We start from the raw sequence: 72,089 nt of genomic DNA on the forward strand, positions 1-72,089 counted from the left end.
TACATCTACATTATAATCACATGTCACCTGTATACAGAGCTAGGCGTTTCCAGAATATTCTGTTTACAGTTATGAGACTTAGCATGGGGGGAACTTAACTGATAAATAATGTGCTTTCTAGTGAGTGGGTGTTGTGCGTGTACGAATGTGATTTCATTATTTTAAGATGTTTGTATGGGGTAAAATCTTTAGTACACTGTTATTATATGGACACAGGTCTCAGATTTATGGGAGATTATAATTTGTTGGTGGGGCCTTGTTGTCTGTGTGAGAAAGCAGTTTTATTAGTACATTAGTACATTGGCGATTTGATACATGTGCACGGGCTAAGAAATGTAACATTGTTAGTGGTTGGTTTACATACGCACGTTTGACACAGGAATATTTTTATCCAAGGGGGGATGAGTAGTTGATTGATTAAAAATAGTACAGCTAAATACATACAAAAGTAAGATACAGTAGAGGAACATTCCTAAACCTGTTTACAACAATTGAGGTTTGGTGCACATTTAGGATTAACCACTATAATGTTATGTTGAGGTTTGGTGCACATTTAGGATTAACCACTATAATGTTATGTTGAAATGAAACATACTTACATGTATAATAATTAGAGTTGATGGAGATTTCCAGTTTTTAAAATTTGTGTAACATGTACAATTGTAAGCTTGAAATAATGATGTTGTGTTTTATTGTATAGAATGCATTGATGTTAAAATGTCAGATATTGATACTTGTTATAGCTTTGAGGCCATTGATTTAAATAGGCTGATGTTTATATTAAGATCTATTGCGAGTCCGGGGGTCACAATAGGATAACTTAGTGGCGGGGGACTAGTAACTTTAATGATATGATTGTGTTTACAGTAGTTGAGATAATACTAGGTGAAATTGCAAATATTTGAAATTATTATTAGATGATTTGTGTGGAATGATTAACCCTTTGTTGATTGCAGGAAAGAATGGGGCTTTGTAGGCCCGGGGGCCAACAAGGCCGCAGGGGGCCTGCATATAGACAAGGGGCGTGTGAGGAGATTGTACCAGGTGCCAGTAGCAAAAGGGACAGAAGTGGAGAAGGGTAATATTGCCCAGGGGGGTAGGAATCCTTTTGTAACAGGTCTCAAGGCCCGAGGGGGGTCAAGATGTACAGCTGTTACAATGGCTGTTGGTTTTTATGACAGGATGACGAAGCAGGCCTGGTAAGGTTAGACGCAAGAGGTCAGAGGTGAAGATTGCAGAAGACAGTTGTAAGTGAGATAACAGTTGACAGTTGTTTTTTACAACAAGGGACATGGAAGGTGTGACAGGAAGCGTGCTAATACAGAACACAGCTGGGTGAGTGAGTGAGACAATCAGGGAGGTAGTCGTTCAATGGGGTTATGACTTTTGGAGGGCTAGCTTTTTGGTTAGGGGGAATAGCGGTAGACTCTCAAGGTACTAGGAATGCTTTGAGGTTCTGTCGTTGAGGGAGAGTTCCTAGACTCTTTCTGGCAGTAGGTAGGAGTGTAGAAATTAAGTGTGGATTGTATTAGCCGGAGATGAGTGTAGCCTGAGGTTGAGAGCAGAAGAATTGAGGGCAGAAAAGTTGAGAGCAGAAGAACTAACATTGTTTGTCTGTCTGTTGGTTGATTAACGAGTGTATGAGAGAGAGTTTGAAAGTATTTGTTTATGATATGTGTAATATATGTTGAAAGCGATGGTGTTTGCAGAAGAAAAGGTTAAATGATCAGTGACTGTGGAAGATTGAGATGTTGTCTGTTTTTGTCTATGTCCTTTTGATTTCAGTGAATGATTGAGGCTGTTGATGACGTCGTAAACCGATTCTGTTATCTAGTTAAGGCCTAACAATAGACAGGATGTTAGATCTTGTGTCGGGATCAGATGTCAGCTGGGTGAGCCAGCAGACCACTTTTAGTATAAGTCATATCTAGGTAAAATAAAACAATAATGACGTTAATGAGTAGTAAGGCTGTTATCTTGTCTATCAGAATAAGAAGGATATCAAACCACTTGGGTTATACCACAAATAGACCTGGGAATTATTGTCGCTTATCATTTGTTTCATATCATTTGTTTTACTGAAGGAGTTTATTTTATTACTTTCATTTGATTTGATTTCTTTTGAATGTTTTGTATGGATGAGGTATTGAATTTAAATTTTTAGATTTCTTTTCTATTTTAATCTTTGATTGAGTGGACTGAAATGCGTTTGAATGGAGCCTGTAGACTGCAGTAGAATAGAGACTACTGGAATCAGAGGTGTCAGATTAGGGCATGACTGATTGTTCCATTTGAGTGAGGTGTGGAGTGTGTGTGTGTGTGAGAATTGCAGCAGGAGGGATAAGGATGAGTGCATGTGACGTTTGGAGCGTGTTGAGTTCATTGATTTGCTATTTTTGGGTATGAATGGTAATTTGCTTTCACATGTGAGGTCTGTTGGAATGTTTTTTTTTTGATTATTTGCCTTTTGTTTCTTATTTCTCATCTGTTATGGTCGGGGTGAGTGGAGAAAGCTGGAGGCTGAAGGAAGTGGCTTCAGGGCGGAATGTCAACGAAAGCTAAGTGGCCTGTCGCGTTTGCATATGAATAACATTTGGCTTCTCTTGAGAATATTTGACATGTTATGTAAAGAAAATTTGTTTTGTGTTTTGTTCCCTCGCAGATTTCAGTCGAGGGGGGAAGACGGACCATCACAGGTAGAGGAATCATGGAAGATGTGTAGGAATACATTTCATTAGATTACGACACAATGGTGTGAACCCGTTCAGTCATTTCCTGTGGGAGATTGTTGGATTGTGGAAAGAGGTCGCTTGTGGACGCTGGCCCCTCCTTCATCAAAGCCCCGAGAGCAGCGGCCAGAGGTTTGGGAAAAACCGCCAGGCTGACAGAGTCGTCTGTAGATCCAAGGAAATACAGTCATGGGTCAGAATGTGACGAGGTCACAGGCCTACAAACAGTGGCTACAGCTGAGGCTGGCCAGCATGGGGTGAAGGGGGGGCGAAAACGGTCAGAGACTGTGCAAGAAGTTGAGCAAGGGCCTCTGTGGAATGTGGTGTTTGATTAGTATGTTGAACGGGAGGTAACTGAACGGTAGCAACTGATATAGGTTATGACACAACGCAGGGGTACTAAACGCATTCACATAGGTAGAATATTAGGCGTGGATTATGGCCAAAGTGAGGTGGTGAAAAAAAAATGTCCTTGAGTGATGCTCCGCCTTCCCTGCCCGACTGACGAGGTGGTAGGTATTATGTCCATGATATGTTCATAAAGGGGGGAGGGTAGGTGAGAAGACCAACTGATTTGATTATGCAGATGTGATTGTGCTGTCTTGGAAAAGGAATTAACAAGAGAAAAAAGCAAATAAATGTAAAAATTAAAATATTATGATACTAATGACGTTGTCTCCCCCAGATCATGCCAAAACGTTCTGTAACTTAAGAAAAAATGGGTTTTTAAAAAATTGTGATTGATTAAGAAATGAATTTTAATTTTGGAAAAAATGAATTTTATTATTTAAATGTAGGGTTAGTATGTATAGAAAATCAAGTCAATATATCATATGTGACGATAAGAATCGTCAAAGTGGGGAAATGTGGTAGTATTGACGTTGAATTTTATAATTAATAGGTGTGAATAATTAGGAAACCATAACATTATGCCTTGTATACTGTTTAGCAGAATGGGCTGCAGGGCTAAATGAGGAACGAGACTAGAGACAGTTGAACAGACAAAGGTCACACCTACTGTGACCAGATTACCACCACACCTACGGGGGCCACTAGCAAAACCCTGCTGTACTCAACCCCCCACTCAAACTGACTGTATGTAAATGCTGATTACATGCTGAAGAGTCATGGACACTAAAACACAAACAAAGTTATCTATTAATCAACTGTTTAGTATCAAAAGAGTAAACCATAATATTAGAAATAAGGTTTGAAGGGTGATTACACTCTTGATATAGAATTCTGGTTAATACTGTATGGTAATAGGTAGGCCCTTCTGTTCCCAAGCTATGGCCCAAAGGAGGGGGCTATTCACACCACCCCACCAGATGACATCACACCAGCCCCCACCCGTGGGACAAGACCCACACAGAAGATCAAGGAGGTGGGGGCAGCCGCCCCCCCCCCCAGAGAAACCCAGAGGTGGGGGCTGCCAGCCCCCACAGGAGACCGCCCACAGAAGACGCCTGATTGGACCAACTGTATTAGTAAAATGTGCTATTATTGGCTAGAAATTATAGGATATAAGGGGACACAAAATGGTAGTTCTGGAGCCCCAGATCACCCAACCCCGATCTGCGGCTCCACCCCTCCCCACCATCGAGAGACTGCTGCTGTGCTGTTTGCATTTTATGTGAGTAAATACATGGGAAACACCATTTGTTGTTTAAGTTTAGTGTAATCCTTAATATCTGAAACCAGATTTACTCATGTATAATGTGTGCAGTATGGTCAATGTATGTTCAAATTATGTTACCAAGTGACTGTTTCTGTACATATTGGGGTTCGAGAATGCAAACCTGATTGTTATTTCTGTACACAGACAGCCCTGTTAATGTTTTCTGATAATCTTTTGTCTTATTCACCTTGGCCTCTGGCTTAAATAAATGTTGAATTGGACTACAGTTCATGGTTTGTCTGGCTACACGTTTAATTCTTCATCTGCTTTAAGTCAGATGAAGAGACCAAAACAATTCTATCAATATGAACCCTTTCTCCTCCTTCCAGATAAGCAATCTCATTGTACTGTACTACAATAACCTTAGATTATTGTAGGGTTCTGTAGGAATTTACTACATGAGTTGTTCCTTACCTTCGCGTGGGGTATGTCTGGGAGTGCTTGCATTCTTTCATTTATTTGCATTTATTTTAAATTTGTTGGACCTTATGGTGTTCTTGTTCTGTTCTTGATTTATTGTTATGTTTTCTTCTTGACTTGTTTAAAGAAGACATGTACGGCCCATGGGGACATTAACGTGTGTTGTCGGGCCTTATAAATAAATTTGATTTGATTTGATTTGATTTGTTTTGATCATCTTTCATTGGTTTTAGAATGGATAATCAATTAGGCTACTTTTGGCTATGCTAAGCTAAATTAGGCTATAGTGCATAGCACATGGAAACATTCCACACATTCCATATTAAACTCTTAAAAGCAACCAAAATGTATATAGACCATGTTCTTATCATACAGCATATCAATACAATTATAAGTACTTCTGAAATGGTTTCTTTCAAGTTTTCATTTAACCAAATTGAGCTTGGAGCTTCGCTAGCATGACTCAGGGTGAAGCTACTGTAGTATTTTCCCAAGCTAAATGGTTCTGATATGTATCAGAACCTAATCTAATCTGCTCTGCGTTGTGATTCAAAACCTTTACAGCCCTGGAAAATACTTTAAACAAAGACTTGAGGGTCTTTGTTATTACGATCAGCGGTGCAGCAGGAGGAATGGAAAGGAGAAGAGGGTATATAACAACAGCTGTTTAATCAAAGTTAAGAGTGTATACAAATTACAATAAAGAATGCTATAAAAGATTCAAGGTACCGGAGCACTATGCCGCTCGCCCTACTAAGAAATCAGATTAAAGAATGATAGTTGATAAGTTGTGATGAGCTCTGTTCCCTTGCTAGTGAACAAAGGCAAAGTTCTATTTCTCCCTCCAAAATGTGATGTCCTTTGTTCGTTGATCCTCCTCTGCTTCCGCCGCCGTTTGCTCCTGTGTGTAGAGATGGGTGTGGTCTCCTCGTCGGTGAGTTGGGTTCTCAGAGTCCCTCCCCACCGTCACATCACCCTCCTTATATCAAAAGCCGGGAGTCTCTCTGTGTGATGTCACCAGAGTGACGTCACCAGCTGTGCTCCTCCAATCACGGCCTCTCTACGTTTGAATTTGAAATAGGGGGTTGTCCTTAATAGGCCAACCCCCCCTACTTTGTTTAAGCCCAGAGAATAGTTTCACTGTATATTTAATACTTTGGTTGGTGAACCCCAAGATATATTGATTACATAAACACAGAGAACAGTTTATCTTGATGCTAAATGAGACTCATAAACATTGTATATTTCATATCAGTTTCACTCAGGATTGTTACCACAATATAACAGGCATTTGCAGTTATTTCACATTGTTTTGAGTGATTGTCTCTGAGCTAGTATAATCACATCATATTATCACACCACTCTATTCAGCCTCATCAATCCAGCCTAACAGTCATATATGCAGGTATGTCATATTGATGGTAAACCTCCTATCTCTTTAAACACACATTTAAGTTATTTAACTATAATTCCTATTTGAGACTTTTCATACTAATCAGACCAGTTGGCTACACCTGTGTTGTCCCTAGGCCGCGGGGTAGCCGATACCAACTGCATGTGATCTGATCATCTCATTGTGTTAGCTGTTTACCCACCCCCCTTGTAAACAGTTGCTCTATTGTCTTGAAGGAAACCGGTTCTGTCGCACCTTCCAAGCTGTTGATTACTTCCTCCTGCGCTAACTTGGCCCGTGGACTGACTGAATAAGACAGCTGTTTTGACTAAATCTTATGTTTGCTTAGAACCTTTTTGATTGGCATGTTTCTACAAGACTATTACACATTAGTTTGATTTTAACACCCGTTATGATCTATGTTCATTAAAAACTACCACACTACATTGTTAGCTAGCAATACAGTTTGCCGACGCAGCTCGTGTCGTGGGGGTAACGTTGTTAGCTGATTAGCATTGAGCTAGCGATATTACACATTCGACAATGAAACAGCACAATATTGATGAAACTCACCAAAACCGTCTTTGGAAGTGGTATGTTCTTTAACAGCAACAACCTCTTCGGTTTTGTAACTTGGGGAATCTTTTATTGTCGATAACTATTCGTGATGCTACTTCATTCCGGTTCTATCAGAATTCAGTATCTACGTCAATCTCCATCAATCTCTGATCTCCATCTGCGTAAGGCGAGGCGTGAACTGCTCACCTAACTAGCGTTCTGAGGTAACTTAAAGGGGCAGTGAGGCAATTCAAAGGATTTGGTCAAAACGTTGTTAACCTCACATGAATATACATATGTAACGGATGGTATCGTGAAGTGCAGTCAAGAAGGGCTGGGGTGAGTAGCGGTGCTATGGGTTAAACTCACTCTCACATCCTCAAAGACAGATAGACACGTTGCGAACCAGTGAATTCACCTCTTGGCGCTTCTAGGGCCATTTCATGTATGCATGAGGAGATATAATAATGATAATCTAGCGTTGATTTCAGGAAAATTCGATAATCAGGTGAAAAATGACAACGTGATAAGTGTATTCCACTAAAACGCTATTATCGCGTCTTTTCCTGGGATTACTAAGAATCACCAAAACTATACTCATATTCAAAACGGTATAAAACGGAAATGTACGGATGAAAGAACTATCTTTTTTGTGCATGTTGACTGGAAGCAACTCACTGTCAATCGATGGGTGTATTAGACCCATAGCTATAATATAAGATATATTTTAAGCACTCGCAAATTTGGCATTCTAAAACTATATCCATTGAATAAAGACCTGGCGCTGAAGGGGGATCAGCACCCCCTGCTGCTGGCGGTCAATATGTTAACCATCCAGGTGCCTTTAATTTAGTCAAAAGGGACCCATGCCTAGAACTGCACCCTGACAGGGAGCCTCACCCAAGAGAGGGAGTGAGGTAATCTCGCCCCCTGAGGGAGGGAGGCTGGCCCTGAGAGAGAGGTTAGAAGGGTCAAAGTATGGGAGACAGCAACAATATGTATTGGTGTGGTGCTAGTGTAACAAGTGTTAAATGAACATTGTTTATTATTTTATGGGATTGAAATGTCACCAAATCCTATGTTACCAATTGTTATGAATACAGTTTGCACTTGTGTTATGATTTATTTATACTAAAAGACTCATTATATGAACCGTCACTTTATTAAGAGAGTTCATTGTCGAGCTTTGCCTTCCGGTTCATTCAGACGTTTCATCTGGGGGTTGTCTCTTCTATGTTCAGTTTGCGCAAGGCGCCAATCTGTGAGGTACGTGTCTGTATATAGTGCAGCACTTTGTGTATTGTAGGAGTATTATTATGTTGTATGTATTTCTAATGGGTAATGAATGTTGACAAATGATGAATGTTAATTCGATATTGTTGTTATAAATGGTGTGATTAGTTTGGATGCACAATTGGATATTTTGTTTGGTCACAGATAGTCAATTCAGTGTTTCTTGTCGACAGAAAGAGAATTGTACAGTGACGATGTTTCTTCTTGTGGTATTCCTACCAACCATTTTGATACCCAGAGGTATGTGTTTCTAAGATGTAAATGTATTGTTTTATATTGGTTGTAATTTGTCATTCATGTTTATGTATTGCTAATACGGTTAGCATGTTAATTTGCTATTATGTGAAGATGTAGCTAACCATGCGGTCGACGTACAGATGCAGCACTGAAAAATCGAACCTCTACTGCTCCTCTGCTGCTGCTCCACCACTCCACGGGCCAAACTGATTTTGTGACTCCTATTGTTCTGGACCGGCCCAGATTTCACACCTCCACTGCCTCCCACTGGGGAGACCTTTTCATCTTACATTTGTATTCGTCCCAAACGCCCCAGCTCCATCCGATTCCTTAGCTTTTTTCACTGTTTACTTATCATGCATGCATAACACTAATATATGGGCAGTATCCCAAGTCAGACTGCCCATATAAAAATTATCTTGGGGGTCTGAGGGCAGTAGCCCCTGACCCCCTCCCTGGGGGAGCACTTAAGTTAAGTACCCTCCATTTGTTCACTTTGGGAGCCAGCCACCAGCCCCCGAAATATAATGTAGTATATTTTTGATGGTTATGAGACATTAACAGCAAATTATTATAGCATGATCTAGTTACTAATGTGTAAGGCCAAACAGACCCAGACCAATTTGTTTATTGAGACCACACGGCCCCCAGCTGTCTCACCCAGAACATCCACTCAACAGGTTAAACTGGTCATCCCCGCACCTCGAAGGAGACACACACACACACGCACGCACGCACGCACGCACGCACGCACGCACGCACGCACGCACGCACGCACACACACACACACACACACACACACACACACACACACACACACACACACACACACACACACACACACACACACACACACACACACCACACACACACACACACACACACACACACACACTCTCACACACACACACACACACACACACACACCACACACACGTACCGAAGAGACTAAAACCACACACACATACACTCTGAATGAATGAATGACTTTTATTTATATAGCACCCTTCACAGCACGAATGCACAGGGTGCTTTACACTACAGCTTAATATAAAAAACACAATAAAACAAAATCAGAAATAAATGACAACAACAACAGGCAGTAGTTAAAAAACAGTGAAACCAGATAGAAAAAGTAGAATAAAAGAATTTGGATAAAATCATGAGTCACTAATTAAAACAAAACTATAGGAACAGTGAGGACAAGAAAAAGAAAAAGTGCCTATGTATGACCAAAGGCCTGTCTGAACAAATGTGTTCGCAGGTCCAGGGGGAGAGCGTTCCAGAGCCTTGGTGCTGTCACCTCGAATGCTCGATCACCCCTTGTTTTCAGCCTGGACCTGGGGACCACCAGGAGGTGCTGATCGGCAGATCTGAGTGAGCGGTGTTGGTGTAGGGATGGATGAGTTCAGTGATGTAGATAGGGGCCTGACCGTGGAGTGCTCTGAAAGTGAACTCTGTCTCTCATAGACACACCACACTCCCACACATACATACACTACACACTAGACTACACTACACACACACAGAGACACACACAGAAACTCTGTAAGTGGGGCCCTGACACACCCCTGATCACAAGACCATTGTTGATTAAAACCTGTTGATCAAAGGCTGTGTGACTCAGACCAGCTCATCTTGAAAATAGGGGCCAACAGTTTAGATATAAGAACGATGTCTGGGGGTGCTCCAGTAGCACACCATGTACCGCGCTGCGTCGCGGAATACCGTGCTGCGTCACGGACCTGGTTGACTCCGAGTTCGATTCCCGGACTCGCCGTCATTTGCAGAATGTCTTCCCCTGCTCTCTCTCCCGTTTCACCCTACATCTGTCGGTCATGCTTGACCAGAAAAGCGATAAACGCTAAAAAATGAAGTTAAAAAAAAAAAGTATAAAACTATAAAAAGTTTTAAAAAACTATACCGACCTCTACAAAGCACAGCAATTGGAAAACAAGAAAGAAAAAATCAACAACTTCTTAGATAACCTTAAACTTTCTAAACTATCCCCAGATGAGGCGGATGAGCTAACCTCCCCTATTACGGAGAAGGAGATAGGGGAAACTATTCAGATGCTTAAGAACAATAAATCACCAGGTACAGATGGGTTTTCAAATGAATTTTATAAACATTTCACTGAACAATTAACACCAGTATTAAGTGTAGTTTATAACTATGCCCTATCTGAGAGAGATCCACCAGGAAGCTGGTCAGAAGCTATTGTCTCGGTAATACATAAAGAAGGTAAAGACCCCACAAGATGTAGTTCCTATAGGCCCATAAGTCTCCTTTGCAACGATTTCAAGATATTGACATCTATACTTAAAAAAAGAATACAGAAACATATAATAAAACTGATACACCCAGACCAGACTGGCTTTATCACTGGTCGACAGGGTGCTAACAACATCAGAAGAACTTTAAATCTGCAAACAGTGGCTGGATCTCGAAAAGAACCATCAATGCTTCTCGGCTTAGATGCCGAGAAGGCATTTGATAGAGTTGATTGGCTGTACCTTGAACTAACATTGAAAGGTATGGGATTCAATAACACATTTATAGATTGGATAAAATGTTTATATAAAAACCCTAAGTCTAGAGTAAGGGTGAATGGTCACTGCTCTCACTTCTTTGAGATACAGAGAGGGACACGCCAAGGAGACGTTTTGTCTCCGTTACTATTCGCGATTGGCATAGAGCCACTAGCGGAGATGATTAGATCAAACCCTCAGATACAGGGAATAGATGACCAAAAAGGCATTACACACAAGATCTCGCTATTTGCTGATGACATTTTACTTTATATCAAAAACCCGTTAGAATCAATTCCAAACATAATGATGGATTTAAGAAATTACGGCGAACTGTCGGGTTATAAGATAAATGAGACCAAATCAGAAGCCATGATGATAGTGGGAACATGGCCAACACATCTGAATAGTATAGCACCCTTCCATTGGGCTAGAGACGGATTCAGGTATTTAGGAATCATTTTGACTCCCAGCAGCAATCAGTTATATCAAGCAAACTACGAAAAGTTGATTGTACAAATCAAATCAGACATGGCCAGATGGGACATTTTACCTCTCTCCCTAGTGGGAAGAATAGAATCAATTCGAATGAATGTGCTACCTAGACTTATTTTTCTCTTCCAGTCTCTACCTATACCAATACCTGCCACTACCTTTAAAATGTTAGATAAACTCCTATCCAAATTTATCTGGCAGAGGAAAAAACCTAGAGTAAGGCTTAAAACACTATGTTTGCCAAAGAACAAGGGTGGTCTTGGTCTACCAAACCTAAGAAACTACTACTGGGCAGCTCAATTACGCATACTTGTGCATTGGATACAAAAGGACCTAGATTCAGGATGGGTACAGATTGAGCAAAACTCAATTCCAAAGACCCCTCTCAGATCCATAATATTCCTGGGGAAAGCATACTGGAAAAAAATTAAGATTGGTAACAAATGGATTACAAATACATTAAAGGTATGGGAAAGTGTAAGGAAAAAGGGGGGAGGTCCACGATCAATATCTAGGGCCATGCCAATAGCAGACAATACAGAATTCCGACCAGCTATGGAGGATGGGGGTTTTAAAAAATGGGCGGATTTGGGCCTGGTTACTATCAATCAATTAATGGAAGGAGACTGTTTTAAATCGTTTGCACAGCTACAGCAATGTTTTGATCTACCTTCGAAAGACATGTTTAGATACTTTCAAATAAGACACTATGTAATGACTCACAGTGAGTGGGAAGCAATTAAGAGACCACCAACAAATGTGGAGCGGTACTTTATTAACACAATAGAAAAAAACTTGATGGAAAGAAAGCAGATATCCAATATTTACAACATGTTACAACTAGACGATCCAGGAGACACCACCTATATTAAAGAAAAATGGGAGTTGGAAGCTAATGTGATCATAGAAAATGAAGAATGGGAGGACAGCCATTCAAGCAATCATAAAATCACAAATAGTCCAATGTGGAAGGAGTTTGACTGGAAGGTCAAGGTCAGGTACTTTAGGACTCCTCAAGTTCTCTCCGGATTTGCTGGTGGGTCCTCACCACTATGTTGGAGAGGATGTGGATTGATCGGAGATCATACACATATTTTCTGGGACTGTCCAAGGGTGCAGACATTTTGGGTGAATATCAAAAATGAGATTAAAACCATTCTAGATCTTGACTTACCTCTGAATCCATCGTACTATATCTTGGGATGTATACCGAAAGGCACATACTATGGAGATACGTTATACATCTTGAGAGTGATACTGTTAATAGCAAGGAAAATGATAACTATGGCATGGCTACAAAATCAACCACCGTCAATCAAACAATGGACCAAGAGACTGAGACAGATGTATACAATGGAAGAAATGACTGCACAATTGCAACTGAAAAAAGATATGTTTATGCAGAGATGGTCACATGTAACCTTGTACCTGGAGATACACTAGCATGAGTCTGACGCCCTCTCTCTCTTTTTTTTTTCTTTTTTTGTTGTTCTTTTTTCTTTTCTTTTTTTCTTTTGCTACATTTATTTTTCTATTTATTTTTTCGTTTCTTATCCTACAAAAAATCAAAAAAAAATTGTAAAAATCCCTCCCCACTGGGTTGTTTAAGAGGCGTACTTGGATTATACAGCTTATTTTGATTATGCTGAATACTTTGAAAACAAATTGAATAAGAGGGAAGAGCCTGAGTAACAAATGTCATTGAATATGTGAATCAAGTATATTATACTGTATGATTATTGCAATGTGATGTTCATTATGACACAAAATAAAAGAAAGTTCAAAAAAAAAAAAGAAAAAAAAAAAAACGATGTCTGACCATTTCTAGGGACGCAGTCTAGCCGAGACTGTTGTCATGGAGGGACCTATCGTTTGCTGTGCTGTGAAACCTGTGCGTTGTCTGCTGAATAAATCACCTTGTTTTGACTCGAGAGGCGAAATTAATGGCAGTGGACGGCCATTTTGGATAATCACGCAAAATTTTTACCAGTACACACATTACAGACACCTTTGTGAAACACTCATTTTCCATGGGATTTTTATAAACTTTGGACCTGTACTACATAAGACTTCAGGCTATGGAACCATTATGTTTTCTTATATTGTTATTATATTACTGTTGGTTTGGTGCACTGACCTATACAATGATCAAAATACAGTGAAATTAGTTTTATTTTGGATATTAGTAGGATATACATTTTTAAACAAAGCATTTCAGATCACATTAAATAATAATATATACATATATTTATCATTTACAGATGATACAAACATTTACAACATTATATGTCTATTTATATATATATATATATATATATATATATATATATATATATATATATATATATATATATCTTTCTAGCCTAGGAAAAAAGAAAGCTGTTGTTTATATAGTTTGTTCAATAAAGTATGTGTCATACATCCAGTATTCATTATTATTTGAACTAATGCCATAGGCTTGGTGCACCATTGCACCCCTAGTGCACAGGCCTGCTTTGGGTTGTCACTGGATGATATTCGTAGAACAAAGGGCAAGGGACACAGATCTCACCGATATAGATGGATGTTTATGAAGACAAGCAAACATAGCCTGACAATATCTTGTGGTGATTTCAGGGGTGTAAAAAGTACACAGAATTTATACTTAAGTGAAAGTATGGGTACTGTCTCAAAATCGTACTGAAGTAAAAGTCAGAGTATCTGGCTAAAAACACACTTGAGTAAAAGTCAAAAAGTTTCTACTTTTAAATGTACTTAAGTACTTAAAAGTTAAAACTTTTTTTCTGACTGTCTATTCTTCTGATAGCAGGTGTTTAATCAAAGAACCCCGCTTTCTAGTCTTGCACAAGGACCAATCAGCATGGGTATGGGCGGGTTCATTTTCCATTGTTGGGGATTTGATTGGCTGTTTTTAAATAAAGTGCAGCCGCAGGATTAATAACGTTAACGTCAGTTCGGCCAGAGAAACAAATATACTAATTAAAATGGTTGGACCTGCAAGATTTGTACTTTGTACTTTGTAGGTCTGCATTTTAAATGTAAGGAGTAAAAAGTATGTTTTTTTCCCTCTGAAATTGTATTGAGTAAGTACAAGTATACAAACCTAATAATACTTGAGTAAATATACAAATCCCCAAAAACAGTATTTAAGTATTGTAACGAAGTACAAGTACTTTACACCCCTGAACTTACTAGATACAACTGGAGCCCCTGGCGGAGTCGCAGAGTGTGATTTGGTGTTAAAGGTCAAATGAATCATGTGTCAACTAACCAAAAGAAACATTACACAATATATACAATTATGACAGACCTTTTCGAGGGCCAACTGAAATGTACAAAATGTGAAGATGTTCTCAATATAAACGACATGTGTGTACTTATATATGTACATAATATGTATATCTGCCTGGTTGTCATGTCCTGCACATTGAAGTGTAATCAGATTAGTCAGGTGGGCCTCCCTTGATCTGCTGCCGGCAAGCCTCTTAGCGGCACGGAGGGCTGATCACCTCAGAGCAAGGTCACCGTCACGCCCAGGAGCACAGCAACCCAGGAACCCAGCGAAGAACCCACTGAACACAGACGGTGAAACCACGTGGCACTGTCACAGTCATGTCAACCAAAGAAAGATGTGCCTTAACCCTTTCACTACCACACCACAGAAGGTTAACCCTTTCACTACCACACTACAGTAGGTTAACCTTTCACTACCACACTACAGAAGGTTAACATTTCACTACCACACTACAGAAGGTGACCCCTTTCACTACCACACTACAGAAGGTGAACCTTTCACTACCACACTACAGCCGTCTTTGGACAACCAAAATATACAATACCATATTATGTTCTTTTTAATCCACTGTGATAATAAACAATGTGATTATTTTTTCTTTTTCTATATATAATTTATCCTGACGCATCCAAATGTTTTCACTAGAAGTGAGTAATTACACCAGGCTCAGTGTGCAAGGGGGGGTATTGTAATCAGTCCTGTCTCCCTGTGTCCGTCTGTAAGTGCAATAACTTGCTCATTTCTTATAACCAGCCAGTCAAATATTCACACCTGTTCACACTTGCCTTTACGCAACCCTGCTCCCAAGTAGCCCACCCCTGACTATTTTCTTTTAAGCCACAGATCCTGTTGTTTTTGTTTTTGTTAATTTTCTTGTTACCGTTTCGTCCAATTGGACAGCACCTTGCTTCCTTTTTTATCTTATTTATTTTATTTATTCCTGTTGTTACTATACATACATTTTACCTTTTCTTTTATATAGCTTCTCTCTCTTTGTACAGTGTCCTTGAGTCTGAGAAAGGCGCTTCTCTCTTTAAATCCAATTTATTATTATCATTATTATTATTATTATTATTATTATTATTATTATTATTATTATTATTATTATTATTATTATTATTATTATTATTATTATTATTATTATTATTATTATTATTATTATTATTATTATTATTATTATTATTATTATTATTATTATTATTATTATTATTATTATTATATCAACATTATACGCTTTAGCCTCCTTAATAAATACAGACCAGGAAGAGACATCAAGGTCAAAGGTCATGGACAATGTAGTCTTTTTCATCCCCAATGGGCCATTTATGGTACAGCCAGTGTAGTGGACATGAAAATGATTAAATAGGAACATGTCCTCATTCAACTTCCCAGTTAAAGGGTTATCATGGTACCGCAGGCCCAGACAGCTCCTCTCACTGATAGCTGTTAAATACCTCTGAACAAGGTGTTGGTGCTGCTTCAGGCAGATCAGTTCCTCTCCAGATTGACTGACTTGACACATTTTCATTTTCAGCAATTGCCTCAACATGAAACAAGTTGTGTGTTGTGTAAACGTTCCTCAGGGTTTTCCCGCTCCGACTCCGGTGTTGAAGAGATGATTGCTGCATCTAATCCCTCAGCTCTCTGTGAGCGTTTAGCTGCATGGTGATTATTTTTCTCTTTATTTGGGATGCTCACTGTATTTGTTTAACCCTTTCACTACCACACTACAGAAGGGTTAACCCTTTCACTGCGACAATACAGACGTTTAACCCTTTCACTACCTTCTGTAGTGTGGTAGTGAAAGGGTTAACCTTCTGTAGTGTGGTAGTGAAAGGGTTCATGGGTATAAGTGCATGTATAGGCACTGTTTAAGATAAGATAAGGTAAGATAATCCTTTATTAATAGGCAGCGTAATAGAAATTACAATAAAATATAGGTCATAAAAGATGTCAGAGTAGAGGTACAGATAAAGATAAGAATAGAATAGAATAGAATATAAATACTTTATTCATCCAGAGGGAAATTTGGCACTACAAATCGCTCACAGTAAACAGTAAACATTTAGGGAGACAAAACAAGTCACGAATGAAGAATAAAATAAGCCTAAGAATAAAAATACCCAGCTCCAGGATATACATTTCCTATAAGATAAGATAAGAACAAAATAAAATATGAATACAAAAAAATAAGCAATAAAATAAGATACAAGAGAGGGTCTGGTCAGTCGAACAGGTGACCAGATAAGGGTAAAGGTCATCTGATTATGAGAGAACTAGTAGGGAAGTGTGAATAGTAATGTAACGTTTTGAAGTTGTAAACGTTATTCACGACTCTCGAGGCAGATGTATTTCTCAGTCTTTGGTTTATTCAACACAGGTGGTACAGGCTGCAGTACACGAGCGACTCATCTCTATACATTCCCATGCCTCAAGAGAGCGCATGCTGGGTGCCACACCCTCTTATACCTTCCCCAGGTCAGCCCCTGTCCCCTCGACTCTGTAAACCCGCGGCTCGCGTGACCAATAGCGTCGCTGCCAGCCCCGCGATGGCGGAGTACAGAGTGACAGCTCGGCTGACCAATCGACCCAAATCCCAGAGTCGCTACATTACCCCCCTACAACAAAGTCCCTCGCTCCAAAGTCCCTCGTCTTGCTACGGGACGCTGCCGGTGGCTACACCTAACCACCAGGGGTGACGCTACGCTAACTGCTAGCCCCACGGCAATACCTGCTAAACACAGTACTTGACCAACCCACACAGTACCCAGACCCACACGGTTCCCAGTACCCCGTACACAGTTCACAGTACCCACAGTACCCTCAGTTCACAGTACCCCGTACACAGTTCACAGTGCCCAGTACCCAGTACCCAGTACCCAGTACCCAGTACCCTGTACACTGTACACAGTTCACAGTACCCAGTACCCCGTCAGAGAGTTCCATTTCCATCATGGCTCTACCAATGCAGAGAGTTCCATTCGACCACAGCTCTGTACACGACATGTGCCATGGGTGCCGCCATCTCTGCTCACCTCCCGGGTCAACTCTGACCCCCGTCCAGCAGGAAATGGCACCCTGCGAAGCCTCCGTGGAACCCTCTCGCCTACTCATGGCTCTCAACGTCCTCGTCCATGTCTCCTGACCACCCGCACGTTCCTTCTTCCTCTCCATCCTCTTTCGACCCACCACCAGCGATGTACCTGAACGCGTTCAATGAACGATCGTTCGTGAACGATCGTTCGTGAACGCGTTCGTATTTTGGGCGAACGTGAACTGAACGGATGTTTTCCCCCCTAAATGAATGTAATTGAGAACGCGTTCATTCTCAGCGCTGTATAACGGCGTTCAAAAGTGCGTTCATTCTCAGTACTATATTATAACGGCGTTCAAAAGTGTGCCAGATTTCATATGCCTTTCAGCCAAAAACCCAGTTAAAACACACCGTAAAGAGGCTTTAAAATAATGCTGAAAACCACACAATCTGGCAACCGCTCTGGGCGGAGCTTCGGGGAGTGGTAGTAGAGCAGCAGCACTTGCACTTTTAGAAGGCGCTGCACTCGCTCAGAGTCAGACTCTACGACGTCGGTGTACGAGCATTTAAAAGAGTTTTAGTTAAAGTCAGTAAATGTTTTGCACTTTGAATATTGAACTTTGAGGTACAACCTTAGTTTCATACCTCAGCCTGGTTCCTACCTCGTGTTGTGTTAGTACAGAGTTATGTCGGCACATATATGTTATATGTTTGCACAATGACTACTTTCACTTTTGGTACTTTAAGTATATTTAGATTATTATACTTACTTACTATTATACTTACTTACTTACGACAAACGTCTTTTTCTGGTCTGCATCCCCTTAACAATTGTGTGTATTGAGCCGTACTGTATTGTACCCATTCTGCAATCTGTTAAATAAAGTTTTCATTCATTCATTCATTCATTCTCTCAAGAAGGTTAGTTCGGTATCAGGTTCTAGGTTAGAGAGAGTATTAAGAGGCAGCTTCTGTCACATTATGCAAAACATTTGATTTATTGTAGCCACGCCCCCTGTGTAGCCCCCTGATTGGTCGAGATGTTTAAGGGGGCGGGACGTATGGGGTATGTCATACCTTATAAGGGCATATAGCCAAGTTTGATGGGTTGTAACCACGCCCCCTTTTTGAGATGATTTATGACCCCTTAGGGCTTCTCTGATTGATCGAGAGGTTCAAGGAGGCGGGACATCCGATTTAGGAGGCGGGACATCCGGTTTCGGAAGGGGAGGGGTTGTAAGGGCGGGGACTTCCGTTTTTAGAATTGTTTTCAAAATAAAAGTTTTTTTTAATTTAAAGTTTTTTTCAAAATAAAAGTTTTTCAAAATAAAAGATTCAAAAATACGTTTTTTTTTAGTGTCAGAAATTTTTTCAGATTGTATTTGTGTATTCCAAGGTTTTCAAGTTAAACAGTTCACAATATGTATTTTTGTATCTTAAGAATATAGTTTCACAATAAGTATTCCAAAAGTCTTAAGAAAAATACAATATCTTCACAATATGTATATGTGTATTCCAAGTTTTTCAGAATAAACATTTCAAATGTGTGTGGTTTAAGTTACAGAATTAAGAATACATGTGTGTGGGTGTGTGTGTGTGTGTGGTTTAAGTTACAGAATTAAGAATAAAATACATTTTCTTAATGCCAAATGTAAAATACAATGTATTATCTTCAGAAATGTTCAATAGCCGTTCTCTCAGTATGCTGTTTGTGAGTGTGTGTAGATTTGTTTGAGTAGAAAGAAAATGTGTGTGTGTGTAGAAAGAATTCTCCCTCTCAGTAGACTGTCTCCACTCCGTAGTCTGAAATTACGCTCTGGAGGTTCACTGCAGTTCTGAAACTGTCACGATTCTGAAAGTGACACCCCCTTAGCTGTCATAGAGGAGGGGTGTATGGATAGCAAATAGGGAAGCCTAAAACTAGTGTATGCAGCTTCTGTCAAGTCTAATAGATTTACGACGTGTCTTACTTCCCCCTTTCTGCAGAGGCGTGTGTGTCTGGGTGTGTGTCTGTGTGTATGTTTGTGTGATTTTTTTTTTTTAAAGAAAATTACAAATGTAATGTGCCTATATTTTTATAGTTTCATATGGTTATGGTGTGTTTAAGCAAAAGTCTAAATAAAAAGAAAATACAAATGTAAATGAATAATAGGCTGATTTGTTTGAAAAAGAGTGATAACATGTAAATAGGGGTTCTAACTAACCACAATAAGTATGTATGTGTGTATGTATGTATGTATGTATGTATGTATGTATGTATGTATGTATGTATGTATGTATGTATGTATGTATGTATGTATGTATGTATGTATGTATGTATGTATGTATGTATGTATGTATGTATGTATGTATGTATGTATGTATGTATGTATGTATGTATGTATGTATGCATGTAGGTATGTATGTATGTATGTATGTATGTATGTATGTATGTATGTATGTATGTATGTATGTAATATGTAGTGTTTGTGTGTGTGTGTGTGTGTGTGTGTGGAGGATTTTTTTTAAAGAAAAATACAATATGTCTATGAAGTGTAGAATATCACAATCTTTAGACAAATGTGTTCGGAAAATATAAGTGTAGATAAAATATATAGGTGTTACAGCATGCTGTTTTTCCAACGGGGGACAGGACTGTGTTTAAGTTATATGCAAGGGGGCTAAGTTCTCCTAGATGGCTGCCTCTCAAGGGTGGGGGGCTGATTACAACCACCGTTGTAAAACCGGTGAAGCGTTTTATTTTTAAAATAGATTCTTTAAAAAGGTTGCATTACAGTGTTTTTGTATTATTATTCACATTAATTATAAAAGTTATATTGCACTAGTGATAGCTTAAAGAGAGTTGTGCTGAAAAGATCCGTCTATGTGGGTCTGTGTGTCTTTGAGGATCTGTGTGTGTGAGGGGTGTGAACAGGGGCCCTGTTATAGGTGTTAAAACACTGCATGGGGCGTGAAGTTTATCAGTTTAGAGGACATGCAAACTTAGATGTTACAGGCAACATTCAAATGGTTTATATCTTTGTAACATGAAAGTTAGTGTACAACATTATACTCATAGCATATTTTTAGTTCACACAATGGATGGGTTCACATAAATTTATTGTGAAGACAATGTATTTAAAAAAATATTTCCTATAAACATACATTTGTCCTAATAAACTAACCTACACTATAACATGCAGCACTTTGATGAATATTGTTACACAGCTGACAGAGATGTATTATAATTATAATTTGGATAAAAGCGTCAGCTAAATGACTAAATGTAAATGGTGTAATACCAACTATTTGACAGTTTGGGACAGAGAAGTTGTAGTTATTATTTCTTATTTCGTAAAACTAAGACTAAAACTAAAATTAAGAGGTAACAGATCAGAGAAAGACTTTTGTCTTGTTTACATCGGACTCCCCCATTTTCAATACATCAGGGCTTATATGACTGGTTGTTTTAACTGTTTCATCTGTCTTTAATTAAGACTTATTTCATGGATATAGATCACTTCAAAGCCTGAATGTCCATATACTGTTTAGGCCTAGATTTTTTGTTCAACTTCCCCTTTTTAGCACGGTTCAAACCGTACCAACACATCTAACCCCCATTTATGTCACAGCACCACTGAAAATTAGAACAGAGTTTGGGTAAAAAGGCCTTTATGTGATAGCTAGACCTTCTATGCTAGCTATGTCTGTAAAGGACTTTCAAAAAACCCATTCAATATAGTTTGTTCCACCTCAAATGTAATGTTCAAAAAAATATGTCTCAGTAAGCGTTCTGTGTATTTTAAGGTGATTGTTGTTGCTGTCAATTGGAACCAGCTCTAGCTAAGAAAGGGGATCTATGATCTTAAATGTATACCTGGTAAACAACTTTCATGCATGAATTGGAACTATATTGTGGTACACATGAGTAAATCAGACTATTTGCAAATAGTATTGTTCTAAACTGTTTATTACAAAATCTTTGTATCTAATGTAGACAATATACAATTATATAATTGTCACCTGAAAAACATATTGCAGGATATTTAGCAGAAACTATGGTAAATGTACTTTGGTGCATGTAAAAACGTCATACAACTTCATACAGAAGTACAGAATACTTTTATACAAAATGTTTCTTTCTGCTACGCTTTCTGTTATTTTATGAAATAAAATAGTTTAGCATGTAAAACACTAAGTAAAACTAGAAGTCACGTAGACACAATGTTCAGTATATACATATGTACAATGATCGGTGCAGAATAGAAGTAACTGAGTTACCATACAATATACTATGCAATACTAATATACAATAATATATAGTACAAAGCAGAAATGGGGGTGAGGTACAATTTAGGCATAATTTACAGTAAGGTGTACACAGGTATGGGTTGTAATGCAAATCCATTACCAATAAATATAAAGTGTGTTTAGGTGTTCTAAAATGTGGAGAATGGGTGCTGCAATGTGTTGTTTATTTAAAGTGAGTGTGTGCGTTTGGATGTGTGTGTTGTGAGTGCATTTGATGTTTGTTGTTTGATTGATTGATTGAAAACTTTATTAACAGATTGCAGAATACATACAATTGTTAAGGGAATGCAGACCAGAGAAAGACTTTCGTCTTGTTTACATCAGGGTCCCCCATTTTCAATTCATCGTAACATATATGACATACATGACATACAGATAGACAGTACTGCTACATCTATACATTTATGACATACCAATTTAGCAATTACAGTACTGTTTGTGATACAAAAAGAGTCCAGAAAAAAAGAGTATATACATTTGACCTAGAAACTGTACATTGGATTGGGTAGGTGGGGGTGGGGGGGACTGTACATTGGAGGTGGTTGGGTGGGTGGGGGGGGGGGGGGGTGGGTAGGAGTGGGGGGGGGGGGGGGGGTTGGGTAGGAGGGGTGGGTGAGGGACACTGTACAACTGTACAAACAAAACTGTACATTGGATTATTGACAAGACCATACTTGGTAATTTACTGTACATTGGAGGGGGTTGTGTTCGGACATTTACAGGGGCCAGTTTCGAGTTGCAGTCTCCCTTAGGTGTTTTTATAGAGTGTTTTTGAAAGTGGGTAGTGATTCACATTCCTTTACAGCTTTGGGTAGGGCGTTCCACATTGATGTTGTATAGTGTTATTGCTCGTTACGTGATAACACATAATCCTATTGAATTCTGAATTCTTTGTTTATAGGCTGAGTATCAATGATACACTTGAAATAGACATCTAAAATCATGAAATAGGTCGATTTTTACTGTGTTTAACCCGAGGGGTCATTAATGTATGTATTGTAGGACCTTACAAATAAATCTGATTTGATCATGATCCCAACAAATGGTAAAATGTTTTCAAGCATTACATTTAACAGACAGTGGTGACATTTTGAAGTTTTAAAGGGTTCCAATTCACAGAGCTGAACTTAAAATCATTCAAAACAATTATTACATCTTGAGGTAGAATGAAACGCAGTTGGGTATATTATAAAACATTTATTAAAGAATATTGCAGCAGTAAGGTGTACACAGGTATGGGTTGTAGTGCAAATCCATTACCAATAAATATAAAGTGTGTTTAGGTGTTCTAAAATGTGGAGAATGGGTGCTGCAATGTGTTGTTTGTTTAAAGTGAGTGTGTGCGTTTGGATGTGTGTGTTGTGAGTGCATTTGATGTTTGTTGTATAGTGTTATTGCTCGTTACGTGATAACACATAATCCTATTGATTTCTGAATTCTTTGTTTATAGGCTGAGTATCAATGATACACTTGAAATAGACATCTAAAATCATGAAACAGGTCGATTTTTACTAGATTGAATCAATAGTCAGAAGGATAATGCTATTTTAGTCAAGGGTTGAGATATATCACCCCCATGACACATCCCTACTTTGTAAGACAACCAGTTTGATGTTGTAATTACAGTGATTAGGCTCGTTTGCCTGTCTTTCATTTTTTATCAATCTGCTTTTTGTGTATTTTTAGGTGTTTGGTTATGTTTTATCTGTCATTTTGACCAGGTCTAGCTAGGGGGAAAAAAGGGGATCTATGATCTCAAATGACTACCTGGTAAAAAGGTTTACCAATTGTCATGCATGAATTTCAACTCTAACGTGTTACATAAGTAAAACAGACTATTTGCAAACAGCATTGTTCTAAACAGTGTATTACAAAATACAGTGTATTTGTATTTATATCTTTGTTATATGAAAAACATGTACTTTGGTAAAAAACATGATAACATAATCCTAGTGAATTCTGAATTTGTTGTTTATTGGTTGAGTGTCAATGATACACTTAAAATAAACATCTAAAACCATGAAACTGACCGATACACTTAAAATAGACGTTTACACATAGTTTTTTTTACCTGTTTGCATAATGATAAGGTAAAAACAATACAAATGTATTTTTAGTACGCTCAAGCCCCAAATGTATTTTCTTTAACCTGTTCTAAGGTAAACAAATAGCACATTTCTGAATTACTTTGCAGAACAGTGTCTAGTTTTTTAGCCCCCCTGAGTTTTATGCTCTCAATATTTCGATATACATTAAATCCTACACACGATAGGAAATATTCAAACAGCTGAAAGATGATAATTCTAAGGCAAATACATTTTAACTCACTCACCATAGTTAGTGTATAGTATGGCTAACATGTATGAAAGTAACATAAAGCCATTATTAGAGTTGTTGATACAATATTATAATTCATAATAATTTTGCAGAAAAAAAGCTAAATACAGAGTATTACCGGCGAGGTTGTTTGATCTTTGTCCCGATGATATGAATATGTGTTTAACCCGAGGGGTCATTAATGTATGTATTGTAGGACCTTACAAATAAATCTGATTTGATCATGATCCCAACAAATGGTAAAATGTTTTCAAGCATTACATTTAGCAGACAGTGGTGACATTTTGAAGTTTTAAAGGGTTCCAATTCACAGAGCTGAACTTAAAATCATTCAAAACAATTATTACATCTTGAGGTAGAATGAAACGCAGTTGGGTATATTATAAAACATTTATTAAAGAATATTGCAGATCATGCTGTAACCTTTTTTATCAATAATATAAGCGTGGATAACATCGATTATGTGATTAATATCTAAAGTTTCTAAACACTTATGATTTTTCAGCTTAAAAGCACACCATTTTATTGATTGTACAGAACCATAAAAACATTTCATTACAGAAAACAATCATCTCTCAGGGATACATTTTTAGTAGTATGGTATATTCGACATGAATCCCCCTACATCCAGGTAGAGGTTCTCGATATTATTCTTGGAGGATTCCGTAATACGATTTTGGGAGTTGTGGAATTGCCTCCATGAACTCGCCTACAGCGATGTAGATATCATCCTTGTCGATCTCAGGGTACTCTTCTAGATTATCCTTAATCATTTCTTTCAGACATTCACTATTCTTAACTGTTTGGAACTCGTAAAGCAACCCTTCACAGATTCCTTGCAGCCGCGTTGATGTTGGGATGGGTAAACCCACACGGCCAAGTAGGGTGGTTATTACCGGTATCAGCTGGGGGCTCCACAGCATTGTCAACAATGCCGCTTCGTTGACCCTGTAATATAGTGGTGCTTCGAACAGACATTCATGATGCCTCTGACTAGGGTGTCTAATACTACAGCCGTAGCAGTTCACGGTGAGATGTTGATCACTACAACACCTCAGTATTCCAGCCATAACTAATTTAATATTAGCTATCATTAGATAGTCCAGAAAGCCGGTTCTCTCGTCCACCATTACAGGGAGTAATGCAAGTCTTCTCGCTGGCGAGGGTGATTTCTGGGCTCCATCACCGACTATCGGTACCCCGATTCAGGTGTGTGTGATCGCCAGGGGCTAAGTAGGGGTGTGTAGACGGCCTCTGCATCGAGGGGATCGACGATGGTCTCCTGTGATGACAGGTCTGGTGCTTCGGGGGTGGGGGTATTGTATAGACAGGCAGGTATCGGTACCCCCTGCGATGTAGTACAGGTTAGAGCAGGGGTAGGCAACCCTAGGCACGCGTGCCTGCATAGGCACGCGGGGGCATTTGCATAGGCACAGGGGGCAGCAGTATTAAAAAAAAAAAAATTATAAAAAAAATTATAGTGAAATATTTTGCACTGTTGTCGCATTTATCTTGTTGAAATCCTCCCACATGTTCTTTTTACTACCACATATTTAATTGAGACCCTTTATTTGTTTATTATTTCAATTTAGCTGGAAATACATTGCTACATCATTCAGTAACATTTGCAGAGCCTTATAACAAAAACATTATTACGGTCACCATTGTGACCAGTGGGATTAATCAACAATTTTGATTATTTATTTTTCTATTTCATTGAACATTGCACATGTTAAAAGCCATTTTTTTTTACTCAAAATGTGAGTATTACCAAGTCAACTTGTGTTCTTAAAACAATGACAATAAACATAGTTTATTAGGTTGAAATAATGTGGTTGTGTACTTATTTTTCTGTTAACTTATTATGGATTGAAAACTGAAAACCTTAATGCACAGTAACTGAACTCAATATTTTAAAGTTCTGGTAACTTCAAGTTCAAGTTCTTTAATAGTTGTCATACAGAAGTACAGAATACTTTCATACAAAATGCTTCTTACTGTTACGCTCCAGAGACTGTGCTAGACAAGATAGTATCAAATAACATAATAACATAATATAGCATGAATTTAGAAGAAGAAAATGAGGTCACAGTGTTCGGTATAGACATATGTACAATGTTCTGAGTTACCATATAATATACAATACACAATACTATGCAGTGTACTAATGTACAGTACTATCTAGTGCAAAGCAGAAATGGGATGAGGTACAATTTTAGGTACAATTTACAGTAAGGTGTACGAGTTGTAGTGCAATCCTTCATCCATAAATATAAAGTGTGGGGAGTGGGTGCTACAGTGTGTTTGTTTAAAGTGGGTGTGTGCTATAAAGTGTGTGGAGTGGGTGCTACAGTGTGTTTGTTTAAAGTGAGTGTGTGCGTGTGGATGTGTGTGCTATGTGCGTTTGGTGGTTGTTGTTGTGTAGTGTTCATTCATTGTTCGTTTAGCAGCCTGATGGCCTGGGGATAGAAGCTACTTCTGAGTCTTTCTGTGCTCGCCTTGAGACTCCGGTATCGCTTGCCTGACCGCAGCAGTTCAAAGAGGCAGTTGTTCGGGTGACTGGAGTCTTTAATGATTCTCTTAGCCTTGCCCTTGCAACGCTTGTAGTAAATGTTCTGGAGGGTGGGGAGCCCCCCTCCAATTGTGCGTTCGGCTGAACGTGTCACTCTTTGTAGTCTGCTTCGGTCTTTTGCAGTGCTATTCCCAAACCAGGAGGTGATGTTGCCGGTCAAGATGCTCTCTATTGTACATGAGTAGAAGTTCTTAAGGATCTTCTGGCTGACTTGGAACTTCCTTAGGTGCCTGAGGAAGTAGAGGCGTTGTCGTGCCTTCTTCACCACACTGTTAATGTGTGTGGTCCATGTCAAGTCCTCGGATATGTAGGCTCCGAGGTACTTGAAGCTGTTGACTCTCTCAACCGGTGCCCCGTCGATGCTGAGGGGGCTGTAGTCCTTGACCCCCGACCTCCTGAAGTCCACAATCATCTCCTTTGTTTTGCTGACGTTCAGGGAGAGGCTGTTTTCCTGGCACCATCCCAACTTATTATTATTATTATTATTTTTACAGTGTAGTCTTGCGATCAATCAAAACTTATTTACACGATATACCTCACATTCACCCTCCATTCATATCCTGGTGTTCTCCTGGTGTTCTCCATTAGGCCTGTAGGTGGAGCTATGACAGCACACGTACAGTACACACACCGATGGTGTGTGATGTGTCCAAAAATGAATGGGCAAATGTGAGTGAAATTGTCGCACTGTATGCAGCTGTTTGTCTGCATTGCATTCCCCCCCCCCCCCCCTCCCCAACTCAGATTTAGGGTTGATACAACCATCATAATAATATTGTTAATAATAACAATAACAATAATGATGTAATAATGTAAAAATTATCATTAAAAATACCTGATTATCAGAAAAAAAATTACGATGCATGGAATATTGTTGAGGCACACTAGTTACAACTATATTTCAAACAGGCACTCCATGTCAAAAAGGTTGCTGACCCCTGGGTTAGAGGAATGTACAGTAGCGGAGAGCTGGGTTCTTCCGACTCCAACCCATATGTGGAGTCAGTGTAGAGATCTTGTGGGGAGAAAGTCATGATTGCTATCTAACAGCACGGTGGTGTAGTGGTTAACACTGTCGCCTCACAGCAAGAAGGTCCAGGGTTCGAATCCCGCTTGGGGACCAGGTTTCCATGATGCCAGTTACCCAGGTGGGGTATCTCCCAGGCCTTTCTGTGTGGAGTTTGCATGTTCTCCCCGTGCTCGCAAGGGTTTCCCCCCCCGATAAGATAAACCCAATGGAAAAACATGCACAACAACAAGATCGCTAACGCTGTGGCGTCCTTGACGAAGACGGACAGGAGCACTTGGATTGGTCCCCTGGCGCGGCTCACGTGGCGCCTGTCTGCTCCCGGCTGCCCTTGGGGGGGAAGGACGACGGGATGGGTTAATCGCAGATACGCATTGTATGCATGGTTCGCATGTGTGCCAAATGATGACCTCGGAGCAGGTCCTAAATTATTATTATTATTATTATTATTATATATGCACTGTAAGTCTTTTAAAAAGGATGATTTAGGGGTGACACGCCCCCTCCGGCGCCTCCTTGGTGAGAGAGTAACGCTCCAGGTCCCCTGATTTGCAGGCTGGAAGGAGCCTTCTTCTAAGACGATCCAGGTCTGTCCTCACCTTGACTCCTTCGTTAGTAGCCAATCCGCATGACCGTAGACATTCTAGCCAGGCTGTTACCGGAACTGAGAAGAGGAAATACTTGCGAGCTGAATCAATGTAACTTGTGAAGATGGTTAGATCAGTCTCTACACCAAGTGCCGGAGTACTTTTTATAGATATCCTACCCTCGTAATGCACATCCCCCTGATCTGTTGAGCCTATTATCAGGGTGAATATCAGCCCATCCTTAAGCGTTCTAGCTGCATCTCCATCCATAGCTTCATACAATGCTTTTATTAATTGCCAAAACTCACTCTCCGTTAGGTCTATCACATATCTTCTTACATCACCCTGGAAATCCTCCAAGAGGGTCTTGTAGAACATAACTCTCTCCCATTTAACATCATATGCGAATCCTAGCACGCCATCATTGAGGGACCATATCTCCTTATAAAACAAGCCCTCAAATCTGGATGGTGCAAGTAACTCGGCCTTAAAATGCGCTACTCGGGCAGACGTTCGTATAGTAGGTGTAGATAGATTAATTGCCATTTTTATTTTTATTTTCTAGGGTCTCTCTAAGAGGGAACTCTCTAAATATATAGGTTTCTATCCTACACATACCCCCCTCTATAGCGTCATACAGACCCGTCCGCAGCTTCGCCCCCACCCCCATACAGAAATACATCCATCTAGACATACACACCCATACAATCTTTTTGACAGTCACAGTCTTTGACAGAAACTATGAAGTATCAGCTATTGTTTAAAGTATCAGCATCGTAGCATAGGAAATGGGGGAATCTGTGAAGGGCTGCTTTACGAGTTCCAAACAGTTAAGAATAGTGAATGTCTGAAAGAAATGATTAAGGATAATCTAGAAGAGTACCCTGAGATCGACAAGGATGATATCTACATCGCTGTAGGCGAGTTCATGGAGGCAATGCCACAACTCCCAAAATCGTATTACGGAATCCTCCGAGAATAATATCGAGAACCTCTACCTGGATGTAGGGGGATTCAGGTCGAATATACCATACTACTAAAAATGTATCCCTGAGAGATGATTGTTTTCTGTAATGAAATGTTTTTATGGTTCTGTACAATCAATAAAATGGTGTGCTTTTAAGCTGAAAAATCATAAGTGTTTAGAAACTTTAGATATTAATCACATTATCGATGTTATCCACGCTTATATTATTGATACAAAAGGTTACAGCATGATCTGCAATATTCTTTAATAAATGTTTTATAATATACCCAACTGCGTTTCATTCTACCTCAAGATGTAATAATTGTTTTGAATGATTTTAAGTTCAGCTCTGTGAATTGGAACCCTTTAAAACTTCAAAATGTCACCACTGTCTGTTAAATGTAATGCTTGAAAACATTTTACCATTTGTTGGGATCATGATCAAATCAGATTTATTTGTAAGGTCCTACAATACATACATTAATGACCCCTCGGGTTAAACACAGTAAAAATCGACCTATTTCATGATTTTAGATGTCTATTTCAAGTGTATCATTGATACTCAGCCTATAAACAAAGAATTCAGAATTCAATAGGATTATGTGTTATCACGTAACGAGCAATAACACTATACAACATCAATGTGGAACGCCCTACCCAAAGCTGTAAAGGAATGTGAATCACTACCCACTTTCAAAAACACTCTATAAAAACACCTAAGGGAGACTGCAACTCGAAACTGGCCCCTGTAAATGTCCGAACACAACCCCCTCCAATGTACAGTAAATTACCAAGTATGGTCTTGTCAATAATCCAATGTACAGTTTTGTTTGTACAGTTGTACAGTGTCCCTCACCCACCCCTCCTACCCAACCCCCCCCCCCCCCCCCACTCCTACCCACCCCCCCCCCCCCCACCCACCCAACCACCTCCAATGTACAGTCCCCCCCACCCCCACCTACCCAATCCAATGTACAGTTTCTAGGTCAAATGTATATACTCTTTTTTTCTGGACTCTTTTTGTATCACAAACAGTACTGTAATTGCTAAATTGGTATGTCATAAATGTATAGATGTAGCAGTACTGTCTATCTGTATGTCATGTATGTCATATATGTTACGATGAATTGAAAATGGGGGACCCTGATGTAAACAAGACGAAAGTCTTTCTCTGGTCTGCATTCCCTTAACAATTGTATGTATTCTGCAATCTGTTAATAAAGTTTTCAATCAATCAATCAAACAACAAACATCAAATGCACTCACAACACACACATCCAAACGCACACACTCACTTTAAATAAACAACACATTGCAGCACCCATTCTCCACATTTTAGAACACCTAAACACACTTTATATTTATTGGTAATGGATTTGCATTACAACCCATACCTGTGTACACCTTACTGTAAATTATGCCTAAATTGTACCTCACCCCCATTTCTGCTTTGTACTATATATTATTGTATATTAGTATTGCATAGTATATTGTATGGTAACTCAGTTACTTCTATTCTGCACCGATCATTGTACATATGTATATACTGAACATTGTGTCTACGTGACTTCTAGTTTTACTTCTAGTTTTACATGCTAAACTATTTTATTTCATAAAATAACAGAAAGCGTAGCAGAAAGAAACATTTTGTATAAAAGTATTCTGTACTTCTGTATGAAGTTGTATGAAGTTTTTACATGCACCAAAGTACATTTACCATAGTTTCTGCTAAATATCCTGCAATATGTTTTTCAGGTGACAAAAGAATTGTCTGATTTACTCATGTGTACCACAATATAGTTCCAATTCATGCATGAAAGTTGTTTACCAGGTATTCATTTAAGATCATAGATCCCCTTTCTTGGCTAGACCTGGTTCCAATTGACAGCAACAACAATCACCTTAAAATACACAGAACGCTTACTGAGACATATTTTTTTGAACATTACATTTGAGGTGGAACAAACTATATTGAATGGGTTTTTTGAAAGTCCTTTACAGACATAGCTAGCATAGAAGGTCTAGCTATCACATAAAGGCCTTTTTACCCAAACTCTGTTCTAATTTTCAGTGGTGCTGTGACATAAATGGGGGTTAGATGTGTTGGTACGGTTTGAACCGTGCTAAAAAGGGGAAGTTGAACAAAAAATCTAGGCCTAAACAGTATATGGACATTCAGGCTTTGAAGTGATCTATATCCATGAAATAAGTCTTAATTAAAGACAGATGAAACAGTTAAAACAGCTTGGACAGACACATCCTTACAAGTTATCACAAACATTGATGTATTTGTAATCTACTATGTCCTAAATGTATCGATGTAGCATTACAGTCTATCTGTATGTCATATAGGCCCTGATGTATTGAAAATGGGGGAGTCCGATGTAAACAAGACAAAAGTCTTTCTCTGATCTGTTACCTCTTAATTTTAGTTTTAGTCTTAGTTTTACGAAATAAGAAATAATAACTACAACTTCTCTGTAAGCACTGTGTCCCAAACTGTCAAATAGTTGGTATTACACCATTTAGCTGACGCTTTTATCCAAATTATAATTATAATACATCTCTGTTAGCTGTGTAACAATATTCATCAAAGTGCTGCATGTTATAGTGTAGGTTAGTTTATTAGGACAAATGTATGTTTATAGGGAATATTTTTTTAAATACATTGTCTTCACAATAAATGTATGTGAACCCATCCATTGTGTGAACAAAAAATATGCTATGAGTATAATGTTGTACACTAACTTTCATGTTACAAAGATATAAACCATTTGAATGTTGCCTGTAACATCTGAGTTTGCATGTCCTCTAAACTGATAAACTTCACGCCCCATGCGGTGTTTTAACACCTATAACAGGGCCCCTGTTCACACCCCTCACACACACAGATCCTCAAAGACACACAGACCCACATAGACGGATCTTTTCAGCACAACTCTCTTTAAGCTATCACTAGTGTAATATAACTTTTATAATTAATGTGAATAATAATACAAAAAACACTGTAATGCAACCTTTTTAAAGAATCTATTTAAAAAATAAAACGCTTCACCGGTTTTACAACGGTGGTTGTAATCAGCCCCCCACCCTTGAGAGGCAGCCATCTAGGAGAACTTAGCCCCCTTGCATATAACTTAAACACAGTCCTGTCCCCTGTTGGCAAAACAGCATGCTGTAACACCCATATATTTTATCTACACTTATATTTTCCGAACACATTTGTCTAAAAATTGTGATATTCTACACTTTATAGACATATTGTATTTTTCTTTAAAAAAAATCCTCCACATTTTAATACTTTATTTGGTTCCACAAATTATATTACATAAACAGGGAATCAAATGTATCGGGGCCAAGCAGCACTGAACACTTAAGGGTACACATAGCACCTCCTTCTCCACGTGGCTAAGCTGCCAATAATAGCTGAGACAGAGCAATATTTGGCAATTTGTTTGGCTTTTCTTTTAGACATTGCAGCAATTCTCAGACCGGTCATGGTGGATTTGTGTACATGGCCAAGACTTCCGAACAAGTACACACACACAGACACACACACACAAACACTACATTACTACATACATACATACATACATACATACATACATACATACATACATACATACATACATACATACATACATACACATACATACATACATACATACATACATACATACATACATACATACACATACATAATACTACATACATACATACATACATACATACATACAACATACATACATACATACATACATACATACATACAACCACATACATACATACATACATACATACATACATACATACATACATACATACATACATACATACATACTACATACATACATACATACATACATACATACATACATACATACATACATACATACTTATTGTGGTTAGTTAGAACCCTATTTACAAGTTATCACTCTTTTTCAAACAAATCAGCCTATTATTCATTTACATTTGTATTTTCTTTTTATTTAGACTTTTGCTTAAACACACTCTTCCATATGAAACTATAAAAATATAGGCACATTACATTTGTAATTTTCTTTAAAAAAAAAAATCACACAAACATACACACAGACACACACCCAGACACACACGCCTCTGCAGAAAGGGGGAAGTAAGACATGTCGTGAATCTATTAGACTTGACAGAAGCTGCATACACTAGTTTTAGGCTTCCCTATTCGCTATCCATACACCCTCCTCTATGACAGCTAAGGGGGTGTCACTTTCAGAATCGTGACAGTTTCAGAACTGCAGTGAACCTCCAGAGCGTCATTTCAGCCTACGGAGTGGAGACAGTCTACTGAGAGGGAGAATTCTTTCTACACACACACACATTTTCTTTCTACTCAAACAAATCTACACACACTCACAAACAGCATACTGACAGAACGGCTATTGAACATTTCTGAAGAATAATACATTGTATTTTACATTTGGCATTTGGCATTAAGAAAATGTATTTTATTCTTAATTCTGTAACTTAAACCACACACACACAAACACACACACCCACACACATTTATTCTTAATTCTGTAACTTAAAACCACACACATTTGAAATGTTTATTCTGAAAACCTTGGAATACACATATACATATGTGAAGATATTGTATTTTTCTTAAGACTTTTGGAATACTTATTGTGAAACTATATTCTTAGATACACAAATACATATTGTGAAATGTTTAATCTGAAAACCTTGGAATACACAAATACAATCTTAAAAAAAAAAACGTTTGAATCTTTTATTTCTGACACTAAAAAAATTACTTATTTTTTAATCTTTTATTTTGAAAAACTTTTATTTGAAAAAAAATGTAAATACAAAAAAAACGTTTATTTTGAAAAAAATCTAAAAACGGAAGTCCCCGCCCTTACAACCCCTCCCCTTCCGAACCGGATGTCCCGCCTCCTAAACCGGATGTCCCGCCTCCTTGAACTTCTCGACCAATCAGAGAAGCCCTAAGGGGTCATAAATCATCTAAAAAAGGGGGTGTGGTTACAATCCATCAAACGTGGCTATATGTCCTTATAAGGTGTGACATACCCCTAAGTCCCGCCCCCTTAAACATCTCGACCAATCAGAGGGCTCTAAAGTTAAAAAGGGGGCGTGTTTTGCATAATGTGACAGAAGCTGCCTCTTAATACTCTCTCTTAGGTTGATTGGATCAACACATTTGGTTCGGTTCAGACGTCTCTGAGGTTATCACTAGCTAAAAGCTAGGTTTAAGGTTGGGCATTAGATGTATCCCTTTTTCGTGAGTAACTCGTTATTTTTTCTTCTGCAATTGCAGATCAGTAAACTCTATATCAGTTTATCATTTCAGTAAACACTATATCAGTTTATCATTTCAGTAAACTCTATATCAGTTTATCATTTCAGTAAACTCTATATCAGTTTATCATTTCAGTTCGGTAGGTAAGTATTTAAACATTAATTTAAACCTTTAAGTGTGCAGGGAATGCAAGTACCTTATTAGGTGCAATGACCCTTTAAACTCTTCCTTTGCAGGTGTAATACCAACAAAGTACCAATGGAAACATTCAAGGTTATAGCAATGCAAGTACCTTATTAGGTGAAATTACCCTTTAAACTATCTTTCTTAACAGGAGAACCATCAGCTATTCAACTATAATCAATGGGTTATCAATGAGATTCAAGTATCTTACTGGGTGAATTTACCCTTTAACTCTCCCTCTTTACAGGAGAAATATCAGTAGTTCAAGTATCTTACTGGGTGCATTGACCCTTTAACTCTCCCTCTTTACAGGAGAAATATCAGTAGCTCAAGTATCTTACTGGGTGCATTAATCAAATACAAAATACAATATCAAAAATACAAAAGGTGAAACGAGGTCAAAAGCCCAATCAGTTCGTATCATAGAATATGATAGGTCATACCGTCCTTGGAAGGTCTTGTGACTCAAGTTCAATTACTTCGTTAATTCCTGATCCACTTCCTCACTGGGTGTGAGGAAGGCAATTCACAATCCTACCAGATTGTTGAGGCAACAGGGGGTAACAGAGCAGGCTCCTGGGTATAGACCTGATCTAGATCCGAGGCTCTCTGGGTTGGCTCGCCATCCCGTGTCGGTCCGGCACACCGCCCCATCCCGCGTGGGCACACGCGATGAGCGGCGGTCGGTTGGGACTCCCGGGAACTCCTCCCAGGGATGGCGAACCTGGCCTGCATAACAGACATTCAGAAAATAAAAGCTATTTATCATCTTTCATTGCTTTTAGAATGGATAATCAATCAGGCTACTTTTGGCTATGCTAAGCTAAAGTAGGCTACAATATCACAGCACGTGGGAACATCCATTTGACTTATGCTAAATTAGGCTAAAGTGCACTAGCACATGGAAACATTCCTCACATTCCATATTAAACTCTCAAAAGCCACCGAAATGTATATAGACCATGTTCTTATCTTATCAATATCAATACAATTATAAGTACTTCTGAAATGGTTTCTTTCTAGTTTTCATTTAACCAAATTGAGCTTGGAGCTTCGCTAGCATGACTCAGGATGAAGCTACATTATTAGCTAGCCATACAGTTTGCCGACGTAGCTCGTGTCATGCGGATAACGTTGTTAGCCGATTATCATTGAGCTAGCGATTTTATACATTCAACAATGAAACAGCACAATATTGATGAAACTCACCAAAACCGTGGCTGGAAGTGGTATGTTCTTTAACAGCAACAACCTTTTCGGTTTTGTAACTGGGGGAATCTTTTATGACTGTTTGATAACTATTTCATGGTGCTAGTTCTTTCCGGTTCTATCAGCATTCAGTATCTGCGTCAGTCTCCGTCAATCTATGATCTTCATCTGCGTGAGGCGAGGCGCTAACTGCTCACCTAACTCACGTTCTGAGGTAACTTAAAGGGGCAGTGAGGCAATTCAAAGGATTTGGTCAAAACGTTGTTAACCTCACATGAATATACATATAACCCAATAACATTAACGGCAGGTTATGTATATAACCTAGTTATATGAGTACTGGCTAAGCGTCCCGCTCTTAAGCCATACTGAGATATACCTCATCTCATGTACCTAGTGTACTCCATCAACGAATAAACCAATACACCCAGCACCTGCCAGGCCCCGCCCTACTGCCGTACTATATAGTACTGGGCGTGGCCACCACTCACTCTTCCTCGGAAAATCGTTTCCAAAGAAAGGTTTCCCCAAGGGAACTCAGGGCACGCTAAGAGCGGGACGCTTAGCCAGTACTCATATAACTAGGTTATATACATAACCTGTCGTTATATATTCGTACTGGCATCGCGTCCCGCTCTTAAGCCATACCGAGATATGGGGTAGAGCGGACGCGAGGCCCGACAAATGCACCGCCTGAGGACCCGTAAGCCCACATCAGGGGGGAGGGGAGTCCCGTCACCCCACCCTTCCTAATGAAGAGGGGACGGCAGTCAACTCCACCCGAGTGCGAACAAGAGGGAACTAGAACCTCTTGAACGCACAGCACAGGCGGAACCACGTGTGACACAACACATTGTGGCCCACACCCACACACGCCTGCTACCCTACCAAAGGACGGGAAGCAGGAGAGGCCACAGACCTCAGAACCGCCTGGGAGACAGAACCCCCGGTCATGTCCATGAGGTAAAACCTTAGGAAGGGACCCGGTGAGGACCATGAACCCGCAGCACAGATGTCCTCCACCGAGGCCCCACCCAGGAGAGCGGCAGAGGCCGCCACCCCACAAGTGGAGTGCGCCCTGACGCCCCCAGGGGGAGCCAGCCCGGCCAACGTAAAGCAAAGGGCAATGCCCTCGCACAACCAATGGGACAGGCGCTGTTTCGACAGTGCCTTACCAGCACGAGAGCCACACAGACAAAGAGCTGATCGGTAGCCCTGAGGCCCTGAGTACGGCTGAGGTAACCCCCAAGCCCGGACCGGACATGACAGGTGAAGGCCCGCCTCCAACTCACTAGCGTGAGGAGGCGGATGAAACGCCTGAACCATAATATCCCTGGAGTGGAAGCACTCCGGATATTTTTAGGCACGAAGGCTGGATTAGGCCGCAGAGTGGCACCGCTATCGGAACGAAAAGACAGGCACTCTGGCCGTACCGAGAGAGCACAAAGCACACCCACGTGTTTTAGCGGAGGTGATGGCCAGCAAGAACACAGTCTTGAACGACAGCCGTTCCAACAGCGCTTGCTCAAGAGGCTCAAACGGGGCCAAGGACAACCGACCGAGGACCAATTGAAGATCCCAGCTCGGAGCCAAAGAGCGTTTCACCGGCTTAAGGTGTCGAACGCCAAGCAGGAAACGCTTCACAAGAGGGTGGCTGAACAATACAACACCATTCTTGGAAAATACGCCACCTACCCGCGTAACCCGCGATAGTGGAGGGAGCATGCACGTTCCGGATGGTACCAACCACAGAAGGATCCATCCTCTCCAGACTCACCCTCTCACCAGCCAACCCACCAGCAGCTGGCCCAGCACAGGGAACTAACAGAGACCCGTGCGCTTGAGAGAGGGCCCGCGATGACCAAGGAACAGGTCATGACGGGATACCAAGAGCTGGATCAGGACCGGGAACCACACAGGTGCGCCCCGGTCCGGCGCAATCAGGATCAAGGACCTGTGCTCCTCAACGTACCCGCCCCAACAACTGACCCAACAGAAAGAATCCCAGGCGGCACGGCATCGGTCCCAGACCTGCCTGACTATGTCCGGACGTAATCCCCACCCGTCAGGGTGAGGACCGCCCCGCGACATTACACCTGTACCCACATTCACCCTGCCGGGGATGTGGAGAGCCCTCAGGCCACGCAGATGGAGAACGCCCATAGCCAGCCGCCGCCCGGTGCAGACGGGGGGAGCGTACTCCTCCCTGTCTGTCGATATACGACACTGACGTCGTATTGTCCGTCCTGACTTGCCTCTCACCGGATCTATTTCCATACTGGAAAAGAACCACCTCCGTAACCTCCTCCTGGGGTGAAGAGGAGGCCAAGAGGGACCACGGAATGAGCAGATGCCCTCATACCGAGCAGGCGTATCACGGACAGCGCCGTAACCGTCCTAGGACGGAACCTCCCGAGCGTGTCGCAACACGCTCTGAGAGGGATGCCCATAGCACTCCACCTGTTGACTGGGAAGAGGAGTACTCTACTCCCAGTCTACAGCAACCCCAGGCTGGTAGGAAACCTGCCTGGCATGAGACCTGACGATCCACCTTGACCGCCAAGGACCAGAACGTCGGCAGGGCAGAATACACTTCGAAACCCCTGATGATGCAGAGGCCCCAGTGCAGCCTCCACGCACTTGGTGAAGATGCGGGGAGCCAGAGAAAAGCCGAACGGCAGCCCCTGGTACTCATACGCTAACCCTGCAAAGGAAGCGTAGGTAAGCCCTAGGACGGAAGATCGGGGATGCGAACACGCATCCTACAGGTCTATGGAGGAGAACCAGACCCCCACCTGACAGTCTTCAACAGGTAGGAGACGATCCAAAAAATGCCGAACCTTCCCATGGGACAGGTCCAACATGGGTCTGACGCCCCCCCCCCCTCCCGATTTCTCAGGCACCAGAGAACACTGGGAGGAAAACGCCACGACGATGGCTTGCTTCGTCCACAGAGATCGGATCTCGTCGACCAGAGCTGTCACTGCTGGTGACCCTGACAATAGGGTCTGTACCAAACCCGAAAACGGGTGGGGTTGTGTAAATACAAGTCCCCGCCTCAGCGTTCTCTCCATCCACCTCGACATATGGTACTGCTGTAGCCATATGTGATGACACTCCCAACGCACCCGCCGCCATGTGGCGCAGGTCCGCTAGGAACCGTAGATAGGCGGCCCGGTCCCACCCGCTGTGCGTAGCCAACCCTGGACCCGTGCGAGCAGAGCGTTCCGTGTCGGCCTTGTGGACACCTGTCGATTCAACGCCCAGGATACCTCTGGCGGGGGAAAACATGGCCGCCTGTCGAGGGCCTCGTCATCACCGCTGACGAGGCCGTGCTCTCTCTTCTTCTGGCTGCGCGGTGTGAGGCGGTGTGGGGCCTAGGACAAATACCGCCCGCGCTCCAGCGGAAGACCAAAATCCTCTGCGGAGAGGGGAGCCCTGAGCGGTTATAGCTTGCGGCTAGGTCAAAGCTAATAACGTCAACAACCTCGCGCAATGTGTCGACGTCGGCTGGCCCTCAAGGCCCCGCCACCAGACACCATTTTTTTATAGAAAAAACAGCAATTCGAACACAGTTACTAATCGCTGCCAATTCCATACCGTGGCGGTACAGGCTTTAGCAGCCCACCAGCCACTCGCCGGGCCGACCCACCTCATGGCGTCAGCCGGGCGGGGCACTGTTTCAACATGTCAAAAGCAAAGGACTGATGCTAACACGGAGCACCAGTGGTGGTTGCAACCAGCAACCTCCACTGTGGTGTGCACCATGAAGGGGTTAATGAATAAATTAACTAACACCACGAACATACTGTAGAATGGGCCCATGCACACAACGTTAAGGGGAGGCGGACCAGAGAGAACCAGTCCCGCATTCATTCATAATATTCACAACAGCACACCAGCCCTAGACCTCAGCCCATTTACCCATGAAGGTAAACAAAGCCCCCCCACCGCTTAAGAGCGGGACGCGATGCCAGTACGAATATATAACTGTTTATGTTTTTAACTTTTTACACAATAGCATTAACTATTTATATTTCGTTATAGCTTACGCTCTGCTCTATTGGAACTATCCCTTTAACCATATTCTATCATGAAAACTTTCACCACGCACCTGCCCACCTGCCTGACCACCAGGGCCGGATTAACGACCGGGCCGTCCGGGCCGCGGCCCGTGGGCCTCTAGTGACGAGGGGCCTCCAAAAATGAAAAAAATAAAAAATGTATTTAAAAAAATTTTTTGAGGCCCCTCGTCACTAGAGGCCCCAACAATTTTATTTTTTTTATTTTTTTGGAGGCCCCTCGTCACTCGAGGCCTTTTGGAGGCCCCTCGTCACTAGAGGCCCCAAATTATTATTTTTTTTACTTTTATTTTTATTTTTTTGGAGGCCCCTCGTCACTAGAGGACCCAAATATATATATATTTTTTTTTTAACTTTAATTTAAAAAGATTTTGGAGGCCCCTCATCACTAGAGGCCCCACATTTAATTTTTAATTGTTTTCTTATTTTGGAGATCGATGTCATACTGTGACACTGAAATGAAAACATATTTCATCAACTAAAATATTTAGTCAACAAAAATATTTCATCAACTAAAATATACAGTACGTCACACCCTGCCGTCTGCAAGTGGCTAATCTTGAGTATTTTTTCTCCTCTTCATAAGAGTTTGAGGTTTTCCGTTTGAGGTAAAAACAGCAATAAAAAGTCAAAACTCCACATCCCAGCCCCGACGCCTGAATACTTTTACCAACGGATTTCCAGTTTTGTGTTCGCGTTCTGCACTCTGATTGGCCACTGACGTTTCTGGTAGCGCCAATCGTGTGACGCCTCTTTCTTTCACCGGTTAAGCTTAGGCACTCTTTCGAAGTTGGTTAAGGTTAGAGTTTGTCTTAGAGCAGGGCGATAGAACACCAGCCCTGATTCCATACTCTAACCTTCACCAACTTCGAAAGAGTCGCCTAAGAAACATCAGTGGCCAATCAGATCGCAGAACGCGAACGCGGAACTGGAAATCCGTTGGTAAAAGAATAGACACAGCCCGACACGAATAAGGCAGATTGGGATCATTATTCATGACAGACAGCAGAGATCCGCCGGTGCTGATAGCGGATATCATCGAGCTCCCTCTAGTGACTAGGGGGTGTTATTTCTAAACCTAGCCGCATTTCTGGCAGACGCTCTCTGATTGGCACTGACTGACGCTCCACTGACATGTTTGCCCAATCGCGTGACGAGCTGTGTCTTTGCCCATTTTTCCGCGTCGAACAGCCTGCAAACTACCTGGCGTTCTATCGCCATGCTCTAAGACAAACTCTAACCTTAACCAACTTCAAAAGAGTGCCTAAGCTTAACCGTCGAAATAACTTGCCGTCACGCTCTAAGACAAACTCTAACCTTAACCAACTTCGAAAGAGTGCCTAAGCTTAACCAGTGTAGAAACAGGCGTCGGCCAATCAGAGAGCGTCTTGCCAGAAATGCGGCTAGGTTTCGAAATAACGCGACTAGGGGCCTCCACTACACACTAGTAAAAAAAATAAAAGAGATACAAAAGAAATATATATATAATCAGATCCTCATCCAGCGTTTACTTTCACAGCATCTATAATGCATCACTGTGCCTCACTGCATCACTGAGCACAGAGCGGCAGCTCAATAGTGGCAGGAGGCCGCGACTAGTGGCCTCCAGGCTCCACAACAGGGGGCAGCGACGGCTGCCAGACATTGATCTAGGACTTATAGGAACCCAAGGAGGACAATACACTACCTGAAGCATGCACCTTATGTGACACTGTGAATACTGTGAATATATATTTCATTTAGTTAGATTTCAATTATAATTATATTGACCAAATTGTTTACACTGCTTCCCCCATGCTCAGTATATTCTTACTGTATTTATTTCTGTATATTTTATTTCATTTCATTTTATTCTATTTTACTCTACTCTTATCCTAGGCAACTTGATTTGATTTGTGTTATTATTCTAATTTGTGACCTGTCCTGTCTAAATGTTTAAATGTTTAAATGTTGAGCGATTTGCAGTGTCAAATTTCCCACGGGATAATAAAAGTATTTCTATTCTATTCTATTCTATTCTATAGTGACTACTAGTATCATCTCATCTCTTCTCTATCTATTTTTATAAAAAAAATTGTATTGCAAATAAAAATATGATTGATTGTTTGATAATGAGGGGTGAGAGCCGTTGAGTCTACGTGACACTGACGTCCAGGTCCAGGGGTCACTGTCAGGTCAGGTCAGGTGACCACTGATCGCGAGAATTGCACTTGCAAGTTGATCAAGTAGGCTAAGACTCGAGTAGTACTGTATGATCATATGACACTCAAAAAACATGGATAAAAAAGTTAAACGGTGGGAAAGCGGAGCTGCTAAGTTAAAATCTAAACAGGAAATGGACAGAAAGAGCGCGTTACTTCGGCAAAGCATACCAACTATCTCTACTTTTTTCACCCCGTCAGGTAAGACTAAGGAGGACCTGGAGGAGGATAGCCCCCTCCCCCTGGCTAGCACTAGTAGTAGCAGCAACGTCGTTAAAGAGGCTGAGCCAGGCGCCGTGGGCAGAGAGGACGAGAATGCTAACGTTATTATTATTGATGCTAGCGACAGAGAAGAGGCAGCGGCAGCCTCTAGTTCAGCCGGTCCACCACCACCAGTGGCTGCCACCTGTTCGTATACGCCCGCCGCATCTCCACAGCCCAGCCCCAACACCAACACGAATGACTCTGACTCTGAGGCAGACCACGATGATGACATGACAGCCCACCGCCGGTGGTGCTTGAACATGAAAACCAGGAGGATTGGTTGGAAAATGTTACGGATCCAGCTTTATGGGAAGACACGAGCAGCGATAGGATAACATCTGTGCTTATTGAGAGAGGTGCGTGCAGCATATCTTGTTATAATAATGTCATATATTTGCATATCGTATATGTCACAAATGTAACAGTACTATACCTGTATGTCATGTATGTCCCTATGCCATAAATGTCATGATGATGTCATATATGTTGTGTGTCAGTCATAACATTTCATGTGTCAGTCATCATTTAAATCCGCCCTAAAAACATGGCTCAGCAGCAACTCAAATTGGCCTTAATATGGTTTTTAGCTATTTTATCATAACTTGCTTTTATTTCTCTTTATCATGAGTTGCTTTTAAGGGTTTGCGGATTTTCTTTTAACATTAGTTGACTGTATGAGTTGTCAGGTTAGGTGTTATTGTAAAACATTTTAGGATGTGTCCTGTCTAGTGTACATGTCCCATTTGTGTTTTTGTGCCTTTTATGTTCCATGATTGGACCACAATGGAAACAAGCCTTGGGGATTGTACATTGGAGGTGGTTGGGTGGGTGGGTGGGGGGGGGGGGGGGGGGGTTGGGTAGGAGGGGTGGATGGGTGGGGGACACTGTACAACTGTACAAGCAAAACTGTACATTGGAATATTGACAAAACCATACTTGGTAATTTACTGTACATTGGAGGGGGTTGGGTTAGGACATTTACAGGGGCCAGTTTCGAATTGCAGTCTCCCGTAGGTGTTCTTTGAGAGTGTTTTTGAAAGTGGGTAGTGATTCACATTCCTTTACAGCTTTGGGTAGGGCGTTCCACATTGATGTGGCATAATTGCCAAACGTGTTTAGTCCCTTGTTTGAGCCGAATCTGGGTTTAACATGATTTGTGGAGCTCCCTCTGGTGTTGTGATCGTGGTATTCACTGACCTTTGGGAAGTATTTTGACATGTACATGGGTACCTTGGTCGTGTAGTGTATCTTGTAGACCAGGCCCATTGAAAGTTGCTGTACTCTGTCGTCTACTCTAAGCCATCCTAGGTTGTCAAAGTGGGCAGGGGTGATCAAAGTCCTTTTAGCTTGGCCCTCAGAGCCCACCACTTCTAAATATTCTATATATTTTTTAAAGTGACATATAAAAACGCCACTGTGCGTGCGTGCACATGTATGTGTGTGTGGGGGAGCCTCCACAAGAATCTGGCCCAGGGGCCTCTGAAGTCTTAATCTGGCCTTGCTGACCACTCCCACATCCACTCCTATATAAGCGGGGTAATGGCCATACTATCAGCTCCTTCCCTACTTTCACCACGTGAAGTCCGTGTAAAGCACTGCTTCAAGTTTAGTGCTTACAGTAGTTAGTTAGTTATAGGAGCTGTGTTGGCATTGTCTTTTGTTTCTCCCTCTCTCACTAATTTACAGGAGAAAGAAAGGATAATGTCGTCACCACCGGAGAGTCTAGAGGATTATTCTGACCTCCACCGGCGCTTCGCATTTGAGGCGCACGTCGCTGAGCAGTTCCCCCGCCGGCATTGTGCTCCGGCTGTGCAGCTGGATACTATGCCGCGAGAGGCGGTTGGCTGAGAGAGCTGATGGTCTCTCTAGGGCGGGTGGTGTCTTGCGACGCAGGCCTCAGATGTGTCAGTTGTGCGGTGGCAGCTGCGCAGCTTGCCTCCCCGCACAACAGCCGGCTCCAAGCGAGAATCCCTTCGTTGCCTCTCCATAGCGGTATGGAGGTGATTCTTGTTTGATGCCCCACAACAACACAGTGCTCTTCCTCAGAGAGTTCGTAGCTTTGTTTTCCTGGGAGCCCTGATTCTGAGTCTAGGGTTCGAGTCCCGGGTCTCTGAAAAGGGATGCTCTCTGCCGCTGCGCTGGTCGTAGCCCCGCCTTTCAAGACGAAATCTCCCGGCACGTACGATGCGAGCTTGGTGTTTTGTTAGAAGAATATCCCAGAGCTCAAGACGGCAGCATCCCGCATAAAACGGAGCTTTGCTGCCGATGCCACTGTATCTCTGGTAACACCGTTCTGTGAGATGGACGGGTGTTGTCTGCCCCTTTTTTTTTTGGGCTAAAGAAGAGGCAGTTGGCTGTCTGAAGTGTTCAGGCCTGCATCGCTATTCCTCACATTACACAGCTTCAGTAGTAGCCGTTAGCTAAACAGTGGGCCTGTGAGAGCTAACCGTTAGCTTGCCGCTGCGTTAGCCGGTAGCTATCGGTAGGCCGGTAAGAGCTAGCTGTTAGCCGGTAGCTGGCCGTTGGTCAGTGTCGACGGTGGGCCTATGAAGGCTAAGCCGTTAGCTTGGTGCTAACCGTCAGCCTGGAGTTAGCTGTTGTGCTAACCGTTGGCGTTAGCTGTGGGGAAGTAGCGGGCCCTGAGCACTCTGACTCAGCGTCATCTCTGGCAGAAGATGTCGTCGGCCTGCACCATGGCCGGCCGCAGGATGTGGGCGAAACGCCGGAGCGAGGCTCCAGTCGTCGCCACTTCAACATTTGTTGCGGCCATTCATCCTGCGTCCGGGGGTCAGGTAGGACATTACACTATGCCCCACTCTTCCTTCCCCCCCCCCGAATGTTTTTGGTTAATAACAAGCACTAGTTAGAGGGGAAATTCGGATTCATTCATTGAGCAGAACTGCAATTCGCTTAGCTGCAGAAACGTTGAGGAGACAATACCCACAGGACTTGGAGGAGAACTTTGTTTTCACTGTCTGTCTATTGTCTACACATTCTGCCGTGAATTGAATTGAATTGAATTGTAAAACTTTATTAACAGATTGCAGAATGGGCACAGTACAGTACAGCTCAATACATACAATTGTTAAGGGGATGCAGACCAGAGAAAGACTTTCGTCTTGTTTACATCAGGGTCCCCCATTTTCAATTCATCATAACATATATGACATACATGACATACAGATAGACAGTACTGCTACATCTATACATTTATGACATGTACCAGACTTGCAAATACAGTACTGTTTGTGATATAAAAATAGTCCAGAAAAGGGAGTATATACATTTGACGTAGAAACTGTACATTGGAGGAGGTTGGGTAGGGGGGGGGGGGGGGGGGGACTGTACATTGGAGGTGGGGGTGGGGGACATACACTGTACAACTGTACAAACAAAACTGTACATTGGAATATTGACAAAACCATACTTGGTCATTTACTGTACATTGAGGGGGTTGTGTTAGAACATTTACAGGGGCCAGTCATAGCATACTGTGTTATTTTTTGATGGGCCCGAGCCATACTGTACATCAGGGGTCAGCAACCTTTTTGACATGGAGTGCCTGTTTGAAATATAGTTGTAACTAGTGTGCCTCAACAATATTCCATGCATCGTAATTTTCTTTCTCATAATCAGGTCTTTTTAATAAAAATTTTTACATTATTACATCATTATTGTTATTGTTATTATTAACAATATTATTATGATGGTTGTATCAACCCTAAATCTGAGTTGGGGGGGTGGGGGGGAATGCAATGCAGACAAACAGCTGCATACAGTGCGACCATTTCACTCACATTTGCCCATTCATTTTTGGACACATCACACACCATTGGTGTGTGTACTGTACGTGTGCTGTCATAGCTCCACCTACAGGCCTAATGGAGAACACCAGGATGTGAATGGAGGGTGAATGTGAGGTATATCGTGTAAATAAGTTTTGATTGATCGCAAGACTACACTGTAAAAAAAAATATAATAATAAGTTACCAGAACTTAAAAATATTGAGTTCAGTTACTGTGCATTAAGGTTTTCAGTTTTCAATCCATAATAAGTTAACAGAAAAATAAATACACAACCACATTATTTCAACCTAATAAAACTATGTTTATTGTCATTGTTTTAAGAACACAAGTTGACTTGGTAATACTCATATTTTGAGTAAAAAAATTGCAGTTTTAACATGTGCAATGTTCAATGAAATAGAAAAATAAATAATACAATTTGTTGATTAATCCCACTGGTCACAATGGTGACCGTAATAATGTTTTTGTTATAAGGCTCTGCAAATGTTACTGAATGATGTAGCAATGTATTTCCAGCTAAATTGAAATAATAAACAAATAAAGGGTCTCAATTAAATATATGGTAGTAAAAAGAACCTGTGGGAGGATTTCAGCAAGATAAATGCGACAACAGTGCAAAATATTTCACTATAATATTTCAAAGCAAAAAAAAAAAAAAAAAAATCTTTTTATGCTGCCCCCTGTGCCTATGCAAATGCGTGCCTAGGGTTGCCTACCCCTGCTGTACATGGTCTGCTTGGTTTGATCAGGGGCCGCCGAGCCACTGTATACTGTACATGGTCTGCTTGGTTTGATCGGGCCGCCGAGCCACTGTATACTGTACATGGTCTGCTTGGTTTGATCAGGGGCCGCCGAGCCACTGTATACTGTACATGGTCTGTTTGGTTTGAGCGCCGCCGAGCCACTGTATACTGTACATGGTCTGCTTGGTTTGATCGGGCCGCCAAGCCACTGTATACTGTACATGGTCTGCTTGGACCTTTTCAATTGTTTTACTCTGTTGTAATGAGGTGTTTAGGAGAAGTGGGTAGGATTCAAGCGCAGGTCAATGATGGGTGAGAGAGAGACGAGCATGAGTCGAAGTTGCAGATAACCAGGCTTTTACTGAGCATAGTAAACAAGGCACACGTTACAGGGGTACAAAACAAAACCGACCTTAAAACACGGGAACAAAAACCTCAGCAGGGCTGGAAAACGTGGCTAGGAAGCAGGAACGGACTCACGGGGGAAATACAGAATAACAAGGCTTTCACGAAGGATAAGCACAGTAGCACGACAGGATAACACCGGGGAGGCAGAACACAGCACGGAAGGGTACTGACAGGATAACCAAACAATGGTGCGACACTGGTAGACAGGGAGTGGCATGAATATATACAGGTACTGATTATGATGGAAAACAGCTGGGGCTGACAGACACAAGAATACTAATACAACACTGGGAATACAGGACTAGACGAACATATGAATATGAATACACACACAGGGAACAACAGGCTAGACTAGGACATAAGGACTAATGGGAGATACACAGGGAGCATGATGTAAATGATAGACAACAGACTTGACAGAATAGGTAAATAAAGACCCATACAAAGGGCGGCGGCCTGTAGCACCACGAACAGACCGCCCGGGGGCGGCAGAGGATTGTTCAGAGAGTTCAGATTATGACATACTCACGTTGTGGTCTCTCTGGGAAAATCGCTGTCTTCTCCTCATACATAAAGAGCAGAATTGACGCGTTTTTATTCCCAGGCTCGAGAGGCCATTGAAGCACAAGCACGTTTTCTTATTGGCCAAGAGACATGTCCGTGAGTTACAGGGTCTGTGCTGCAGACCGCTGTCATTGTAAAGGATAGGTGATGCAATGCAGTAGAGACTATTTGTTCTTCTGCTCTGCTCCCTACCAGTAGTGTATATAGGGTCAGAGCCTCCTCCTCAGGGAGTTTCAGAGCCTTCTCTGTGAGTTTCAGAACCTCCCTCTCAGTGAGAGAGCCTCCTCAGAGTTTCAGAGCCTCCTCCTCAGAGGGTCTTAGTCCAATTGTTACATGAACCTTTTTCAATTGTTTTACTCATGTTGTGGTCTCTTTGGGAAAATCGCTGTCTTCTCCTCTTACATAAAGAGCAGAATTGACGCGGTTGTTATTCCCAGGCTCGTCGTATGTGAGCCCGTGTCTCTAGACCTGCTCCCTGCTGCTCGTCCCGGACAGCAAGGGGAAACGTTGTGAGGTTCTTTCTTGTTGGAAATTCGCAGTCACTGTTCTTGGGTTCTTTGCAAGCATATACGCTGTTTTATGAAATGGTCTTACGAGACCGATCAGCGCTGGCCCAGGGTGTTTTTCAATGATTGAATATGCTTTGTGGGTTCGGCGCACCTTGGTTGCCCAACATCATAAAAACTGCGTTTTTTATGCGTCGGCTGGGAAGGGGATTTTTTTCTCTACCGAGCGCCAGTGCACTAGGTTAGACTCGACGGCTCACGTACATCTCCGAGGGGAGATGACGGAGTAGATCAAAACATTGGCAAAACATTGGGTCTCACGCCCGTTGGGTGGGCCACCAGGTGTAGTGCGTTCGCGTACTGACCGTCTTGGTGGCGTCCTCTGTGATGTTTTGGATCGACAAGCGTACCTACCCCCCTCTTAGGACTGGGGGCGGCGGCGTCACTAGGGCACGGGACTGGTCCTGGTCGCGCCGGACCGGATCAGTTTAAGCCGCTGTCCGCCGGGGTGCAGACAGGTTCTGGTACCCCGAAGGACTCTGTGCTTTTCCGGGGGGAAAATGCCAGGTCGGGCCGGACGTCACAAGGGTTGATGTCATGAATGTGTGTGTCATATAGATGCCACTACGAGTTGCCCTTAACAGTGGCGTGCATTGGTCCATACTGTGTTGTACCTTTTGCACGATGTTAGGGGGTTGGTCCTCCTCCATTTGTTTTCACCCCTCCCTCCCTGTAAAACCGGGGATGGGAGGGGGCTGTCGGGGAGGCTGCTTCTGTCAACTGCTCTATGCATCCCTGTGTAGGTCCCGGTCCACCAGGCCCATGTCTGGCCTTGCCCTCAATGACCTGTTGACCTGGGTTAACCCTTTTTAAACTTGAAATGCTTGAACTGCATTGTATAGCCTGTGTATACGTGCAGTTATGTTTCTGGGGTTTCTTAGTGGGTTAAGGGAGCAACCACCTCCTGTTAAAATAAACATAGGGGGGTGGTTGTCTCCCGGTGTGTTGGTAGCAGAGTCGACTCTCGGGTTGAGGCCGGGCCTGACCCTGTCTGCCCGAGAGTATGCCCCCGCATCTTTCATGACGTCTGCCAATTGTGTCAAACTCTTTCTCTGAACCTCGACCCCGCGGGATTAATAAATTGGCGGGGTCAGGGTTCGTGGAGATTGTGACATGGTGCACAGCATACCGAAACACCCTTTCTGCCAGGATACTGTTCTTACAGTAAGCCTCTTAGGCGCCTGTCTAGTCCACAGTGCTCCGGGCGCAGGTCGAGTTCTACTCTTGGGACCTGTCGGCCTGGATTGAGGGATCAACCTCCTTGGAGGGTTGTCTCCCCGGCGCACCGGCTGGCCCGGTTTGTGGGGGGGAAGCCTCCTTGGGAGTGCTTTGTAGCTGCGTGCCAAGGGGAGAAGGGCCTTTGCCTGGTTTAGGCCCTGTCCGATATGCTGGCGATGTGGGGTGTGGTGTCACCAGTGACCGTCTGGTGGGGTCTCGATGCCGCGGCCTCATTGATCTCACCAGGCCCCTTTTTTCAGGGGGTCCTAGCCCCCGGTCTGCTCACCCTGTGCGTTTAAGGCGCTAAACCCTCTTCGCACAGTCGGGTCCGATATCCCTCCCGTCCCTCGCTAGGGGGGGCGGGGGGGCCCGGATCCTCCCCGGTATTCTGATGGTTGTAGGGGACCTCAGCGGATACATCTGTCGAGCTTCCGCTCTGCTCAGCTCTTGTGTTCCAATAGAGCAGAGCGTAAGCTATAACGAAATATAACGAAGGTTATCCTATAACCCTAGTTATATGAGTAATAGCGAGCGCTCTGCTCTGACTCACTGAGGACCCCACGGTCTTCCGTTTTGGCGGTGAAAGACTGGGGAAGGAGCTGATAGTATGGCCATGACCCCGCTTATATAGGAGCGGATGTTGTCAGGCAGGTGAGCAGGTGCGTACACGTGGTGAAAGTTTTCATGATAGAATATGGTTAAAGGGATAGTTCCAATAGAGCAGAGCGCTCGCTATTACTCATATAACTAGGGTTATAGGATAACCTTCGTTCTTATTCAATGGCATTAACTATTTATGTTCCTATAACTAAATAGTTATGAATCTGAAACCTGGGTTACAATAGCTTTTAGAGATAGCTTCCACATGCTGTGCCTTTGACAGGTCCCTACTGGTTGTTTGGAATGTAACATTAGATAAGCTGAGGACCTCACGCCTGGTGCTGGGCTGACAGCCCTCTGCCAATATCCAGTCTCAGCAGGTTGGCCTCCAGATAAACAGACCAACCAGTAACCATAAGGTTGCTGGTTCGATTCCAAGAACCAACTAAAAGTACCAATTGTGTGCTTGCGACTGGAAGGTGGCTGATATACACTTTCCACCACCTCTGCCACAGTGCTCTTGAGTAAGACACTGAACCCCAACCTGCTTCTGTGCTGCAGGTAACTCAGAAACACTCTGACCTCTCTGAGGGGTGTGTATATATGTTTATCTTCGAGGCATATGTTGTGTGTGTGTGTGTGTGTGTGTGTGTGTGTGTGTGTGTGTGTGTGTGTGTGTGTGTGTGTGTGTGTGTGTGTGTGTGTGTGTGTGTGTGTGTGTGTGTGTGTGTATATGTTTATTTAGGATGTCTATGCATGTATATATGTTTATCTAAGAGGTATATATGTGTGTATTTGTTTATTTAGGATGTCTATATGTTTATCTAAGAGGTCTATGTGTGTATATATGTTTATCTAGGAGGTCTATGTGTGTATATATGTTTATCTAGGAGGTATATGTGTGTATATATGTTTATCTAGGAGGTCTATGTGTGTATATGTTTATCTAGGAGTTCTATGTGTGTATATGTTTATCTAGGAGGTCTATATGTGTGTATATGTCAGTGGCGGTTTCTCCATAACACCTGAAACACAAATTCACTCATAATTCATAATTATTAGTAATTTACATATATATATATATATATATATATATATATATATATATATATATATATATATATATATTTTTTTTTTTTTTTTTTATTATTATTATTATTATTATTATTATTATTATTATTATTATTTTATTATTTTTTTTTTTTTTTTTATATATATAAATATATTTTATTTATATATATATATATATATATAAATTGCCAAAATTGACAGCTCTGAGCTCAGGCCTGCACTGCAGTAATGGCTGCAGTAAAAACTGGTGCAGAATTCTGCACGGGTTGACCCAGGATTAAATAAATAATAGCCACTCAAAATAGGCTATTAACGTCATCTAAGCATGGTCCGTGCATTTAAACTCTTGCCATTGAATGGGGGATTGAATGATTGACAGCCTTGAAATCCAATCAGAGAATGTTGCCAACTCTGCTGCTCTGCAGCTACACGGAGGTTGAATGATTGACAGCATTGAGATCCAATCAGAGAATGGTTCCTACTCTGCGGCTCTGCGGCTTTGTTTACAAAATCATTTTATCTCAGTTGAAGAAGCTAACTTGTTGGAGCTAACATAGCTAAAGGGCTACCACCGCAGCTACCAGGCCCAGGGTGGAGTGTTTTGTTATTGTTCATGAACTTATTGTGCATCGTTTGATGATATATATATATTTTTTTATCTCAGTTGAAGTAGTGTAATTGACGTGATTGCCGGCTTGGACTGTCTGTAAGCTAACTTGTTGTAGCTAACGTGAGCTAATAGCTAAGTCATCGAAACGTTCACCCAGAGGAAGAAGAAGAAGAAGAGAAAGATGGGATAGGTGAGCCCACAGCTTTGGTGAGTGCACTGCTTTGGCAATTACTTGGGTGACTGTCTGAGTGACCACCTGTCGGAGTCGGAGTCCCGAAAATGGAACGTGTGTCACGCATCAACAGAACAATGTTTAGTGGATTTCGACAGATTCCTCACGCAAATGAAGGATCGATTAGATCACAAAAGACTGCTGTTTGTTGCATTGCTGGATTTGCAACTGCAGAGGAGGTCATTTAACGTTTCATCAGAAAAGAGCGAAGGATGGATTTCATTTACAAGTGATGGGAGCGGCAGGGACACTATTTCTTCCTAAGAAGTAACGTTGTCAATGGTGAGTGAAATTATAATTTTTTTATATTTAGTATCTGGGTCTGTGTTGATTATGATTTAATTGGCTGTATTTTACTGCGTGCGTTGGTATGCTTTCTGCCTTTCTGTGGGTAACAAGCGATTTATTTTGGTCCGCTGTGGCCCTCCCTCCTCCTCCTCTTCCTCTCTCTCCTCCCTCTCTCTCCTCCTCCTCCTCCTCTCCTCCTCCTCCTCTCCCCCTCCTCTCCTCCTCTCCTCTCCCTCTCCTCTCTCCTCTCCCCTCCTCCTCCTCATCCCCTCTCCTCCTCTCCCTCTCCTCCTCCTCTCCCCTCCTCCTCCTCCTCTCTCCTATAGCTATTGATGTGATGTTTGTAAGTGAGGCGTACTCAAAGCCTTACTACTAGTGCCTGTTGTCTTTAACTGTAGTGTATGTCTGCTGTCTTCATAACCACACTGTGTCTGTACTTCTTTATTACAATTTTTTATCTCTCCCGTCCTCCCCAATTTTTCAACTCACTCAGTGTGTGTCAGCCACTACTGACACACACATTGGGGGATGTTTTATAAATATTATATAATAATTTGTGCTTCACCTAAAAATTTGGTCAGCAGCCTCCACTGGTATATGTTTATCTAGGAGGTTTATGCTGAAAAACCCATTTCACGTGCCTTGTAAAAATGAAAGTCATCTTCTGTGCCCTACAAACTCACCATCAAACTCAGGAACCTAGGACTCAACCGAGCCAGCCATGTGCAGCTGGATCCAGGATTTCCTGACAGGCAGACCCCAGACTGTGAGGATGGGCTCCATCACCTCCTCCACACTGACTCTCAGCACCGGTGCCCCCCAGGGCTGCGTACTCAGCCCCCTCCTGTACTCCCTGTTCACACATGACTGTGTGGCCACACAGAGCTCCTACACCATCATCACGTTTGCTGACGACACAACAGTCATTGACCTGATCACCGGCAATGACGAGTCGAAGTATAGAGAGGAAGTGAGTGAAACAACCGATGTCTCTTGTAAATCACAAATGGTGATTGTTCTGCGCTACATGTTGCTTGACAATAGAGTGACAGAGAGGTTTTTAGAGTTTGTTGAAGTGAAAGATAAAACTGGACGCGGCCTCTCTAATATTATCAAGGGTGTGCTGGAACCACTGCATCTGGGAGACAAGCTGATTGCTCAGACATATGATGGTGCAGCTGTAATGAGTGGGAACGACCGTGGGGTACAGATGCTAATCAGTGGCGGCCGGTGGGTACTTCGCCACTAGGGGCGCTATACCAAACATTTAGCAAAATGCAAACATGTACAGTACAGTACCACGCAACACTCATGGCAAGACGTGAGCGATTCGACTCACGCTCACGGCAATGAATCGGCTCTTATGAACGAGTCGCTCAGCTGTTACTACAACAACACACAACCAGTCAAATAAAGTATAGTCTAGACTCTAATTCACAACTTGAAACACAATATATAAATAGAAAAGTTAGAAACAAAACTCGCCCGTCTACAAACACAGGCAGATCTCTCCCTCTCTCCTTCTCTCTCTCACACACAGGGCGACGTGGAATCGATTCGTTACACAATCAGACCTATTATATACCAAGAATAACTTCAGTATGAGTACAGGGCTGTACACATATTTTGCATATTGTTAAACGAGCCAAGGCTAGCTATTAAACTATCGATATGAATCGAAAATCTGGGACCCTGATGTAAACAAGACAAACGTCTTTCTCTGGTCTGCATCCCCTTAACAATTGTGTGTATTGAGCCGTACTGTATTGTACCCATTCTGCAATCTGTTAATAAAGTTCTCATTCATTCATTCATTCAAACATAGACGATATTGAACAAGCCATAATCCACGTATTTTCAATCCGAGAGAGCTGCAGTAGTTAAATCAATGAGCCATCGACATAGTCAGTGTGGTAAGTAATGTTATTATTGCATCCAAGATTGATACACGGCTGGCTAGGCAGTTGGTAGTCATAGTCTTGTGTTATAAAATAAATAAACAATCAGCAATGTCTCGCTTCATGAATGGCCAGCAGTAGTACTGCTCCTAAAAAAAACTATTTACAAACGTTAACGTTAAGCACAGAGAGAGAGAGAGAGAGAGAGAGAGAGAGAGAGAGAGAGAGAGAGAGAGAGAGAGAGAGAGAGAGAGAGAGAGAGAGAGAGAGAGAGAGAGAGAGACTCACTGTTTAGTTGAAACGTCCAGGGCAGGAGAGCTTGATAAACGTGTATAATCCGCCATATAGCTTGTTAGCCAAGTGTTAGCTGAGCTCGTTAGCACAACACTCAACAAGTACATTCCTTTGTCCATTTCCGCTCGAACAGACTGCAAACTACCTGGCGTTCTATCGCCATGCTCTAAGACAAACTCTAACCTTAACCAACTTTGAAAGAGTGCCTAAGCTTAACAGTCTAAAGAACTTGCAGTCACGGCACGCTCGTCTAAGACAAACAGCTGCATGCATCTCACAACAACACAACTATCTCCACCGACCAACCTAGGACCAACCTAGGAACCAAGCTAGAAGCTAGAATTGGAACATTAGAAATTGGATTCGGCCAATCAGAGATCGTCTCTGTGAAATTCTGCCATGGAAAAAAATACTGGCGTTGGCCAATCAGAGAGCGTCTCCGCGAAATGCGGCTATGGAAATTCTTCACGGAAGTTCACGCTGCTGCCTAGACCGCTTCAAATCGCGCTCGGATTCCAACATAATAGTCATATTTCAACGCACAACGCCGTATGCACTGATTGGCTGTGACGGAGACAGCGATCAAACTGTGACGCGCACTCAGAGCGCTATCGCTTCTAGCCCGGGCGAGAAATACGAAAAAATTTAAAAAAACGTCACTTCCTGCTCATGAAAACGATGTTTTTTTAATTTAGATAATAACGTTATATTGTGCATTGGAAATACAAACATACTTAAAATGAGTAAATATTATTCATTTTAAACATGTTTATATTATTTATAGGGCTATAAAACACAAAAACGAAAACGTTTTATTGTCTTCTTCTGTGATTTAACAGCAGCTGGCCAGCAGGTGGGTCGGCGCCCTTGCGCCCCTAGTGGCGAGCCGCCACTGATGCTAATGAAAGAAACGTACCCACCGGCGTTGCCTCCGGCTTGGGCCGGCCGTCATACTAACTCAATTGGCAGAGTTAGCGGGTGGGAAGTCGAAGGGTGGTAATCTGGACGTTGTAAACAGCGACTCCTACAGGTCGGTTGGGGCGCCTGCACAGCAGAGACAGGAAAATGGCTGGGGCAGTGTGAGCCTCCTACACGTTACTCCTCACCAAATGAGAGTCCGGGCTGGCAGGTGAAAAGATGCGACTGGCTGCCTGCACATGTATCGGAGGGGACATGTGACAGGCTTCTATCCTCCCTAAAACCGGCCAGTGGGGGGCACATGCGAGCAACGTTCAAGACAGGGGAGGGGAGAATTGGCACGGCTAAATTGGGATGGGAGAAAAAATAGAAAAAGGAGGAGAAAAGGTGGATAATAAAAAAAAGAGACGTACCCACATGCCCAATTTGTTCACTGCCCATCTACTGAACCTGACCTTACAGCAACTTTGTTCTGCGAGAGTGAGCGTCCTGAAGTTTTCTTTTTGCAGATTTGACTGCTTTTGCAACCTTTTTCTCTGGCACCCCAAAACATGTCGCGGCTCTTGCAGAGGCAACACAGAAACGCATTCCAAGGCCACCAGCAACGCGATGGAACTTTAAAAGTAGAACTGTCAATGCCGTTTGGGAGTACCGTGCTGTGCTGCTCCAGTGTATGGAGGACATATGCATACCACCAGGGTGGGATGAGGCCACCACGTACGGCCTGTCAAAGAAACTCCGGGACAGAGTATTCCTGCAGCTGCTGGAATCATTTTCCTTGCTTATGCCAGAGGTGGGTGTTTTATACAACATTCTGCAAAAACGGAGCATAGATGCACCTGTTATTGGGAGTGTGCTCAGCCGTTTCACAGAGAATGTGCAGGATATGCGGCAGAAAACAGATGAATTGGCCGCCACCGCTCATGACGGAACAGACGAGCCAGGCCGACGAGTAACCAACACAGGACCGGTGATGAAGGAGGCATATGACATCGTCATCTTTCAAGTGGAAGAGAGGTTTTCACAGAGTGACCACCTGATTGTTGCAAAGCTGGTTGACAGCTCACTCTTCACGCTATTTGTCCTGTCATTCCCTACATCTGAGTTTGACTGTGCTGTGAAACTATGGCCTATAGAACACGAGGAAAAGTTGAAGTCTGAGCTAATCACTCTGTACCGCCACGCGGAGCTTTATACCGGTAAGACGGCCCTGTACAGCAACTTGCAATGGGCCTGGTCTACAAGATACACTACACACCACTAAGATACCCATGTACTTGTCGAAATACTTCCTAAAGGTCAGTGAAGTCCACGACCACAACACCAGAGGGAGTTCAGCAAATCATGTTCAACCCAGATTCGGCTCAAACAAGGGACTAAACACGTTTTGCAATTATGCCACAATAATGTGGAATGCCCTACACACAGCCATAAAAAATGTGAATCCCTACCGTCCTTCAAAACCACTCTCAAATAGCACCTACGGGTGGCTGCAATTAGAAACTGGCACCGGTAAATGTCAATACCCCCCCCCCCCCCCCCCCAAACCCCCTCCAATGTACAGTTTCACACCTTCGGATGTATATATTTTTTTATGATATCTTTTTCTTACACAGTACTGTATGTCTTGTATGTCATAAATGTCTTGATGAATTGAAAATGGAGAACCCTTATGTAAACAAGACAAAAGTATTTTTCTGGTCTTCATCCTCTTAGCAGTTGTTAGTATTGAGCTGTACTGTATTGTACCCATTCTGCAATCTGTTAATAAAGTTTTCAATCAATCAGTCTCTGTTCAAATCCATCCATGACAACAACCTAGAAGAGGCTTTTGCTGAGACCTGCTGAAAATGATAACAACACATATGACGACAAGTCAGAGAAGAACTTTTCCACCTTAAAGAGGATAAAAACTTTTACTCGCAATACGATGGGACAGCCGCAACTTAACACATTGGCCATGCTGTCCATCGAAAGTCATCATCGAAGAGTTCGCCCAGAGGAAGAACTGCCATGCTGCCTTTCTCTTCAAGTGAGCCCACAGCTTTGGTGAGTGATATTTTATCATCATGATTTTATGGTCCTGGTTTGGCAATGCTGTTGTGTTGAATCGCTTAATGATGGTAGTGTCATGTTTAAAGACATGGTTGTTGTCATAATGTGGTTGTCATAGAATCCCTAAAAAGTTGTCTGTGTGCTTAGGTGTGGCCTTCAGTGGCGTTGAGCTCTATAATAGCTTTTAATTTAATCCATCACAAAGTGCAAAAAAAATTGCCAGAATGCAATAAATAAAGTGTTTTTTTACACTAAAAACGTCCGCTTTCACCCCCCCACACGCCTACCGCCAGGCCAGGAAAAATCATCATTGTCCCACCAACATTTTACATATAAAAATGCCACTGCATATCAGGCACGTAGCATTTCCATTGAACTCCACGAAAAAATACTACGATGTCCAGTATTGTCTAAACGGCCTGTGTTCCTCATCTACTTCCCTTTTTGCCTTGGAAAGTGTTGTTACATTTTAAGTCCAAACGATATTTGCCGCTATCTTAATTTGACGCTGACCTCTTAGTACCAGATATGGTAAATTACCGTTTGAAAGATCTATTTGTTGCCGTTCAAACGCCACCTTACTCCACCAAATCCATGCCTCGGTTCTCGAGTTACATGATGATATGTCAGGCGAGTGTCTTTTTACACGCATAGCGTCATTGACCACCCCGGACTCCTGACACTCCAGAACTGCCAATCATCCGCTTATGGCGAAAATGATTGGTCAGCATTGTAGCCAATGCGTGTACCTTTCCAATGATACCCAACGTTGGGGGGTGCGAATAAGGGATCTAGGTGAAAACGCTGCCGCAGAGAGCGCAAAAACGCGAGGCGCGGCGCTGGGAAAAAGGAGTGCGCCTGTCGCGTCTGTAGCATAGAAATGAATGACAGAAAGGAGCTAACAACTCATAAAACGTCCGCTGTGGACACAAGCCCTAAAGCAGTGGATAAAAGCAGTATTCTCAGATGAAAGTTATGATTGGTCTCATTTATGTGCATCTGGGAGATGAACACCCGGTAAACCTGGTACAGTATGTTTTTTTTGTTTTTCTTACATTTATTTAACCTTTATCTACCCAGGCAAGCAAGTAAGAACAAATTCTTATTTTATTTATTGTGAAAATGTGGTATATTCTAAGCACATACCTAAGGTTATTTACAGTACAATGAGGTTGTTATCTGGAAGGAGGAAAGATCATAAGTGATAGAATGGTCTCCTCATCTGACTTGAAATATAGCCAGCAAGGAATAAACGTGCAGTCAAGACCACAGAGTTCTAATTCAAACTCATGTATTTATTGCCGAGAGGCCCAAAGGTGAAAATGCAGCAGTTACATACAGGGATTATTCATCATTTTACATAAGACATGATGTACAAAAGGATTGATGAGGTTTACATAATTATAGCCCATTCATTCACGGTGGCTCTCACATCAAAACAAGTCTGCACATAAAATTAGTCATGTTTATCAATGGAATAGACTACTCCTTTTGCCACCACACAGTTAAACCTGGTCTAAGATAGGCATCTTACTCTATATAACCACAAACAGTGATTATTCCATACAGTTTACTTACGTCGTGGCAAGAGTACAGTCTGTGGAGCTGGTGGAGGCCAGAAAACCCCCTGGGGTGGGAATATCTGTCTGGCCTGTCTCTGTAACCATGCGTGTCCTATTATATACCTAATATCCACCAATAATAGCACATTAATACGTTTGGTCCAATTAGATTTCTTGATTCTATATATGGAGTCTCCTCTGTTCCAATTGGTTCTGGATTCTAAAAACAGGCGTTCTTCTGTTTCTTGGGTCCCAATCAGATGATCTTCTGGGGGGGGCCCCCGCCCCCCACCAATCTCCTCGTCGTGTGGGCTGTGGTTTCTTGATGAGCACAGAGTTTTAACCCTAAAACCTTTTCTATATTTGTATGGTTAATGTAAGAAGTTACATATGTATTCAGCATTTAACCCAATGTGGAGTTTGTCTATATTTTAATACCAGATTCCCTATATAAAGTATACTGAGTTCTAAGGTTTTAGATTCTAGCAAGCTTTTCAACCAGAGTGAAATAGCATTATTACTTAAATAACCAGTTTGACATTCTAAATGATATTCAAATACCTTTTATCTACTAAGTCAGTTTCCTTTTAAAATGATATGGTTTAGTTTCCTCCAGATCTCCACTCTTGAGCGTGGGAAGCTCTACTCATCTTAGTCATATTTGTACTTAAGGCATTATTTGAACCGTGTTTTGTCTCTAATCTATTATGGTATGGATTCAAACAGTTCTCTTTGCTCCTCCAGTTACCCAACTGTCTTCAAGACTCCTTGAATGTGTCACAAACAGTTTAACTGTCTAAATACAGTTGAGTAATCTGTTTGTGTGGGGGTGTGCCTGAAGACTCTCCCCAGAATGTCAACACTGAAGCCTGCTACTGTTTGTTCCAAACTAATTTATACATACATGGATTTGTTATGAAATACCAGTCAAGGATACCACAAAAAGTATGCATAATGTTGTGTTAATTCCACGACAAGAGATATGTAATGTTAATTACCTGAAATTATTACGTTTTTTGGGGGGGGAAACCCCGCATATGTCGGTATCGATTGATATCGGTATCGGAAATTAAGAGTTGGACTGTCGTAAATTGGTTAAATCAAAATGCCCAGTACAATACTACAAGATGGATCAAAATCATCTAGCGGTCTCTGGCAGCAACATGACACCAAACTGCTTAAAGTGCAATCCTCCCCCTTCACATAGCGTCTATAGGAAAGGCCACCAAGGTCAGTTAGAACAGCAGGTTTGGCTGCAGTAGGCTGGGTCAGTTAACCAAATGGCCTTCTATAATAATTTAAGTCAAATAGGATGTTTAGGCCTTAAGGGTGGATAGCAAGGCCACAGATAAAACAGAACAAAATGGCATAGAATGGAGAATCTTCCCTCACACAACGAAGTGGGATTGAGTAGGCCAATTTAACTGACTTTAGGTCATAAAATGACAGCCTGAAGGCTGAATAGAGTTAGCATGAAAGAGTTTTTGTTTACTGTAGCTAGAAGATCAACAGGCCACTCTGAAAGACCCACTGTTGAGGCTTGAATAAGTAAACTATTTCAATCTGTATGGGGGCCGCCAGGGACACCTGGGTGACTCATTCTAAAAAGGAAACTAGTTTAAGGAAGTGCCTAAAGTTGGATCAACAGTAAAACTCAGGAGAGACGCTGTCTGCTGAAAAACAGAGGTAAAATAGTGTTATAACAAATCTTAATACAAATAATAAAGACAGAATGATCAGGAAATATTCTGCCCAATAGAACCAATAAACTAAAGATTAAACCATTTTAGGTTAGAACTAAAATAGAAAGATATGGAAATTCAGAGTTAAAAGTAAGCTGTCAAACAAAATCACATTAGACTATTGGTTAAGAAAACATGAGTAGTAAAACAGTGATAAAACAAAAGTTGAAAGTACCATTGTAATCTTATAGAGGAACTAGGTTTAATCAGATCCATAACAACAGGTTAAAAGATTATACTGGGCTATAGAAAACGGGAGAAAGAATGGTATTTCTCTAGTTAATAAATAGAAAGTAATCTAAACATGAAATTCCGTATAAAACAATGCATTTCATAAAACCAGTGATTTGATGTAGAACCGGTTATAGAAAATAGGATTCCCCGCTATAGGAAGATTACGTCAGGGGTCACCTTGTGAAGCCGTTTCGCAAGACCAGGATGACGTGTCACTAAAAGGGGCTACCTTCTCTAAGTAATTTAGCCAATAGAGAAGCGGGGTCCCTGGTTTGACGTCACCAGACGGCGCAGGAAAGTGGGAGGTGTCTTCTCCTTAAAACTGCAGGAAGCTGATGGAGAAACACGCTCAGACGCTCAGACGGACACAGAGACGGATACAGACGGAGACGCAGAGACTGGAAAATCCACTACGAGTTCGAGAATAGAGACGCAAACGAGGAAGCCCTCCTGGAAAGCTGATTTTAGAAGTAGAAATAATTGAATGCTGTAAACCTGATGCTTGAGCGGTGGTTTTCAATAAACAACAGACAGTCTGTTTTTGAACCTGACGCGCTGCCTCCGTCTCAAGATTTATTTCCAAGGAGCCAATCAAATGAATGAACATTACAACGTGTGCCAGCGCAGAGTAAGACAAGCTATTCCACTATACACTTTAGAACGATCATATAGCTATACATAGAATTGAGTTCATACACATTAGGACAATATCGGTATATCGGATATCGGTAAAAAAGCCAATATCGAACATCCCTAGTGCTTATTGTACAAGATATGGTTGCTTATTGTACCAGACGTGGTGCTTATTGTACCAGATATGGTGTTTATTGTACCAGATATCGTTTCTATTGTACCAGATATGGTGTCTATTGTACCAGACGTGGTGCTTACTGTATCAGATATGGTGTCTATTGTACCAGATATGGTGTCTATTGTACCAGATGTGGTGCTTATTGTACAAGATATGGTGTTTATTATTGTGAGGGCTGGAGAGGACTGCATGCTGCCCAACGAGGGGGCGTGCCGCTTTTCTACTTCACGCACCTGTGAGTGGTTGGTAATTAGCTCCTCGGGAGACTATAAAGACTGCCGACTGCCTTCCACTCGTGGCCAGGTCATCTTGTTGCCACCATCTACTGCCGCGTCTCCGGCGTGAGACGTCGTGCCATCTACATCCTACCACTTACTGCCGCGTCCCCAGTGTGAGACGTCGGCGCGGTTTTCCTGCTGGGACGTTTTCATGCTCCTGTGGATTTCCCTGTGTGAGCACCGCCATGCTCCTGTGGATATTCCCTGTGGGATCACCGCTTCCGTGCGGTCCTCGTTTTTCAAGTTCCCTGTCGGCACCTTTGCCTGGTGAGTCTCTTGACTACCTGAACATTTTCCGTGATGTCCTGGATGTTTTTTCGGTCACCCTTTAAAGGGCCAGCACTGCATTTTTTGTTGTTCATGGAGTCTAGTGTATTTCACCCTTAAAGGGTCAGTGCTCCCTTTTTTCCCTGTGAAATAAATAATGCCCTGTTTTTGGCTAACTCTCATACCTGTCTTGTGTTGTGCTATTGGGGTCGCTATACAAACCATAACAATTATACCAGATATGGTGTCTATTGTACCAGACATGGTGCTTATTGTACCAGATATGGTGTTTATTATACCAGATATCGTGTCTATTGTACCAGACGTGGTGCTTACTGTACCAGATATGGTGTCTATTGTACAATATATGGTGTTTATTATACCAGATATGGTGTCTATTGTACCAGACATGGTGCTTATTGTACCAGATATGGTGTTTATTATACCAGATATGGTGTCTATTGTACCAGACATGGTGTCTATTGTACCAGATATTGTGTCTATTGTACCAGATATGGTGTCTATTGTACCAGACGTGGTGCTTATTGTACCAGACATGTGTTACGATTGGTGTGGTAGTGAAGGGCTGGCGATGAGAACTCAGTTTGCGGACAGGAATGGAGGAGGCAGAGACGGCAGGATAACGTGTATACAGACTTTACTAGATGACGACGGCACGTTACAAAAAGAAACATAAACGACTCAGCCGAGCTGGCGCTAATAACATAGAACTCAAACGAGAACACAGAAAAATAAAACTCACGAAACAAAATACTAAATCTACTTACAAACTCTCAATACAAAACAGCAAGGCAAGGGAGAAGACAGGAGACACGACGGGCAGGGGAACACAGAGGACTTGGAGGAAATGACGCCACAACGAGGAGAAGAAGACACACACTTAAATACCTATACTAATCATCATTGAAAACACCTGGCAGGCCAGTCTAAAACATAGAAACAATTAACACCAACTAAACACTAAAGCAAACTCACAACACAAAACCAAAACAGTTAAACCACATCAAACAAGGGAAGGGAAAGTCAACAACAGCACACACCATGACACCACATTAATCACACTATTAATTATAGTCAATACATTAGTCAACATGTCCACTGTGCTGGCCCGCACCGTCTGCGGGTGACCACCAGAGGGTGGTAGGAGACCATTGTTCACGTCATGTCTGTGGTGTTCTCTCTCCCAGGTCTGACCTGACCTGGGAGTTTGACAGACATGGTGCTTATTGTACCAGATATGGTGTCTATTGTACCAGATATGGTGTCTATTGTACCAGACATGGTGCTTATTGTACCATATATGGTGTCTATTGTACCAGATATGGTGTCTATTGTACCAGACATGGTGCTTATTGTACCAGACGTGGTGCTTACTGTACCAGATATGGTGTCTATTGTACCAGATGTGGTGTCTATTGTACCAGATATGGTGTCTATTGTACCAGGCATGGTGTCTATTGTACCAGACATGGTGCTTATTGTACCAGATATGGTGTCTATTGTACCAGATATGGTGTCTATTGTACCAGACATGGTGCTTATTGTACCATATATGGTGTCTATTGTACCAGATATGGTGTCTATTGTACCAGACATGGTGCTTATTGTACCAGATGTGGTGCTTACTGTACCAGATATGGTGTCTATTGTACCAGATGTGGTGTCTATTGTACCAGGCATGGTGTCTATTGTACCAGACATGGTGCTTATTGTACCAGATATGGTGTCTATTGTACCAGACATGGTGCTTATTGTACCAGATATGGTGCTTATTGTATTCATCTTAATCTCAAACTGGCACTAGGACCCTGGGCCCTCGTTCAGCAATGCTGCGTATGCACAGAAATGTTTGTAAACCATGCGTATGATCATTTCTAAACAAAGGATTTATCAATATGAATGTGTGCTTGAGATTGTGCGTACATTTACGCACAGCTCCGACCCTGCGTACATGGCACCAAGTGGGAAAACTGGAAGAGACGGGATAAACATTCATGCGTTTCAACACCCGCATGTTTTGTATGACTAATAATTAATTATAGTTAATTGTAAAATAGAGACATGAGTGTAATTGTTGTCAAAACCTATAAATAGCATTTGGAATAGGTCTTTCCGAATTAATTCAGAATTCAGCATTATTGGAAGACTTGTTACAAGGTGCGCTTTGCAGGGAGCAAGTCAGAGATAGGGCAGATGTATTTGCCGAGAGCACGGAGTGGCTCATCAGTAGATGCCGATACCCGAGACACATTGTCCTTGATTTATACCGCAATTTGGGACCCAAATTGAAGTGTGAAACAAAGCCCACAAATGCCATCCCGTCCACATTCAAGTTCTCTCCACCCTGGGATTTTTGGCCACCGGTACGTTCCAGCGTGAGATTGGAGATGGATCTGGCATTTCTCTACCCTCCATGAGCAGGCTAATTATGCCTGCAGTGTTGGATGCCATCATTTCCCTAACCCCCAACTACATACAATTCCCATATCAATACGAACAGCAGACCAAAGGTCAAGAGAGGATTTTACACCATCGCTGGGTTTCCCAACATCATTGGAGCAATAGACTGAACCCATGTAGCTGTCAAAGCTCCATCAATCAACAAATTCAGTTACGTCAATAGAAAGGGATTCCACTTGGTCAATGTACAGATAATCTGCGATGCGCATTTGGCTGATAAATGACGTTGCCTGGTAGTCGGGAGAAACGTACGACTCGTTCATTGTGCAGAACAGATCTGTGGGCCTTCGTCTCCAAGAGGCTGTTGAAGACAGATGGCTTATGATGACGTTTGAGAGACTGGACCTGCAACACCTCAAGCCCCTGGTGCGTGACTCCCTCGACCCCCTGCAGTTTGCATACCAGGCAAACATCGGGGTGGAGGACGCCATCATCTACATGCTCCACAGAGCGTACACGCACCTGGAGAAGCCGCGCAGCTCAGTGAGGATTATTGATTTCTCCAGCGCCTTCAACACCATCCAGCCGTCACTGCTAGCGGAGAAGCTCTCCGCGATGCAGCTGGAGCACGGCTTGGACTACCTCACTGAGAGGCCGCAGTACGTCAGACTAAAGGACAGTCAGTCTGACGTACTGGTGAGCAACACCGGCGCCCCCCAAGGAACTGTGCTGTCACCCTTCCTCTTCACCCTCTACACCTCAGACTTCCGCCGCAACTCAAGCGGGTGCCACCTGCAGAAGTTCTCAGACGACTCCTCCATCGTAAGCTACATCACCGACAATGATGAGGAGGAGTACAGAGCCCTGGTGGAGAGCTTCGTGGGGTGGAGCGACAGCAACCACCTCCAACTCAACACCAGTAAGACCAAGGAGCTGGTGGTGGACTTCCGGAGGGGCAAGAAGAGGCCCCCCCCGATTCCCATCACCATCCGAGGAGTGGATGTGGAGGTGGTGGACTCATATAAGTTCCTTGGGGTACACCTGAACAATAAACTGGACTGGTCGGATAACACAGAGGCCCTCTACAGGAAGGGACAAAGCAGACTGTTCTTCCTGAGGAGACTCAGGTCCTTCAATGTGTGCAACAGACTGCTGCAGTCATTTTACCAGTCTGTAGTGGCCAGCGTCCTCTTCTATGCTGTGGCATGCTGGGGAGGCTACATCAACTCAAGGGACACCAACAAGCTCAACAAGCTGGTGAGGAAGGCTAGCTCCGTGGTGGGAGTCGAGCTTCCTAGACTAGAGGTGATGGCAGAGAGGGGGATGATAAGGAAGCTGGCTGCCATCATGGAGAACCCCTACCACCCCCTCTACGATGAGCTAGTCAAGATGAGAAGCTCGTTCAGCCACAGACTCATTCCCCCCCGACACTCAACTAACCGCCTCGGACAGTCCTTCATACCAGCGGCCATCAGGCTCCACAACAGTGGGCAGCGACTAGCAGCCTCCAGGCTCCACAACAGGGGGCAGCGACTGCTACCAGACATTGACCTGGGACTTATAGGAACCCAAGGAGGACAACTTACACTACCTTAGGCATACTGCACCTTATGTGGATACTGTGATACTGTGAATAATGTATATTTCAGTGGATACTGTGATACTGTGAATAATGTATACTCAGTAGATAGTAAATTATAACACTACCTTATGCATACTGCACCTTATGTGAACCTGTGAATAATGTGAATATTTTTTTTTTCAGCTAGTTAGATAGTAAATTATATTGACCTAATTGACCTAATTGTTTACACTGCCTGTGTTGTTTTTACTACCTGTACCACCCCCCCTTCCCCCTTGCTGCTATGATGCCTGAATTTCCCCAAGGGGATCAATAAAGGAATATCTTATCTTATCTTATTGGTGAGCCATTCAGGCCTCATTTTATTTAATTAAATTGTAATGTTATTACTGTAATTAAAATATCACTTAAATGCAGGTTATCTACTGAAGCCATGGCTAATGACTCTGACCAACCCAACGACCAAACAGGAGCGCAATTATAACCGGCCGCACGCACGCACAAGAGCCATTGTAGAGCGCACAGTTGGCCTGCTGAAAGGTCAGTGGCTGTGCTTGTTTGGCATGGGGGGCCAGACACAGAACACCCACCTCCAAACGTCTCAGCAATTCAGTCAAGAGGATCATACAGCAGTTTTAAAGGGGAACTATCTTATAAATGGCCTTTTTCAGTGTTTAGCATTGTTTCCTAGCTATGTCGACTTATATTAATAGGATCTATGTCTCTAATTCTCATATTGGCGCATTCTTCCAATTCTCCTCTCACAATATTCACCCTCACTGAACTGAGATCTGAAAATGTGCATATCTGTGATGTCAGAGATTTCTCAGCTGCATAATAATGTGGCAGTTGGTGTGGCAGTTGGCACCAGGCCACACAGTGGTTGGAGCCCAGCCTCAAAACGGCTTAAGATCTTGAGGTAGAAAAATGCTGTTTTTGAGTACTTGATTAGAAATACAAAACAATGAATTTTTTTGAAAAAAAACGTACAGAGGTGTTCCATAGACTCACAGGAATTGTGTAAAAGTGCCCAAATAGTGAAAGAAATTGTAAAATAGTTCCCCTTTAAGTAAGTCTACACTTGCAAGGTTTGCAAAGTAACTTTAAAAAACCTTTTTTTGCAGTATGGTTATCACAATGACTCAAACATAAGCGCAAAATAGTGGTTACGAGTTTTTATTAGTATATTTTATTGGGTTGCACAGGCAGCAATTTGCTTCAGTGACTCGTTCATTTCAGTCATTACAGTGCAAATGTCGGTCAGTTTGTCATTTATTTCTGTCAATGTGCGTGTTGTGTCTTGCTGGTTCTGTAGCACTGCGTTAGTCAACACCCTTGGTTCCCGGCGTGCCGAAGAGAGTCTGGACACTCCCTCCTCCTGGGTGTCCACGGGAATGGGCAACTCAGCCGAGTTGTCTGTGAAATTGACAATTTAATTTGATTTGTTTATTAAAAATTCTTTTTTTTAATCTTACGATAAAATATTGTTTCAAATAAAAAGCAAAATACTATTATTTTGTGTGTAATGATTCCAAATAAAATAGTTCACAACGAAATGATTTCTACCTTCAATTTGTTGGTTAGATTGACCTCCTGTGACAAGGATATCAATCTCGCTCTCAGTGAAGGTTCTCTTTTTCATTCGCTTAGCCATTATTCCACATTCCACAAACAGGCACGTTTCCACATGGAATTTAAAGGGATGTTTTGTTACATGGTTAATTAGAGGCGGTTCTGTATGCAAATACTTAGAGGCCCAGGACCTCTAATTGATGAACCACACATGCAGTCTAATTGCATGATTTCTCATGAAAGGTAATTAAATGCATTATGGCCTGCCTGTTTAAACCGGCGTGGTATTTAGCTCGGAGGTGTGACACGTATCGACCTGAAGCCAGCTGACTCCACTATGTTTACATCACTCTTGTATTCAACCACAGGACAGGTTCACTTCCTTAGGAAGCTGACAAGATTATTCCTGTATGAACTTGTGCTTGTGTAGTACATGATTTATGGTTTTGTGGGATTAACTTGATCATGCGTTGCTTTGCTGCACCATAAGTGCAAGCTTAGAAGAGAAGCCCTAACGAAATATAATGATGGTTATGAGTATAACTCTAGTTATGTGAGTTAGCGCAGAGCTGCTGAACCTACTTGTGTTTGCTGAGCGAATAGAGGGGAATATGTGGTATTATATATCCATGGGGGTGTGGAGTTAGACACATCTGCACCACTCATTCTACAGAGAAGGTAAAGGAAGGTAAAGACGACTTTGAACAGTAATCCAGAACTATTTTATTGCACTGTAAAAAAAAATTATGTCTGCACTTTATGTGCTCATTTTACGTCTATTCTATTCTACTATTTTATTGCACTGCACTATTGCATCTTACTCTTTTTATTATTGTCTATTTAAAAGTGAATCAAACCATAAACAAGGTGGCCTGTTGGGATGTTAGATCCTAATGTGAAAAACTGTGATTTTACATGTCTGCACTTTATGTGCTCATTTTATGCCTGTCTTGTTTCTGTTGTGAAGCACTTTGAACTGCAGTTTCTGTATGAAAGGTGCTACACAAATAAAGTTTATTATTATTATTATTATTATTATTATTATTATTATTATTATTATTATTATTATTATTATTATTATTATTATTATTATTATTATTATTATTATTATATGATTGGCTGGCTGGTTACATTCGTAACCATCAATGTTGGTGCCCCCATGACCTTTCCTCTTGCCACAGGCCAGACTTTACATTTTTAAATGAGCGAATCTCCTGACTTGTTAGTCATACAGTCACAAACATCTGACCAGATGTACCCAGAGATGTGGCTCAAATTAGCAATAAGAACCCATGAAGTAATTTTAAATGTTTTAATGTTCACGCCCCTTTACAAGATGGCTGCTCCATGTGTTTATGCTGTGTGTTTGTGAGATTTTCTCTCTTTTACATGTTATTTAAATTTGTTTTGGCTTTTCTTGCTAAATTTGGTTGATATTGCCTCCATTCAAATCAAATTTATTTGTAAGGCCCGACAACACACGTTAATGTCCCCATGGGCCGGACACGTCTTCCTTAAACAAGTCAAGAAGAAACATAACAATAAGTCAAGAACAAAACAAGAACACCATAAGGTCAAACAAATTTAAAATAAATGCAAAATAAATTAATGAATGCAACACTCCCAGACATACCCCACGCGAAGGTAAGGAAAAACTCACTAAGATCTAGCAATAGGAAAAAATGCACCACAGGCAGTGTGGAGGAGAGAAACATTAGAAGGGCCATTCAAGGGGGGATCTCCCTTCTTAGTCGGTGATAGTAGTGTTGCAGACGGACAGTTGGTACGCATGCACTCATGTGTGTAGTGAAACACAGATGAGTGCATGCAATAGCAACTGAACATTTTGAAAAATGTAAGATAGAGCTGATAGCGATAGCAACTGAACATTTTGAAAGATTAAAGATAGAGCTGATAGCGGATCTATTTGAGGCACAGGGGCGGCGCAAAGAGGGTCGCGTCCTCCCCGTCTTAATCACGGGACGTTCAACACTCCGGTCATCGCTCCGAGACAGCCGGAGACAGGGAGATAGGGGGCGGCGCAGAGAGGGTCGTAACCTCCCCGTCATCATCGCGGGACGTCCGACACTCCGGGACAGCAACTCACAGGGAGACGGGACAGGCATTAGACAGCTCGCATGATTGTAATGGGCGGACATAGCAATAGATACAAGTGGTAAGCATATATGTGAATAGAATAGATATATGAAGTAAGCATATTATGTGAATAGAATAGAAGTACTTAACCCAGTAATGAAACCACGTTGACAGACCACAAACCATTGATCTACTGGCTGGATTTAGTCCAAAAATCTGTTTAGATGACCTGCTTGGATTACCTGCTTTCTGTCCTGTTTGCTGACATGCTCTGCACAACCTACCTGTTACAGAAGAGGATCCCTGGAGCCTTTTGCCCTCCATATTTCAGAGGGAACCTGTGTCTGGCCTGTTGGTCTCCTGCCTGCCTGCCTGCCTGCCTGCCTGCCTGCCTGCCTGCCTTGTCGGAAATGCTTAATAATCCTGAATTCCTGTTTAGCCACATCATTGTAAATAAGAATTTGTTCTTAATTGATTTGCCTGGTTAAATAAAGGTAAAATTCAATTAAATTAAAAATATCTTTTCTTCCTCCTGGGCTGTTGTTCACCTGATTATCATTACATATTCTGTGTGACATCCAGAGTTTTTATGCATTTTACTTACACACAAAAACATGGAACTCCATTTCCCTACCTACACACACCAAACTTTCCACATTTCTTCCCATCCATATCCCGCTTCTAATTACAGAAGGGTTTGTTGATATATCATTCATAGCTGGGTTTATATTACATTTTATACCAAAACTAGGCGAAAGTCAAGGACATAGCCACAATCCCTTCTGGAAAAAGTTTCGTTTTGAATGTATCAACAAAATGAAACCAAGTTTTTGAATCTGGCATTATCCATGTTGGTGATTCGTGTCTTGGATATATATGCAAATGTAGGCATATCTAATGAGGAAGTGCCTCATTTGCATATATAAACATAACATTCAGAAAACTTGCAATATATTTTTTCTTAGTTTATATGTACATAACAAACTGGGGAAGTTTCATAGTGATATCTATTCAAATATTTGTTTAGCATATTAGGGGGTGCTGTCTTAATGTATTATTTACAAAAATCGGTAAAATGTAGCTTGTCTCATAGAGTCAAAACCATGCAGTTTTGTACAAAGTTGTAATTTTCGCCTTTTTTTTGTTGCCTTTTTTTGCATACATTATGGATTAATCTGTAAAGCTGAGACTGCAATTGAATTAGCCTGGTTGTGAATCACAGAAGCAATTTGGGTTTAGAAATGATGCCGTATAGATACAAGCATAAACATAAACAGCCCCCCCCCCCTCTCCTCAGTCATTAGGCTCCAGCCCCTGACATAGTGTTTTCAAAGTGGCTCCACCTGCCAATCTAGTCGAGTGTCCCTGATCTATTATACTCTCCTTTTATGAGGCCACACAACCGACTGCCTTCCGTATATTCTAGAGATTCATTATGATGTGTATCAATGCAGCTCCTTAATACAATAAATGTCTCTCTTTTTTTGGTGGAGATTTGTTGAATGTTGAATGAATGAACCCACACACAAGGGCAGTGGGCTCCCTGTTTACAGTGACAATTGCTGACATT

This window comes from Notolepis coatsorum (assembly GCF_963971535.1).
Source record: "Notolepis coatsorum genome assembly, chromosome: 8".
Classification (NCBI taxonomy): domain Eukaryota; kingdom Metazoa; phylum Chordata; class Actinopteri; order Aulopiformes; family Paralepididae; genus Notolepis; species Notolepis coatsorum.